The following is a 72089-nucleotide window of genomic DNA, read 5'->3' as shown; positions in this document are numbered from 1 at the left end:
AACCTAATAAATGGAGTCAAAGCAGTTTGCAGATTTATCTGCTCATGAGGATCCAAGAAGTTGATAATTTGGGGGAATTTTGTGGCAAAATGGTGCCAGTAGACAGCAGAAACTATTATTTCAATTCTTCAAAAACTATTTGCTATGGCTGAGAATTTAGATAAGCTCCCATTTTTTAAAATGCTATTACAGAAAGCAAAATAAAGGAAAAGTGATGGTGTCAATTGGATCCTAAATCAGAATTGTGAAAAAAGAACTCCTGGATAATGCAGCAGGGGAGAGCCCCCCCCCCCCCTTTCAGGTACAAGGGATACCTCATTCTCATGTACTTAAATTAGATGATACAGGAAACTTCACAGAACAATTTTGCCATTTTGTAGCTTACCTATAGCTATGTCAGTTTAATGTCAGTTATGTCATCTAAACTTGTTGGGAAGGACACTAGAGGTGTTGTTTACTTCCCAACAAGGTACTAGTGTTCCAAGCTCCAATTAGTAATTCTAGAATTAAGTTTAAATACAAATTTTGGTTTGATTAACAGTGTGCTCATGCGAAGGGTAAACCAGCTGATGCAAAGGGTAAATCAGGACCTAAAGAGAAAACATCTGCTGTTTCCTGTGAGGATCCTTATTTGGAAAGGGGGGGAAATGTTAAAGCCTTGCTATAAAGGAAAAACTAGGAAGTCCAACTGGACAGTTTGCAGAAAGTGGACCAAATAGTTAAGGACATTTTTTTGTTGTTGTATTCTAGAATTTCATAACCTATTTATTTCAAACAGCTGTGTCAGAGAAGGAACACCAAGAAGTATGGCTTGAGCATTCTTGTGTCTTACTAAGTGATGACTTCAGTGGTCTGATCTCTCTTGAGTTACATCCAGATCTGGGGGAAATGCAATTTTGATACTGGCAACATTATTTACTTACATTGTTCACTCCCTGCAAATCCCTAAGGATCAGAGTCAGTCAATTACACAGCCACTTTATTAGAAAAGAAACAATACTGATCTGGAAAATTTTCATCCTAAGTATAATCAGTGAGTTGTACACCAGGTATCTTTAATGGAAATTAATCAGCTGATGCAATGTATTGGCTGACAAACATGCTGATTTAGTATGGGATGGTCAACATTCAGTGTAATATTTTGCATTATCTAGTTGAAAAAGTAATTGCCTTTAAGGTGTTCTTTATAGAGCTTCATTGACCTAAACGAAATTTATTTTTTCTGTTGGACAGTAGTTATAGACTGCTCCAACCATACAGACTGTGTGTGTGTGTACAATTAAGGGACAATTAAAATAATAATTGCATAGAAGAGTAAAATGCCCCTTCAGAATCTTCATCTTGGGACAAAGAAACAGAATAGCCTTAAGTGCCTTCCAAAATGTCAGTATAGTGGGAGTTACACTTATCTCCAAGGACAATGCTTCACAGAGTGGGGGCCATTACCAAATAGGTCTGCCATCTTATCTCCCCTCTGGTAGCTTCTCTTGGACGTGGAACCTTCAACAAGCTCTCTAGATAACCAAACGGGCCAGAGTCACACTTTCCCAAACAGTCCGTGATATAACAACACTGTATAGGGGTTATAGGTAACAACCAGCTTTTTGTATATGGACGAGAAGCCTATTGGCAACTAATTCAGTGATTGTAAGATTGGTGTGACTCTGCCATAACGGAGTTCCCTGATTAGGAATCTGGCTGTTGCATTCTGTACCAGATGCAGCTTCTGTCAACAATTTGAAACATACCTCCATGTTGCCAAGTCCAGTACTTAGGAGGAAAGAAAAATAAGAGTTTTAGAATGGCCCTTAGAGTCTCCAGGCTTGAATATTATTGAATATCTGTGTGGAGATCTCAAACATGCAGTGCATCCAAGAATATGTCTGAGTTAAAAGAGTTCCTCAAGGAAGAGTGGGAATAAAAAATCCAAAACAAGGATAGGAAGAATCTTGGCTAGCTACAGGAAATGTTTGAAAGCTCTTATTTCTGTCCAAAACAGGTGTTACACAGTACTACCTGAAAGGATGTCCAAACTTCTGCACTGCCATATTCACTATTTTCTTATCTTGAATTTGTAAACAATTGCACACAAATAGTAAGAATGTATTCAAATTTGCAGAAAGATCTTGAGTTTAAGTATTATGCAGTGATTTTGTCAGGTTCTGTTCACTTGAAACATATAATTTTACCAGAGGTGCCTAAATTTTTTTATGCGACTGTAGCTCTAAGACAGAAACTTCAAGCCATTGGGCCACGTACAGCGGAAAAGCTCATCATAACTTACAACAAAACAAAAATGTTAGTCTTGACTAGGAGGCTTGCAAGATATAGGCATTGTCGGAAGATTAATGGTATATGCATGAGGCATTTAAATATTTGGGAGTTACTTTTGCTGTTAAGAGAGAATAAGTAATAGCTGTTACTGACTGGGCCCATAAGGTTGCTAATGCTATTTTGTATTTTGATCAGAGGTGATGTTACAAATGTCTTTAAGGATAAGTTGATCAGATACCTCTTATATGGCTCACAGTTTTTTAGTTAGAAAGATCTAAGACCATTAGAAGCAGTAGAGTCTAAATATCTAAATGCCATGCTCTGCATGCCTTGGAGTGTGGAGGACAGAAGCTCTCTTACCTTTCAAAAATGGTCATTAGCCAGAGTCTCTTATGATCAATGGATGTCCTGTGGCACTTAGGCAAGCTCATTTCTGGAAGCAGAGAGATGGAGCTGAAAAGTATTAAATAGGGATAATTAAGACCTAGCAGGGGAGAACAGCTGTTGATCAGAGAAAGGGCTGTTTAAGGAAGCATCATAAGGATGACTTGGAGATGCGCAAGAGGAAAAAAAATTAGAATTTACAACATCCGTAGAAAGTAAGAATCTCACCACTCAGAAGGCAAAGTGGCAACTTGTGAGTGCTATTGGAAGCCTGAGTGTCTGCAGTATAGGTGATGGGCAGAGAAAAGCTGTAATCAGCAATCCAGCAAGCTGGAAGCCTTGGGGGCTCCAGAAGAGATGGGGTGTGGGGGCACATGTTGTTTTCCCCAGCCCTTTGTTATACAGAGTCCATTATGACAAATGATAAACTGTTGGGACTGTCCTGTTCAGACTATGAGATGGCCAGGCAGAATTACTATTAAATTCTCTATTTACAAATAACTATTTACAACAATGAAAGTCCTTAGAATAGATTAGGCAGTGCAGTTCAATCAAGTCCACCCAGGCAGTGGAGGATAACAAGGCAAGGCTGCAGATTCAGAAGCAGAAGGAGATTGTGGCAAAACAGCAAGGCAGAACTCAGCTAATCCTCTCAATGAGGTGGCAAGACCTGGTGTAGCTAGAGCATGTGGCAAGGAGGAGGCTTGAGGCACACGTCTCAGACTGGGCATGGAAGCTAGACTAGGCTTCACAATGGAGGCTAGGCAAGGCTTGACTGGAGCGTCAAGGCGAGGCTCAGGTCTGGATACAAGGCAGGACTCAGCTGGAATGGCAAGGCTTGGAACTGGATGCAAGGCTGGACTTGGCTGGAACAGTGAGATGAGGCTTGGAACTGGAAGCAAGTCTGTGCTGGGCTGGAACAGCAAGACTAGGCTCGACTGGAGCGGCATGTGAAGGAAGCAGGTCTGCGATGGCAGGACAGGCTGGCTCTGATTCTGCATCGGCTTCAGGCGAGTCTCCTTCCTCTGGTAAGGACTCTTCCGCAGATGCTGCGAGCTCAAAGGATAGGTTGTCTCCGGCAGCTTGCTCTTGGCATGCATGCCTTTTTAAGCAATACTTTCTGTGCTGTTTTTCCTCTGCAGCCAATCGGGCTGCCTTTTGCTTCACATGCTTCTCTGCTCTTCTCTCTCGAGCACTGATTGAAGAATTCAAACCTCCCTCTGAAGTTTGTCCAATCAGTGTCTCTGATTTCTCCTGCTCTGCTGAGTCACTCCTGGTTTCTATTTCCCCAATTCCCTCCCAATAAGTTTCATTTTCCCCTTCTGGCTCAAGATAAGTTTCGTTTTCAGAGTCAGGGTCAGACTCGAACCTCACTGATGACCATAGAAAGGATAAACCAGAAGGCAGCTGCGTGGAATCTACAAAGAACCATAACAAGAAGGAGGAGGGCAGCAAACTAAGATTCCTGCATTCACCCAGAGGAGAGTTCCCACAGAGACTGTTGGGAGAAGGGTGGAGACTGAGGAACAGGAGATAGACAGCTGTTGTATTCTTAACTATTGTAACTGTCATTGACAGTGTGAGAATCAGTCTCAAATCCCAAAACTTCAATGTTTTAAAAAATAGCATAGATACAGTAAGAACATGCAGTGTTTAGCATGTGAACATCCAGAGTATCTTATAATATACATTTGTACAGTATATACAAATTTTGTAATAATTTCTGCCTGATTGCCATAATCCCTTATAGAAAAGAAGCTATGACAGAACCTCTCCAGTTCTTACTGCATCTGGAACCTGGACCAGCTTCTTTAGAAGCTTGCATGTTGCCTGTAATTTAAAATTTTGCTTACGAGCAGGTTCCTAATTAATTGGGTAAGTGCTATTAAAAATAGTAGTGCTGGTTTGAACATTGTAAAAGCAAATGCTGGAATAAAGCCAATGCTACAAGTTAAAATGGCTGTGTGAATGTGAAAAGTTTAAAATCTGTATTAAGCAAGGTCAAACAAGTTCAAGTAAGCAAAAATAACTGCATTTCTGCAATATAAGACTATCATGTTATATACTGAAGAGTTAGTAAATTTTAAAGAAGGGATAGTCACAGAATGTGATTCAGAATTGGTCTTAAAGGCAATTTCTGGGGAGTTTTTAAAAAGTCTATCATATCTTTTAAGGAATTAGAATTGTGAGTCTAATTAGTGGAAAATTGATTACTGTGGTTTGACTTTAAAATGATAGTCTTTTCATCTGAAACTTCACACAAGCAGAAACTGGCTAGTTTTGTAAAAGTGAGTTTTCAGGGGAAAGGGAAGTAAAGGTGAGGGGGCATCAAATGGACTATGCAGTAGGGACCAGAAAATGAAAAATTCCAATCCTGTCTATCAGATTGCTTCACGTGCACATTGGGAAGAGATCATGAATTAGGTGTCAAATGTATGGGTCAGATTAAATAGGTTCAATGTGCCAGCAAGACATTAACTAGAGAACATGCATAACATCAACCTAAGGAACAGATTTAGTATGCTTAATTTATGCACAAGAGCACCTGAGAAACTATGGAAATAGATAAGGGACACTGTGAAAACCAAATTAGAAAAAATATTCCTGAATGTTCAAAGTGAAGATGATCCAAGTGGCTTTCAGAGCAAACTATAATTATGAGAGGGAAAGTCTGAGGAATAAAGCGCTTAATATTTAGGACAGATGATGTCCTAAATATCCAAAGCTTGATGTGGGAAATCCAGATTTCCCACATCAAGAAAGCAACAAAAATGAAAGGTCTCTCAATTAAGAATGTCCAAAAATAGAATAATATATATAAAAAAGAAAAATGGCATATCTTTGAAAGATCAGAAAAATCACTAAATTGATAGTAATGGTAGGAATATCAAAAGTAATAATACAGATCTGCTTGAGGCAAATGAGGTCAAAAGAAGATGGAAGGACTATTCTGAAGGCCTTCACAAATGGGATTACAGAATTACAGAAACATTTGTAGTGAGAGAATATATTCAGGAACTGATTCTGTTAGAAAGTGAGGTATGACAGCAATAGACCAGATGTCAAATGGGGAAAAAAAACTAACCACAACAATCCAGATAAACAGTTGGCTTATCAGTTGCAAAAAGAGAAAGAACTTATTACTTCTATTTTGGATAGTAACAGGGGAGATAAATCAATTTGTTAAAAATAATTCTAGATTATACAACAAACCTGGAACAGAATGAAGAGTATTTAAACAATATAAAACTTACTGATCAGCAAAAGGAAGCTTTTAATCAACCAATTACAAAAGATGGAACAAAAGCACTACAGAAATTGAAATAGAATAAATCTCCAGGTTGAGATGGTTTGTCTGTAATATACTGTAAGACTTTCCAGGAAATTTTGATTAAACCATTAACTCAGGTATTGAATGAGTGTCAACAATGTCAAATACTTCCTTCTTCATGGCAGGAACCTCTATTTTCTTTGATTTATATAAAGAGGAATGATCCAACTAAATCAGCACTGTGTAGTTTGGTTTCTTTATTGAATGTGGATTTTAAACTTTTTATGGCAATACTTGTAAAGAGACTAAATGGCCTTCTGATCAGGCTGGATTTGTTCCAGAGATGCAGAAGAGTTAGTGTTACATATATTTTGAACGCTATAGGTAATATAAATCAGACAAAGAAAGCAGCTATGATTTTTCTTGATCCAGATAAAGCGTTTGTTAATTTAGAATTGACTTTCTTATTAATTGAAAAATATGAATTGTGGTTTAAGTTTTCTTAAATAACTTTATAAAGAGCAAATGTCTATGATAATTGTAAATGGACTTTTGTCATTAAAAAGTACTATAGTGGAAGGTATAAAACATGGTTGTCTCCTCCTTCCTTTATTTCTATTGGCATTAGAACCATTAGTTCAAGGGTCCATGGAGATTGGTTTGGAGAAGCAATTTAGAACCTGTTAAGACAACAACTGGTGCAGAAGACTGGAAAGTATTAGAAAAATACTCAGATGGCTCCCCCAGACTCCCTGGAGTATGAGAGGGAGGGAAGGGAAAACACAGGCAGATTTACATGATTTTGTTGTAGCCTATCTCAGTAATATATAATTCTAGTCTTTCTGTGGAGTCAGTTTAACTGTCTACCTTGTAGGACCAGTGATTGGCAAGTAAGATATAACAAATTGAAATTTCAGGAATTAAACTATCAAATTAAAATTAAATACAGATGTACTTACAGTTATCCATCCAAAGGACTCTCTCGATTTGATAATGGAATACATACAGTAGTATGATTCACAATCAAGATACAGAAGAAAATAAGATGACATGCGATTTATCTGAATATGAGATATAAATATAGATATGAAAACTGCTTGGTGTTAGAAAAGCCATTAAGACCTGTTTTTTTTTCTACAGGTGTTTGGATCCAGTTGAGTGTAGAGTCCCCTTTCAGTTGTTTAATTATCATGTTCAATTGCCATTTTATATTTTATATATTGGGTAGCTTTTTAAATATGTGGTCATTTTTTGTTTGTTTATTTTTGTTGCTGTATGCCACCCAGAGTCATATTATTTGAGTTGGGTGGTCCTATAAATCCATTAGAATATGAACACGCACACACAGTATTTACAGCAAGTAATGGAATTTTGTAACAAAAATATTCATTACAAAAATACTGTATTTGGGAATTTATTTAACATGACACAATAAAGATTTATTTAAGAATAATTATTTCCAGACTTGGAAAAGTATAATGTAATATATTTTGAGAAGGAGAAAATTGAAAATGTCTTGTTCTCAGAGAAATACATCAGAATGACATCTTGCCAAGGGTCAACTTCTTATTTCAAATTATTCTAAGTATTGGTGTTAAGGTACTGAACAAATAACTAATTTTACATGGTCTAATAAAAAGCAAGACTGAAGCTAAAGATTCTACAAAATACAAAAGAGCAAGGCAGACTGGCGGTACCAGTAAATTTAATTACCAAGCAAGTTGCTTAAAATAGCAAATAGAATATACACTAAATTATCTACCCTTCTAGTTGGATTGCTTCTCTGGAAGGAACAGGACCTCCAGATGGTTCACACAAATATCTTTAGTGCAATATAAATAGAAAAATACAATCTGAAGGAAGAAAAATTCCAAATTTACAGTTAGAAAAAAAAATGATATAAAATGTTTTATTGATGGTATACTACTCCAGTGTTAAAAGAGATCATTTGTTCTCAAAAAACTGTTGGAAATGCAATAATCAAGTTGGACCTTTTTTCAGGTTTAGTAGCAATGCCATAAAGCCCTCAAATTATTGAAAATGGTTTACAATCAAATGAAACCAATTCTAAAGGTATGACTTTCTTTTCAACTTGTTTTTTAAATTGAATATCACCAAACTTCATACTCTAAAAAAGTATATTGAATTGGACTTGCATATGGTAACAGGATACTCTATTCTTCACTTTGGAAATGATATGCAATCCTTTCTATAGGATAATGGCAAATTAAGTTGTGTGAGTATGCTTCAATGTCAAAATCCAATGTCAGAATTTTCATATCTAAAAAAATGAATACAGAATTTAATTCAACTTCAAACCCATTTCTGCACTACTGTTTAGTAAATGGGCTTGTTCTGCTTCTGGAGTTTGGGTTTCTTCTAGTAGAAAGTTTTAAAATATAAGCTTGTTCTAACTGTTAAATAAGGACAAAATGTTCGGATTAGATAGAAATGATTGCAATCTTTTATCTTGGCTTATACTTTGAAATTTACATTATACTGGTTACTGTTTATAGTTATTACATCATAATTTGATTTTAATACTGATTCAAAATTTTAATTGATACAGAATATTCTAATGTGTGGAGTTGAATCATTGTTATTTAGAATGCGTTTAATCTCACAGTGTTTGTAAACCTCATTATTTCTCTTTCTCCTTTTTTCTTTTCTTTTTCTCTCTGCTTTTGGTAATTAAAAGAAAAAGAGGAACACCAGAAAATGTATAAATTACAAACCATTGCAATAATTACTTATGCCAGCTAAGTTTTTTCAGCTTTTACCAAGATTAGAACCACATATATAGAGAGAAATGCCAAATTAACAGGCACATTTCAGAAAAGGCAAAGGCAGAGATAGCTAACATAAAATGGATAGTAGAAAGCATAAGTTAATTTAAGATGGAAGTTTGTCTTTGTTTCCTTGTATATAGCGAGGATTTGACCTGGCCTCGCAAACAGGTGTATGTATCTGAGATATTGCCTTACTAAATGCATCAACCTAATTTTGTTGCCGTAAATTCAGGATATGTTCAGCACCTGCATGCAAAACATATGGAGATGACAGCATCTTAGGAGGACTCCTGAGACATGATAATCACAGTTGTGTAGGTCATGCCAGCACATGGAATCTACAGAGACTATTTTGCAGCAATCTGTGGATATAAAAAACCTTATAGAGAAAGGGGTATCACTGGCAAGACTTTATGAAAGAGAGAGTTTACCATTATTTTCCTAATGAGCATTTACTGTGAACACAAAGCTTCTATAAGAATGAATTTGGAGAAATCGCATGGTTCTAAATAAGGAACAGAGATACAAAAATAGATTGTCTTTATATCTATTTAATTCATACAGCAAATATAACAATGAGAGGATTGGAAGAGGTGATAGCTGGAATCACAATTAGAGGCTGAAACATCAGCAGTTTGAAGTATGCTGATCCCACTAGTTTTTAGCTGCAAGAAGCTTATTATGAAAGTAAAACATGGAAAATCTGGATTAATCCTAAATATTAAGGAGACAAAAATAATATCAATTTGCATCTTTAGTGGATCTGCAACTGACAGAGAAGAAGTGAAGGTAGTAGGTGATTTTGTGGAAGTGATGAACAGTGTGGTTGGAAGGACTATGTATTCCAAGGACGAAAACAACGACAATTTAGACAATAACAATGGATATTTCTATGACAATAAAGATCAAAATCGTTTTTTTTCCCCAGCAGTAATTCATGGCTGTGAACCCCGAGAAAGAGCAACAGAAAGAAAATAATTTTGAATTTGGGGACAGCATACCATTAACTGCAAGAATCACCAATCAGTCCTGTATCAAATAATGTCCTAGTATCATCTTCTTGAGATGATTATCAGGAAGCAGAAATTCATATACTTTGGGTGCAAAGAATGCAAATGCAAAGAAAAGATGATTATGCTTGAAAGACAGCCAAAAAGATAGCTGGATTAGATTAAAGAGTTTACAGTAGTGGAATGTCCTTAAAATAACAGTAAGAGCAGGTCAGAATGGTGAATATTTGTCTGTACAGTCACTCCAAGTCAATGCCAGGAAAACTACATGATACGTCCATGGTGTCCATGAAGTCATTAAAAGGTAGGCTCACTTTGAAGGAGACTAATTATGTCTCCTGATTGGAGAAGGTTGTCTTTTATGCAACTCACACAGCTTTGCAATGGAACAGTTCTGTCACATGATACAAGTGTGACAATTCCAAATACCTTCTGATCCCAGGCCTAGAAAGATTTCACAAATTAAGCCTAGAAAGGCAGGGCAAGCAGTGGAGTTGGTAAAGGTTTCAGCATATTTCATTTCCTAGTCCCAACAAATATCTATCAGTTGCATTCGAAAGCAGTAGAAGTTTCTGAATTGTTTTCTTTAGTGTCTCTACAATAAGTGAAGTGTGTGATTGTAATTTGCTTTTAAGGTTACTAGGATAGTTACAAGATTTAGACTAAATTGAAGTGTCATTGTTTAAAAGGGATCACTGGCCACCAACTCCACTTAAGCATTAATTCCCATAGTCAGCAACTAGTATAGTCAGTGGGAGTCGAAGTCCAACAACATCCGGAAATCATTCAGTTTTGGGAAAACTCTTTGGCAAAGAGGTAGACAAAATTACTTATACCCAGGAAAGATATCAATAAAAAAGTGAAGAAAAAAAAGCAAGAATCAAAATGTAACCAACAGCAATGCAATAGTCTGTTGAGTACAGGTAGTCCTCACTTACTGACTGCTTTGTTCAGTGACCGTTCAAAGTTACGATGGTGCTGAAAAAGTAGGTTTACAACTGTCCCTCAAACTTGCAACTGTCACAGCGTTCCTGTGGTCACGTGATCATCATTTGGGTGCTTGGCAATCTGCACATTTATGATGGTCACCATGTCCTGCAGTCCTCAAACTTAGTCACTGTAGTATCCCCACGGTCACATGATCGCCATTTGTGACCTTCACAGCTGGTTTCCAACAAAGTCAATGGGGAAGCTGGCAGTTAAGTCGCAGTCACATGACATTGTACTTAACAACCATGGGTGATTTGCTTAATGACCACAGCAGAACTGACGTAAGTTGGGCACAGTCACATATGTTTTGTTTAATGACCATGTCACCTAGCAGTGGAGTTGCTGGTCCCAGTAAGTGAGCACTCCCTGTAATGCTCAACCACAGAGTCCAAATACCTCAAGTTTTCAAATGGGTTCTATACATTTGACAGGGTTGCTCATCCAAACACTTTAGGCATGACAAAAATGACTATTACAGTTTGTTTCCACTGTGTCCCTTTCATCAAGTCTTTTTTTTTTAATTTCCAACATTTAAAATGATTATTCATTTCACAGCGTTTCCTGAGGAACACTCCCAACACAGTATTAAACTGACTTTTTTGTTTCATGTGACCCTTCGCCAACCAATGTACTGAATCTCTGGCAGAGTGAGTATGTATGTAAGCCTTTGTTTGATATTCCATCAATATATCTTAATAGGCAATGTACATCTGAAACATTTCATCACTTAATACAAATACAAATTATCCTTAGAGCACTTTAAATTGACAAATAATGTCTGCATTTACAAAAAAAATGCTAAGCTTGGTCACTGGAAAAATGGGCAGATAAGGCAATCTGAGAAACAAGGGAAGAAAAGCACAATAATTCACTGTTTTGCCAGGGGTCTTTCATGTCAAGCTGCTGATTTAGGATCTTATGATTCTGTCTGTCTTCTTCCAGGTTTTCAAAGAGAGCTCTTTCCCATACCTGCAGATGCCAGGGAATAAACCTAGAACCTTCTGCAGGCAAAATTCTCACTCTACTGCTGAAGGAACTTTTCTATGGCTAGTGAGCCTTTCCAGAGATTTGGGGCTAGGCAATCAGAAGGTCAAGAGTTTTTAATGTGATGTGACTGAACTTTACAGTGCCAGATTTAGAATCAGGTTTGACACAGTTGCACAGTTCAGGCAATTTGGTTTCAGAGACCTTCACTTCCTCAGCTGGTTTAGTGGTTAAGGCAACAGGCTAGAAACCAGGAGTCTGTGAGTTCTAGTCCCGCCTGAGGCATGAAAGCCGGCTGGGTGACCTTGGGCAGTTACTCTTTCTCAGCCCAACCCACCTCACAGGGTTGTCATTGTGGGGAAAATAGGAAGAGGAAGGAGTATTAGGTATGCTCGTCACCTTATTTATAAAAATAATAAAGGTGGGATAAAAACAAAAGTTACCTACACTTTCATTTGCCACCTCTTTCAGAACCAATTTCCCCAAGTTTTCAAGAGCAGTCAAGGCTTACACCAACTCCATACTCCTTTGCTTACCCTAGTCAGTCAAATGCATATTTGATTTAGCCCCCAAATTATGACATAGAAGGTAGGAGAAGCTAGAATTCCAACAGTAAATTAGAATTTATTGAGAAAAATGTTTAACTACAAAAACTCACAAAATGTTTACAAAAGGTCCAGTGGAGCTAAATTGTTTAACGGTTGTGAAGGACATTGGTCTCAGGTGCTGCTACTTCACTTCCTACAAGGGCTTATTTATTTAAGAATGTATAAACTACTTTGGTCAAAGTGGCTTTGTTGTATAAAGGCAACAGTTGCAGCCAATATAATAACACTTCTATATAATAATGTACAATGAAATAAATACAATATATAATTACAGTTTAAAAATTGCAATTAACATAACATTCTGGCACCAGAAGCACTACAGCACTCAAGTCACAAAGGCCTTCTGAAATAGTCAGGTTCTACAAGCTCTGGGAAGGCCATGGAATAGGAAGTAGACTTGCTCCTCAAATGTTCCACAGGAGGGAAACTTCCATAGAGAATGCCTGATAAAGGTCACCACCGGTTGAGAGGTGCAACAGGTGGGGACCCAAAAGAGGGCATTGTCTATGGAAGCTTCTGTCTGAGAAGCAAGTCTACTTCCTATTTCCATGGCCTTCCCAGAGCTTGTAGAACCTGACTATTTCAGAAGGCCTTTGTGACTTGAAGCTGGGCAGGCAGAATCTACAAGGGATAGGCAGTCTTGAAGAAACTAAGGTCTGAGCCATTTAGGACTTTTCAGGTGATAACCACCCCTTGAATTGTACATGGAAACTTGTCACTTGGCTATGTGGTTCATGCAGCAATGGTGTTAATATGGCACCTATGACTATCCATCAAATGTTTGAGCTGCTGCACTTTTGCACCAGCTGAAGTTTTTGGGGTAGTCTTCAAGGGCAGCTCCATCTTAAGCACATTACAGTGATCTTTATGGAACATTACAAGGGTGTGTGCAACCGTCTTCAGCGTCCCCTCTTCAAGGCTGCAATTAGCAGACCAATCTGACTTGGCAGAGGCCTGCCTGGCCATAGCTTCCACCTGTTGTTCCAGTAAGAGCATGAGTCCAAGAAGCTCCCTAGATTGCAGGTCTGCTCTGGGAACCCTACTACATTGAGAGTTAAAAATTGTATAATCCCAGAATCTGAATTACAGGTAGTCCTTGCTTAACAACCGTTAGTTTAGTGACTGTTCAGAGTTATGATGGTGCTGAAAGAAAGGACTTATGACCCATTCCTTGCACTTAGAACCATTGCAGCATCCCTGCAGTCATGTGATTGCAATTTGGGTGCTTGGCAACCGTTGCGCATTTACAGCGGTTGCAGCATCCCGCAGGCACATTACCATTTTTGACCTTCCCAGCTGGCTTCTGATAAACAAAATCAATAGGGAACCACATGATTTGCCTAATGACCACATGTTTTTTTCATTTATTTATATTTCAAATTTCCATCACCGCCCATCTCCCCCGAAAAGGGAACTCTGGTCGGTTTACATTGAAAATTAAAACACATAAATTACAATATAAATACTTTATAAAAATAAAATAAATATAGAGTAAAAAATATAAAATCCAGCAGCGTAGATCTTGTTTGTTGGGGAGAGATCTATAATAGCCACCCCCAAGATGAACTGGTGCCCCTCCCACCCCAAGCGAGGTGGCAGAACCAGGTTTTTAGGTTCTTCCGGAAGTCTGGGAGCGAATGGGCCTGTCTCAGCTCTGGGGGCAGAATGTTCCAGAGGGCGAGTGCCACTGCAGAGAAGGCCCACCTCCTGGACCCCGCCAGGTGGAATTCCTTTACCGGTGGGGTTCGTAGCATGCCCTCTCTGCATGACCGGGTGGGGCAGGTCAATGTTATGGGGATGAGGAGGTCCCTCAGGTAACCTGGCCCCATGCCATGTAGGGCTTTAAAGGTGATAACCAACACCATGAATTGGACCCAGAAGCAAACTGGTACACTGCTCGCGCAGCAGTGGTGTCACATGTGCCGATCAGAAGAGAATTGAGAGGGCCTAACTCAATAGAGAATCTCTACATCATAGAGACACTGGAGCTACCACCAAAGCTCTCAGGTTTTTAAGCATTCCAAGTGAGCAATTTCTCCATTGCCATTAGCACAATGCTATTAAAATACCAATGTCACTCATATTAATTTTTGGAATACTTCCCCATACTTCAAATCCCATGAAATTGGGTTCCCATGCTTGCTTCTTATAAGAAACAGGGTTTCTAAGCCAGACCAGTCTTATTCATTTTGTCTCCATTGAACAGAGATGGGACAATACCCAGTTTACACACCACCGGCAGGCACCAGTGATTGTTGTGTGCCACCCAGTTGTTCAAAGTTGGGTGGCATGCAAGTTTAATAAATTATCATTTAGGGGGGAAATGCAGATTTCTGAACCAGTACAATTTAAGAAGAGGCAGATTCATTCCAGCTTAGTCAAAAGAATTTATTAGAAAATATTTTGAACTACATAAAACTCTTTAGAATATTGTTTTCAGTAGATTTTATTCCAGCCCTATGCTACAGACACCATAGCCTGGATTTACATCAGCCACTGTGATCCTGATTTTAATTTTTCTATATTTAAAATCATGACACATTTAAGCCACATGCACACCAGAAGACTGGAATGAGTGCTCAGTGCACCATTTCTCTCCCCCCTCCCCACACAATTTCAAGAAATGTCAATTATCACTTTTTTCATAGCAATTTAAATCAGTTGGAAAATGACACTAGCAAGAAATAAAGGTTTCAGTCAATAATCACAGGAATACAGAAATAACTTAGGTCTATTCTGACTAATCCTGTCTATTCCAGATGCCCTAATGCATTAACCAATTGAATTTTGTGTGCGCGCGTGTGTGATTGCTATCTTACTATAATGAAGAAATGTCCCTAAGCTTGGGCACAAGCTTTCTCCATATATTTGTGGTAAAGCTAGTGTTGCTGAGCGGCTTTCTTAAAAAAACACAAAACCCCCCAATATAGATTGGCCAAATCCCGTCATATACATACTCCATAAGATGTCCAGCAAGAATCAACATTTCAGTATTGACGAAGTGATCATAAGAGGGGAAAATGCTGGATGTAATCACTGCGCCAAGTGACCAGTCCCAGAAATATTTAGAGCAATGCATGCTGGCTTATGCTAGCAGTGTTTAATCCAGCAATAGATGCAACTGGAAACCACACATCTCTACACATCACCTGCCTTCACCATTAGGTGAAGTGCTTGTTACCTAATGCAAACAGAGTATCTTTCAGTGATGCGTGCCTAAACCCATCATTTAAAAGGCTGCATATTAGAGAATAACTTTTAAAATTATTTATGGAAACAGAAGGCAACAGCATACTAGTCAATATCCCCCTTCATTCAGTTTGGAAATACAGTGAAGGTTCACTATAAGCCTGCTGCTATTGCACTTGAGAGGTACTCAGCATTAAGCAAACTTCCTAATCCATTGTCTCACCAAAATAGTCATCCTGATAGAATCATGAAGATTTTCTCAACCTCAACTGGAATTTTCTTGCTCCTCTTTTCAGCACTAAACTGGGTCCTTGTTAGTTTCGCTTCAAGCACAAAACTAATTCCATGGTTAAACATAGATTTTAGACTCTGGTTTGTGAATCATATTAAATCTGGTGCAGACAAGAGAGCTATACTTAGCAAAGAAAAAGGAAGATGAGCAACGCAAGTCTGGGAGATTTCATCAACTTCTGAAGCAGATCCTAAATTCAAAAACCTTGAGAAACAACACAGCTGCCCCAAACCAACATAGTGTATAGCCACTACCAATTCCCATCCCATCTTAAATGGTTGGTAGGTAAATATATGCAGAAATGCAGGTAAATATAAAATGCAAATTGTGAGTTTAAACAAAATTGCATTATACAGACTTTGCAGAAAGCGTCAGCCAGTTTTGTTAAAAATAGATTGAAAATTCATTAGCATATATGCTACTCCAACAAAAACTCTTTTCAGATGACTGAAACATAGCGCTCGATTGCAAATAAAAAGGATTCACACTAAAGACTCTGTAAGATAAATATTATCTTTTACACAAACAATATAGGCAGAGTTCACTGTCTGAAACAGAACATGAATTAATAATTTTGGTAGTACTCTGCTTTAATTTTCTGATTGACCCCTTTGCCTTGGGCCTTTTTGTGGAGCCTGCCACAAGCACAAGTGCTCTCAAGAAGACATGTCCAATTGGTTTGCTCCCCCTAGTTACCCCTTTAACTGCCCCAAGTACAACACCTGCTGCACCCACTGCAATGAAATGCCCCTGCAAGTCAGTTACTGCACTGGGGTTATATCTTGTTTCAAAGGATATTAAACCAAAGCCTACTATTCCCTTAGCTCTTCATTTATGGAAAAAGAGCTAGTAGCACAAGACTGCAAATACAACTGCAATATGCTTAATGAATTACCTTTAGGTAGGAACCTTCACCACCACCCGCTATATATAGTTAAGATCAGTACAATTATTCTGCTAATTTTGGCTTCATGCAATAAACTATAATGAGGTCATAATCCCATGACGGTATGAATTTGGCAATCTACTTATGCAGCCTTCATCATGGTGCAGTCCTTGCTGGAATATTCTTTCATTTCATATGCCTCAGACCACCACATACCCTAAACCAATACTAATACCTTGCCACAGGTGATATGACTAGGGTTGTTGCTTACACAATCCACCTCTTATATTCAGCCAGAAGTTTGTTTCAAACGGTTGGAAGATTAGAGGTATGCTGTATTGAAGCATATCAGACAAAAAATTAAACTGGACAAAGAATACCCCAATATAAAACGTGATGCAAAATTCTTGTGTGTGATACATAACAAGGGTCCCCCAAAGGTGAAGTGCTGGGTTACAGTCTGCACCATGCCTTTCAGAACTATACTGGGATTTAACACTGGCAACTCCTCCAAAGGAGAAATGGAAAGACATAAACCAGCAGCAGCAGCAGCAGCAGCAGCAGCAGCTCCTCTGTTTGATATTCAGGGATGTTTTTTGCTGTTTAAGAGTTGCTCTTGATTACAATGTGCTTTTAAAACACACACGTTGAGCCTATGAACCGATACATTTAAAAAACAGTTACTACAATTTAAAAATCTACTCCAGTCTTTCCCTGATTCATGTGTATTTTGTCTGCCCTGAATTCTGTGTTCTGGCAGACTGTGTGAACCAGAAATGCTGTACATGTGGCATTCAACAAACTGTATTATTACTAATTGGGGGCGGTGTCTTTTATTCCTTTTATCTTCTTTTCACATAGCTTTTTGCAAAAGGATAAAGTTGAAGCATTAATCTATATTTATTTATAACAAAACATTATACACTATATTGAAAAATAATCTTATCAAAATCAGATTTCAGCCACTATTTCTAATTAATAGTCCAAGTCAAAATTGCACTTTGCAGTCATCCTGATGGCATTTTTTTCACTCTAGATTTATTTTCTTTCCACAGAAACAGCCTCATCTGGATTTTTCTTTCGTGAATGTTTGTATTTGTCCACATAAGCTTTTACCAAATTTGCCACTTTTGCAGAGTTAACTTCCCCACTTTTGCTATGGCAAACCTAAATGAAAAATTGAAAAAGAGAACTGTTAAAAATATTACTTAAAAAACAAACTCTATCATGGAATATTGTATTATTCCTTCATGTGTGTGTGGGTGTGTGTATATACACACCCACACACACATAAGACAATAAACGCAGACAAAATATCTCATAGGGGTTTGTCAGGAAAGGTATTCCTCTGTGGAGAGGGAAGACTCTGCCATGCTTATCCTGTTCTTTGGGGAAATGGACAAATACCACTAAGGGTATTGCCTGTGCACTTCCTATGTGCTGGGATGCTGCTAACAGTATGTAGGGGTGTAAGATGACAATGTGTAATGTAAGAAAAGTAAATGGTAAAGATCATGAATAATAAAAAAGACTGCTGGGTGTCAGTGTAACTAGGAGAATGGGAAAAGATGTAACAAACAGTATGAAGCTGGTCTTGTGGAGTGGAGCTGATGAATACGCATGGGGAAGTGAAGGCGTAGCTTTGATTATGAATGAAAGGGTTAACATCTATACCGGAAAAAATGAAGTGGTTTAATCTAGCTCATTGTGGGTACATATGAAGAAAGGAATTCATAGACTGATGATTGTTGCATCTCAGGCTCCAGTGAACGGTGAGAATAGAAGAACCAAGAGTGAGTTCTGGAAAAATTCTATAAAATTCTGAATATGATCCAGGAAAAAAAATATTCAAGTATCATGCTGGAATGAGATGAAAGAATGCCAAATAAGTAATTGAACTATTCAGAGATCCAAGAACAAATGAGAATGCTGACTTTGATGAAGATTTGCTTAGGAAAAGGTCTGTTTCAAATATATGGGAGCATGTGTGCACGTACACATGCGCCTGTGATACACTGTATATACACCCACACACACACACGCACCCTCATGTGCATATGTGGAAAAGGAATGAATCAAAAGCAAAATTGATTTGACTGTTTATGATGAAAGACTGAGAGAATTAGATATAAGGGTGGCAAGAGGCTCTTCATGTGGGATGGACCATCTTTGGCAGTGTCAAGAGTGGATTTTGGAGAAAAATGAACATGGAAGAAAAGGAAAAGTGAAACAGAAGTAAAAGCAAAATTAGTGCAGGAAGAGAAATTATATAAAAAGCATTAGAAGACAAAAGGGGACAGAAATGCAAAATGTGACCTCTGCTTCGAACAAAGCGATAAGTATGTTTCATTGGGAAAGATGTGTATCAGGCCACACCAAGGGCAACTCTGAAAACAGATGCTTCTTTGAAGTGAAAGAGCTCAGAAAATGTGTATAAGAGAATGCTGCAAAAATAAGGATGAGAGAAAGATACAGTAGAGATAAAAGACAGTTACAAAGAAGGTAGTCATGGAGAGCAAGGAACGGTTAAGAGTAAACGAGACAAAATTCAGAGCAGTTTTGATGAGACAAATAAAAAGAAACTGTTTTGGAAGTGGCTGAGAAGAACTAAAGAAGGTGCTTGCAATACTGAATGGAATTAAAAATAAAAATAATAGAATGAAGCTGTAGTGAGGGAATGCTGGAAGGAGTATTTTAGAGATTTGTATAGAAATGACAAATTATATGTTAAACAATGAAATTGAAATGAATGCTATAAATGTTAGTATTCAAAAAATATTAATGAAATTAGTGGGTTGAAAAATGGTAAGGATACAAGTATAGATGGTACAGTGTGCTTATGGAGTAGCCCTCCCCAGATTCCCATGCTCCCACCTTACCAGGTTTCTGCAAGTCTTTGGAGACCTGGCTTTGCCCCCAGGCACGGGGTTAAGTCATCTGTTGAGCCCCTGGTGGGTTTTCTATAAGGTAATGGGTGGTTTTGTCTGGATGTACATGTCCCTTTCTCTTTTAATTGCCCCCCCCCCGCTTTTCTTCTATATAAGCTGCCCAAACTCATTTGGGAGTCAGGCAGCCAATCAGATCAGATCAAATCAAATCAAATCAAATCAAATCAAGGATTGTTAGACATGTGTTCATCAAGGACAGGAATGCATACATATATTTTTAATATAAAGATGATGCTGTTTTATTGGCTGAAAAAAATGATTTTCAGTGAATGTTGGATTGCATGATGCAATGAGGAGATGGATCTCAACATTAATGTCTCAAAGTCCAAGGTAATTATGTTTGACAAGAGAAATGGAGAAACTATTGCAAGTTATTCAAAATGGTAAAAAATGAGAACAATTTGTGTACTTTGGTAGAACGTTTACTATAGATGGGAAAACAGAGGGAGAAACATTAAGATGTGCATATGCTGGCAGAAAGTTAGTAGGTACTATGTGGCCTGTTACCAGAAATAAATTTGTTGAAAGGAAAGAAAATGCCTGTGCATAAGAACAAAATTCTGCCCATTTGTTACATGGAAATGAGAATTGAGTATGTCAGGAAAAATGTAAATGGAGTAATGTGCTTGGGACTGCGTTTAAGAAGACTGTACAATAAGGCAAGAGATGGGGTAAAGAATGGCTGATATAACAATGTGGACTGAATACAAAAGTGAGTGAACAGTACTAAAGAAGAATGTTGAAGAAATTTGGTCATATACAGAGAATGAAGGAGGATCAAATCAAAAAACAAGTACATGGAGGAAGAGAGAGTAAGTTGAGAGAAAGGGAAGGCCAAGAAAGAAATGGCTGGATGGAGTAAAATAAAGTAATAAGGATGGAGATCCTCAAAAGGAAAGAAAAGTTTAAGAGCAAAAGACAGTGTATGAAGCAGTACATGGTTGTGGTGAAAGCAAGGATAATTCACAAGGATACAATTTTGCCTTCACGCCTCTTTCTTACTTTACTGTGCTCTGTATAAAGTTGCTTATCCCAAAAAGGAAGAACACAATGAGTATAATGATAATCATATCTGAGAAACAGTATCTGATATACTAAGTGCCTGTAACAGCTTCAGCATATGCTAAAACAGAAAACTTACTGCTCCCACAATCCAGAGGATACATCTGAAAATGAAACAGTTCAAATCTACCATGTACTATCTGGCCTACTATATATCTAAACTATATTAAACAGCTGAAGCTATTACCTCCTATGTCCAAAAGCCTGCAAGTATTAATAAAACCAGACTGCTAAATATCGATGGTTATTAGCAATATTACTTACCTTATCCACTGCTTTTCTAACTATCTCTTTATATTCTTCTTTAGAAATATCTTTATTTTGATAGAAAGGCTTAATAGCAAGTTTTACTTCTTGTGCAGCTTTTTCTTGAATTAATAATTTCTAGAAAAAATAAAGGGTGCATCTTATATAGGAAAAGAGCATATATACACATCGTTTTTTGAAGCGATTAATACCCACTTCAAATATACATAATTGCTGATCTCCACAGAAACATAAACCCTGACTGCAAAGCACACATCCTCTTGTATTTTAAAAAATATAATATTAATGCTAGAAGAGATATGTCACAATCAATAAAAATGTTGATAGGTGGGAAAATTTATTATGGATATTAGACTGTTCATGTCACCTCCAGCCATATATGGTTAAAGATTATTCAGTAACTGACTGGAACAATACATCAGCAGTTGTCTAAAGAAGCTTGTTAACCCGGTATTGCCTATGCAAATGCTGGCTCCAAGAAGTTAGTAAAGCAATTTTTACAATACTTGCATCTTTTCCTCTTTTTTAAAAAACCAGATGGCTAACCTAGGTAGAATATGTTAGTTAGAATATGCTTAAGAACATAGTATCAAAGTAGATCTAATGTGATGTATTTTTTCTATTAGGATACAAACTGATTACTGTCAAATTCTTCAAATCCCATGATAAATAAAAATAATAGATTATAAGGATGACTGATGCAAACATTATTTTCAAGGCAAACATTATTTCTCTCTCAGTTTAGTTAAGAATTATTCATTTTACCCTTCACTTGGAACTTGCCTGGTCTTTTTTGGAACTATCTGCACTGGCTTCCACTGTTACATTTACTTTCCTTTCCGTCAATTTTACAGCAGCATTAGAGGATTTGATGTTATCTGATGATGCTGTGTTGCCCGAACTTGGCCCCTGAACAGATTCTGCAGTTCCCAGAGCTCCTGTTGGAGCAGGCAAGTGCGTTGTGTTCATGCTGTTAGCAACATGGGAAGTAGTTGGAACAGCCTGTTTTAAAAAGTTAAGAGAATTTAGTGTCCATGCATTTACCTGCAGTACTGCAGCATAGAATTCTAAACTGCAAATGCACTAAGCAAATTTTGCTATCTCCAATGACTTAGAGAACATACAATTAATGGGTAGGAAAAAAACTGATATAGATTGCTTCTTATATTATGTAAGCTGAAAGAGAACACAATGTGTTTGAAAAAGGGTGCTGCTCAGCAAGCTGTAAACAGTAATCCAGCCTACATTTCCCCCCCCTTTTCCTCATTCCAATCATCTCAGGCATTTTTAATGGTGGCCTAAATAAGTAATGGCCTTTTTTAGCAGGAAAATCACCTGTGTGTGAGCACCTTTATGGAAAATTATGAAGAAAGAAGAAATCAGTGGTGAAGCTGATTCTTGATGTAATGGCAGCTGGCTGAAAGACCCATAAAACATCACAACAAGGCAAAGTGATGAGCAGTAAACCTCATGAACCTGGTTTTATATCTGGATTGGGTAACTGTAGTTGGAAGAACCTTACCTATTGGCTTGTTATTTTATTGTCGTGGAACCCTGGCCACATCAGCATTATGGCAAACACATTTAGATCGCTTCCCCAAGAAGGCCTAGAATTCCCCCTCCCAATTGTGTTCATGATGTGGCAGAGTAAGAACTGGCAAGCTGAAAGAAGCTGTAGTGGGATGCTGTGGAGAACCAGGTTCACTCAGCCATGACAGTTTCTGCATGGTTTGGGGGCAATCACCATCCCTCTGCCCAATCTACCTCACCAGATTACTGCTGTACGGATAAAACAGATGCATGCCACCCTGCCTGGAATTCCTGTAGGCAAGTTGGGATATTTAACCTATCCATTACAGTAATTTTTAAAAATCACATACAACACTCAGCCTGGCATTTCTCCATGTCAGTTCTTGAAAAGAAATATAACAATTGGATGAAATCCAGTCTGTGCCAAGACGCTCCCTATTTCCCCACCCCAACTTTCAAACTCTCATAACGAAAGAGGAGACAACAGGTGGATGGATATTTTTGCCTATTGTGCCTGCAGGCCAAGACTTGATAACTGCTGAAAGGCCCATATACGGAGAAGAGAAGACAGCAGCCACAAGAGAGCTGCTTGGCAGTATTGCCATTTAATTTTAAAAAAATCCTGTCCAGTTTGGTAACCTCTTGAAGAATTGTCATGCAAATACTGGTGCCAGGTTTTCTCAAGAAAGTAGTTTTTTCTACTAATTTATTTATTCACTGCTTGGGGTCACATGCCAGTTCAGTCCACAAACAGTATGCGGCTAGTATGACCTGATTTAATGTTGCCTTTGTTATTGTTTCAATTCTAGAAAACTTACATCAGAAAAGTAACCATAGTAACACTGCAAAACTGAACAACTGACCCTCAATCCTTCTGGAAAACTGAATGTAGAACAAACTTGTGAAGAATGTATCTAAAGAGAGTTACCCCCCTCACAGACACATGGGCAAACATGTTTCTTTTTCTAGAATCAAGGAATCAGACTATATGGAACCATGTTAACAAAAATGATACACTGAACTTGCCATTAAGGTAAATTTTAAGGCATCCAGTAGCTGGCATCGCCCTCCCATTTGCTTCAGAGGCAGAATTCTTCTGACCCTGCTTTCTGTGGGAAGGGACAACTTATTTCTCAATTTCAGAAATACAAGCCAGAAAGAAAAACCTCAAATAAAGAACACTTCAGAAATGTCAGAATAAATGTTAAGAACTTTGTAGAATTAGATGCAGACACTCATGGGGTGAACTTGGACAGGAATTATTTTTTTGTAACAATTGCTGATGGACACTTGGACTGAGGTTGTGTTAGCTGGTAATGTCTAACAGAAGAGATGGGGCGGTGTTTGTGTTGAAGGCAGCCAGGGGACTATGCTCCTATGATTTCCTGTGGGACAGGTTTATTGTGTATTTCTGCAGGCTAGTTTGAAGCATGACTTAATCCACTTCAAATTCATATCTGAAGAGGGTTTGCAGTCCAGATCAGATTGTTCAAAAGATACCAGAAATTGGATGACCCAAATTATTCTATTCTACTCAGGTAGATCTTGAAGATGTGTCTGACATTCAGTTGTACATTCTTTCTCTAGTTGGGTTTGGGGCAGAAAAATCATTTCCTGGCCCTAGCAGAAAACCAAGTTTATTTTGGGTATAAACAGAGGCCCTAGTAAATGTCTCTTCAGCAAAGGATCGTTACCTTGTCATGGTGCTGGAGCTTGAGCACCTCAATGATGCCATGAGCTAAACCGTGAAGGGCCACCCAAGATGGGAAGGTCATGACAGAGAGGTCAGACTAAATGCGATCCCTGGGGAAGGTAATGACAACCCACCCCAGTATTCTTGCTGTGAAAACTAAATGGATCAGTACAACCAGAGATATGTCAGTATACCATCGGAAGATGAGACTCCCAGGTCGAAAGATGGTCAAAATGCTACTGGGGAGGAACAGAGGATGAGTTCAACTAGCCCCAGATGTGATGACGCAGCTAGCTCAAAGCCAAAAGGATGGCTAGCGGCCGACGGTGCTGGTGGTGAACGGTGAATCCGATGTTCTAAGGATCAACACACCACTGGAACCTGGAATGTAAGATCTATGAGCAGGGCAGATTGGATGTGGTTATTGGTGAGATGTCAAGATTAAAGATAGACATTTTGGGTGTCAGTGAACTGAAATGGACTGGAATGGGCCACTTCACATCAAATGACCACCAGATCTAGTACTGTGGACAAGAGGACCACAGAAGAAATGGAGTAGCCTTCATAATTAATAGTAAAGTGGCTAAAGCAGTGCTTGGATACAATCCAAAAAACGATAGAATGATCTCAATTCGAATTCAGGGCAAGCCATCTAACATCACAGTGATCCAAATATACTCCCCAACCACAGTTGCTGAAGAAGCTGAAGTAGATCAGTTCTATGAGGATCTGCAGCACCTACTGGACAACACGCCTGAGAGAGACGTTATTTTCATCACAGGAGACTGGAATGCTAAGGTAGGTAGTCAGATGACACCTGGAATTACAAGCAAGCATGGCCTGGGAGAAAAAAATGAAGCAGGACATAGGCTGACAGAATTTTGCCAAGACAACGCACTCTGCATAACAAACACTCTTCCAACAACCTAAGAGATGGCTTTATACACGGACTTCACCAGATGGACAACACCGAAATCAGACTGACATCCTTTGCAGCCAAAGATGGCGGACATCTATACAGTCAGTAAAAACAAGACCTGGAGCTGACTGTAGTTCAGATCACGAACTTCTTCTTGCACAATTTAGGATCAGACTAAAGAGATTAGGGAAGACCCACAGATCAGCTAGATATGAGCTCACTAATATTCCTAAGGAAAATGCAGTGGAGGTGAAGAATAGATTTAAGGGACTGGACTTAGTAGACAGGGTCCCAGAAGAACTATGGACAGAAGCTTGCAACATTGTTCAGGAGACCGCAACAAAATACATCCCAAAGAAAGAAAACCAGGAAGGTAAAATGGCTGGCTGCTGAGACACTAGAAGTAGCCCAAGAAAGAAGGAAAGCAAAAGGCAACAGTGATGGGGGAGATATGCCCAATTAAATGCAGAAGATGGCAAGGACCTGACAGAAGAAGAAGAGATCAAGAAAAGGTGGCAAGAATATACGGAAGACCTGTATAGGAAGGATAACAATATTGGGGATAGCTTTGACGGTGTGATCAGTGAGCTAGAGCCATACATCCTGAAGAGCGAGGTTGAATGGGCCTTAAGAAGCATTGCTAATAACAAGGCAGCAGGAGATGACGGCATCCCAGCTGAACTGTTCAAAATCTTCCAAGATGATGCTGTCAAGGTAATGCATGCTATATGCCAGCAAATTTGGAAAACACAAGAATGGCCATCAGATTGGAAAAAATCAATTTATATCCCCATACCAAAAAAGGGAAACACTAAAGAATGTTCAAACTATCGAAGAGTGGCACTCATTTCACATGCTAGTAAGGCAATGCTCAAGATCCTGCAAGGTACACTTCAGCAATTCATGGAGCGAGAATTGCCAGATGTACAAGCTGGCTTTAGAAAAGGCAGAGGAACTAGGGACCAAATTGCCAGTATCCGCTGGATAATGGAAAAAGCCAGGGAGTTTCAGAAAAACATCTATTTCTGTTTTATTGACTATTCTAAAGCCTTTGACTGTGTGGACCATAACAAATTGTGGCAAGTTCTTAGTGGTATGGGGATACCAAGTCATCTTGTCTGCCTCCTGAGGAATCTGTATAACGACCAAGTAGCAACAGTAAGAACAGACCACGGAACAACGGACTGGTTTAAGATTGGGAAAGGAGTATGGCAGGGTTGTATACTCTCACCCTACCTATTCAACTTGTACGCAGAACACATCATGCAATGTGCTGGGCTTGAGGAATCCAAGGCTGGAGTTAAAATCACTGGAAGAAACATTCTCAGATATGCAGATGATACCACTTCGATGGCTGAAGGGAAAGAGGAACGGAGGAGCCTTATGATGAAGGTGAAAGAAGAAAGTGCAAAAGCTGGCTTGCAGCTAAACCTCAAAAAAACCAAGATTGTGGCAACCAGCTTGATTGATAACTGGCAAATAGAGGAAGAAAACGTAGAGGCAGTGAAAGACTTTGTATTTCTAGGTGCAAAGATTACTGCAGATGCTGACTGCAGTCAGGAAATCAGAAGACATTTAATCCTTGGGAGAAGAGCAATGACAAATCTCGATAAAATAGTTAAGAGCAGAGACATCACACTGACAACAAAGGTCCGCATAGTTAAAGCAATGGTGTTCCCCATAGTAACATATGGCTGCGAGAGCTGGACCATAAGGAAGGCTGAGAGAAGGAAGATCAACGCTTTTGAACTGTGGTGTTGGAGGAAAATTCTGAGAGTGCCTTGGACCGCAAGAAGATCAAACCAGTCCATACTCCAGGAAATAAAAGCCAGACTGCTCACTGGAGGGAATGATATTAAAGGCAAAACTGAAATACTTTGGCCACATAATGAGAAGACAGGACACCCTGGAGAAGATGCTGATGCTAGGGAGAGTGGAAGGCAAGAGGAGGAGGGGCCAACCAGGGGCAAGATGGATGGATGATATTCTAGAGGTGATGGACTCGTCCCTGGGGGAGCTGGGGGTGTTGACGACCAACAGGAAGCTCTGGCTTGGGCTGGTCCATGAAGTCATGAAGAGTCGGAAGCAACTGAACAAATAAACAAGAAAAGTAAATGTCTGGCTAGTAGAGGGCAGTATTTCTGAGATCTGTCTAGCTGATGTTAATACGTATAAAAAATATACTTTTCATATTAGGTGTTCTACAGATGACTCATGTAAGAGCTGAAACTGGGCTTGAAGCACTAGTTGGAGGCTCCAGGACAAATACTAATGCATGGAAGGTAGTCTTATTAGGGACGTTCCCTTTTGAACTCTTAATTTGAGCATAAATAGAGGCTTGTTCCCCATTTTTAGAACTGGTAAGATGGCCAACACCTGTTTGCAAGGGATGCTTGACTGCACACCACTGTCTCTGCCCATCTATAGGAAAGCCAGGACTTTGGGACAGAGGCTGATATTTGTGAGATTCCCCCTTTTAACCACCCACATATAGAAAGCTCACCATATTACTTCATAGTATTGTTAATTGTGGAAGTTCTATGAGAGGCTAAAATTCTCTGAATAAACTATTGTTGTACCCTAAGTCGGCCAGTTGGTTCCATTTAATGCCGAGGCATGTAGATGTAACCAGATAGGATCTGGGTGGCTCAATCCATCTGGCTCTGCTTGACTAGCGAGAGGGAGCACCTTCATGGTTGGGATGATGATAAGTTGGTATCTGAGCACCAAGACCACCTAAGCTACTTGGAGATTAGCAGTATCACTTCCATTTCTCCCTCTCTCACTGGTCACAGGAGTCTGGACATCTGGAAACATGGGGAAGGAATAAAACATAGGTCCTTGGACCAACCAGTACTGAATATTTTGCGCTCTGTGTGGGAAAACATGAGAGGTGCCCCACCTTGTGGTTCACAGAGGTCAATCACTAGTCCCCTTAAGATCAAAAAGATCTGACTGACTACATTGGGATTAAAACTCAATTCGCCTGAGTTCAGATCTCCATCACTGAACCAGATCTGCCACTATATTGCAGATTCCTTGGATGTGTTCCGCTGTGAAAGATGGCATGTTTTCTTCAGCCCACCACAGAAGATTTGCTGCTTCCTTCATCTGTTGCCTTGATGCAAGCTTTGGTGGTTACATTGCCTGTTACAGAAATGATACATTGACTTTTTAGAAGAGCCTGGAACTTGCTCAAAGCTAGTCATGCTGCTTCAGCTCAACAAAGTTTATGCTGCATCTTTCTTCTTTTGCCCAAGATCCCTGAGTAACTTGGCCAAGCAATGTGTCAAAGGTTGGCTTCCGTAGTAAACTTAAACTTGTTGTGCAAGGGTTCCTCTTCCTGGTGAGGACTTCCAAAAGCCACCACTTCTATCACCTTTGATAGAATCATCAGTCCTCTCTGGAATCTTCAGGCTATTAGCTTCAGAAAGGAGTATTCACTGTGAAGGCTGTGATTGGAATTTTAGCCATATTAAAATTACATAGGTGATCATATGGCCTTGGAATCTGGCAAGTCAGGAGATCGGATTGGGTGGTCTGTATAACTGATGTGATTAGTTGCTATAGTGTCCTATTCTTCGGCAGAGAGAACAGACCCTTGTGATCAGAACTGCAGCTAGGTATTGTAACTTGTGCACTGATTGGAGATGCTCTTGCCTTTATTGAACAGGAACTCCAAATCATCAAAGACATGCACCACGATTCAGACATCCTTCTTCCATATTCAGTAAATGGTGATTGGATCAACATCTGGGTGCAAGAGACAGGCCAAATGGAAGACACTGGCAATCAGCACCCTCATATTTGAATCTCAGGAACTTTCTGCTTGTTGGGTGAATTGGGATGCAAAGATAAGCCCCCTGTAAGTCAAGTGAGACTAAGACATCCTTTTTCTGGATGTGTTCTATAACGGATCTCACGGTTTCCATCTAAATGTTCACCTGCCTCAGATCAAGGCTGACACATCTACCTTTTTTGTTCTTAGGAAGAATGAAAAATACAAAGTATGAGCCTGAAAATGTCTCATGTTGTGGGATGTCTGATCATGTATATATTCAGGAAGCGATTTATGACCGTCAAGATTATTTGGTGTTTGGTGAACTAGGGATGGAATGAAATAATCTTGGAGAAGCCATGTCTGTGGTGTAGCTCTGTGACTCATGCATTTGATGTTATATGGGCCCATAGGTTGGCTAATTCTGTTAGCCTCCTGGCCACTGGGAAACTGAGCCAGTCATTATTCCTTGTGTTATCCCTGCACAGGTAGGGGAAGTTTTCTGTTGGGTTTGATGCATCTTGCTTTGGGGTCGCTACTTAACTCCTCCCCACCAAATGTTCTTGTTCACTTCATGATCCAGGTGTCTGCTTGGAGCACATCCTGGAAAAAGGAATGAGGGGGAAGCCCGAGGAACTTGTTCTTCCTTCTTTGGGAGTAGGGAAAGGGCAAAGCCTTCTTCTTGTGTGGCAGTCTACAGTCTCTCTCCCAACAGTTTCTAATCGTTGAATAGGCCTGATATGAGCACTGATTTCAAGTATGAGTCTTCAGCCATAGTGATTTCCCAGTTGCAAGTTAGCTAATATGTCTCTAGCTGAGAACCATCTAGTCTATCAGCTGCTATGAAGGTGACCACCTTGGCCATTTTATTCATGTCCTCTGTGAGTTCTCTATGGGAGGGAGGGGGGAAATGAACTGGGTTAGTTGTTTTGCCCATAAAATAGAAAGGCAAAGACAAAAGTAGCAGTGGAGACCCTAGAGCTGTAGCTTTATGTTGTATCAATTCCAGTTCTTGCCCTATGGCTTTCTGTGACTATCTTCTCTGTCCTTACAACGGCCTGAGACCAGTACTGCTATGCACTAATTCTTTTAATGGGGTCTTGAAGAGCTTCAGGATTGATTGCAGGAAGGTGCCACCCCTTGCTTCTTCTGAAGACCTCCCACTTGGACTCAAGGTTCCTGTTAAATGCTCTGGGAAACAGGAATACTGGAAAGCGGTATCTTGAATCATATGTCACCTAAGTCTCCCCCTCACCTGATGGCCTGACACTTTCCCCTGCAGTGGTGGACTGGAGTTTGTTCTCTGCAATGGGGGCCTGGGGAGGAGGAATCTCAGGGAGAGGAGGGAGACCAGGGACCCCTTCCTGTCCCTCCCCTATAAGGAGAGCCCCAAGATCGTACTTCCCCTCCACTGGGATGGCTGGGTGGCACAGCAGGTTTGACTCAAAGAGCTGAAAGAGCAGGTTTGACTTAAAAGAGCTGTGGTACAGTTGGAGGTATCATGGCTGTCCCTGGGACCCCTGTGGCACAGTTCCTGGTGGAACCAATAAAAAAGATTCACTTGGTGAAGAGCAGAAAAGGGGTTGGCATCTGGTTCTCTCAGCTTCTTTCCTCTCCAGCGCTCAGGGTACCCAAATTCCCAGAGAACTGGAAACAATCCCACTGACAGTTGCAGGTGGCACGCAGTCTGACACTGTCTGTGTTATTTGCATTTCTCTGGGGGAATCACGATGTGGAACTGAGGGGTTCACTGCCATACTGCTGGGGCTTAGGCTACTTGTTTCATCTCAAAACATTAGTGACAACCTCTGAGATGTCTATAGATGAAGACTGCTGTGGGTGAAATTGCTGGCTAGGGGGTCCTATTAAGGACGATAAGTGAAAATGAAAAAGGAAAGAAAAGGTGGGCGGGGGGAATGTCTGTTTATTATAACCTGGCCTGGCCATGTGGGTGGCTGGTAGAGCTCATAAACCACCATGTTTTTTAGAGCAACACAAGTCCAGAATGCAGAAAGGGGCTATCTCCCACTGGAAGCACAATCAGAAGAATTCTAAGCTCGGTCTCAGAGCCAAGGGGGAGAGAAATACCCACTACAGGATGCCCTGGCTCCACAACAGGAACATATATTAAAGATAGAAATGTGAATAATAAATAAATATATTAAAAATTATCGCTCACGAAAAAAAAAAATCTTCAGAAATTGATGCTCGTGTGCATATGCAAACAAATCAACATATATGCATATGTATATGTTTGCTCAGAGTGTAGCCAGATCTCAAGTATCGTAGGATACAAGCAAATATTTTCCAGTGAGCTTCCAAATTTAATACAATTGAGAATTGCTAATATAGTCTCCAGTCATATCTGTCTGCCTGTCTGTCTGTCTGTAGTCTCCAGTCAGGTCTGTCTGTCTGTCTATTGGCATTAGAAACAAGATACCTACTTCTACATCTGTTAACAGTTTGGAGGGGGTTTTTTTACAACTGAAAGATATACCTGCAACTGCTTTCCATCAAGTTGGGAAGCAATGTAGTTAATTTGCTGGGATGGAGGTGGTGGTGGTGGTGGTGGCGGTGGTCCCTGAGACACACTGGATGAAGCTGCTACCTGGACAAGAGGCAGTCCTGAATGAAGATGCATGGGCACTGGTGGAGGAAGGTTAAATGGATTGTGCTGAATGTTCATAATAGGAGTAGGAACACCCATTGTATACGGGAAGATACTCATCGGCTGATGCTGTGTGTTTACTGGTGCCATTACATTCATCTGAGGTTGCAACACATTTACTGGTAGCTGAGAAGCATCACCTTGTTGACTGGCTTGGTCTTTAAAGTTTGGATCTATCAGAGAGAAACAGCTGTTTTTAAAATGTAGGTATATAAAATATTACCCCATCCCTCCCAAAAAGTAGAGGCCAGTGTCCATGAATAAAACAGAAAAGAGAAATTTGTATCTGATCTCTCTCTCTCTCAACCTCGCTCACATTCCCCACATGGTAAAATTAGCTTCAATACATCAAGTGCTTTGGCACATTAAAATATTTGGGTCTTGTGGTATTTATTGGAGATTCCACACCAAACCACTTACAGATAGTCCTCACTTAATGACTGCAACCGGGACCAGCAACACCATTGCTAAGCAACAGTCGTTAAGTGAAACAACACACGACTGCGACGGGCTTATGATTCAGTTCCACTGAGGTCGTTAAGTGCATCACCCATCCTCATTAAGTGCAACATCACATGATGGCGACTTGCGATTTTACTGCCAGCTTCTCCACTGACTTTGCTTGTCAGAAGCTGGCTGTGAAGCTCGCAAATGACGATCACATGACCACAGGATGCTGCATCATCGTAAATGCTTGCTGGTTGCCAAGTGCCTGAATTGCGATCACACAACCATGGAGATGGTGCAACGGTTTTAAGTTCAAGGAATGGTCGTAAATCTACCTTTTCAGCATCATTGTAAGTTTGAACAGTTGCTAAAAAGGACAATTGTTAACTGAGGACTATGTGCATCAGGCTTCAACTGATAATTCCGATCCACCTTGTTTTCCTTGGGACAAATCCAGGATGTTAGAATCAGTCTGATTTGATTCAAGATTCATCCAAACCTTATGCATGTACATAGGTTTATCATACACAAGGCTATCAAGTTTTTTTTAAAGTTGGGATTTGAATATACACATTGAAACTAAGAATCAAAACTAGTTTGGGGCAGGGGGTTGGGCAGCTTAAAGACTCAACTGGGAATTAAGTATCTTAGGGACTTGACAGTCCTGTTTCATCATAAAAAGAAATTAAATCACTGAAAACTAGCTTTTCCACCACATGTCAACAGTATGATATTTGGATGCTCTACTGTTTGTAAAAATGGGACTTTGGGACCGCATGTAGATTTCCACCCAGGAGTTAATAAGCAGGAGAAATAAGTACCTTGCTCAGATGCTACTTCTTCTTTTGTCCATACAGACTGTGGGCTTGAAGAATTTCTACCTCTTCTTGAATAGTAATTCTGTACATCGGCTGGTAAAGTCTTTCTTACAGCCCAACTTGATGCAGATGTCCACCCAGATCTATCAGCGGGTGTATCAAAAGTGAAATCTTGTTCTGCTTTACATTTGTATGGCTGATGTTCTGGAAATCTAGAAGTTTCATTGCCAGAACTATTTGCATTCCCTGAGTGGGGTTTCCTATTTTGCCAGCGACTTTCAGCCTGGTCTCCATATGTGAAACCACCTCTGCCACGGCCACCTCTGCCACGGCCACCTCTGCCACGATTTGAATTCCAACCTGATCCATAATTTCCGCTCCATGAAGCCCCTGAATTATTGTGCCTACTTTCTTCCCGCTGTTGATTTTTAAAATTCTCTCTTTCTCTATTCCTTGTTTCTGGAACTGAATTTATTCTTTCCATTACCCAGTCTGGGTAATCTTTTCTGTACTGATCAGAAGAACACTGCATATCTGCATCTTTATTTACACTGTCTCTTTCAGTTTTCATACACTCTGTTTGTTTCTGCTGTTCATTTCTTTTATATCTATCACTTCCTCTGGGGCTTCTCCAACTGTCATTTGTCCACCTTTCTTTCCATCGAGGAGGTGAATAACCATCCCTCTCATTTCTAGGGAATGAAGGCCCTTTACTTCTTGGCCTGGATCTGGACCTGGATCGAGATCTTGATCGTGACTGTGACCATCTCCTCCTACTTCTTTCTCTTCCATTATCTCTTCTAAATTCATTTTTATCATTATCTCTGTCCCTACTGGGAGATCTGCATTTGTGCCTTGGAGGGGATTCCTTAGCACGTGTCCGAGAAGATCTCCTTCCATCTTTCATAGAATCCCTCTTTGGAGAGCTGGATGGGGAACCCCTTCCTTCTCTTAGGTGATCTTTTTTGGGAGAACTGGGCAGAGACTCTCTCTCTTCTTTCAGGTGATCCCTTCTGGGAGAACTGGATGGAGATCTTAGAGCATCCCTTTTAGGAGATTTGGATAAAGATCTCTGACTTTTTTTGAAGATCTCCCTTCTGGGAGATCGAGACATTCTGCCTTCCCCCACAATTTCTCTTTTGGGAGATGGGGATTGAGATCTTTTCCCCTCTCGTTTGGATGGAGACCAAGTTGTTGATGGAGAATGAAATCGTGATCTTCTGGTTCGTATCTTTTTATCTGTGAAACTTTCTTTTGCTTCTTTCTGATCAGGATTTGAAAATGATACAGAATGTTTACTATCATTTTGTAAGAAATTTGCTTCCTGCTCTACATTGTCATTTGATAATGGTTGGTCAAGCTGAGATTCATTCTGGTCACTGTTAAATGAGTCACATTCCATAGCTACTATCTCACTGTCATCTTCATTAAAATGTTTAATACCTTGAGTACATATCTTGGGTGATGTACTAATTTCAGTTGCCTCTTCTTCATTTACAAAAGATAGATTAAGTTTATTTTTTGAAGGAACATTTATTAATAAGTCAGTACTTTTTAGATGTTCACTGTTTATATATACATTTGGTTCTGTTTCTTCAATTTCAACATCTTCCACACCTAATGAAAGCCCAGGTACTTTGCCTGAGGTGTTATCTAATGGCTCCTTGACTATTCCTTCTGGCAATTGATTCACAGGTTTTTCCAATATTCCATCTATTGTTGAAGATTCAGGTTTTCTCAATAATTCATTTCTGTTACAAGACACTAGTTTATTTGCTACTGCTTCTGATTCCGTTTTTTCCTGGAATTCATTTCCAGTACCAGCCAATGGTTTATCTGTTACTGACAGAGATTCTGTTCCTCCCAGTAATTCATGTCTAGAAACAGCCGAAGCATCATCTATTATTAACGTGCATTCTGATTTCTCTAATTCATTCCCAGGACTTTCTAATATTTGATGTGTTACTGCCAGAGGTTCCAGTTTCACTGGCAATTCAATGGTAGGGCTATCTAGTTCTGGAGATTGATGAGTAAATTTAATATTATCATCACATAATTGTTCTCCAGAAACATTTAAATGTTGACCTTGCTCAACAGCATTTTTATAATTTGTCTTGTTTTCAGTTTCAGTGTCATCCTTTTCTTCACATTTTTCAGGGTCTCCCTCTAGAGTGAGCAAAGGAAGATCCTGAATACAAGAACCAGCAGTTTTTTCTAATACAAGCAAAGGAGGATCTTGAACACAGGAACCAGCTTCTAAGAAATCTAATGTATCTTGCCTTTCACAGGGGCATTTCTTAGGTTCCTTCTTATATTCTACATAGTCCTTGGAGTTTTCTAAACCATTAGAAGATTCAGCTTCAATATCATTTTTATGACTAAAGTCAGAGGTGCTATTTTCACTGTCTGCTAAATTGCCTTTGTCTAATAGCAAGGTTATCTCTGTCTCATCCAATTCATCAAAATCTGTATCACTAGATGTTTTTCCATAATGCCCAGAACTTCTTAGTTTCTTTTTAACCAAAGGTTCCTGCTGTTTAACACTTCTTTTTGCTTTCCGTTTTGGAGTTGATTTCTCCAATTCTGTAAAAGAAACATTCACAAGTGAACTACCATCACCACTGGCCTCACATCCGGAGTTACTGGATTTAGGTGAACTCTGAGATTGACATGAAGTTTCTGTTTTAACATTTCGGGCAGATCGTCTTCTAGGAATAGTATCCGAAACCTTCCTTCTTGTTCCTCTTGTGCCAGTGGTACCAGAAGTCTGTTTTTTTTCTTCTCCTTCATGGACACATGTAACAACGTGTCCTGATTTAGAAGATCCTAATATTTAAAATAAAAATACTCTGTTGTGACATGGAAAAGACAGTAATTATTTTAGAAATACCAACAAATAATTCAGTGAGAACAGATTCCATTATTATTACCATCAGTTGGTTAATTATTTTGTAGTTTCCTTTTTTAGAAGTTACCCAAATTATATTACAGTTTAACATAAAACAGACAACAAATCCACCTAGCTTAGCTGATGCTAACTCCTATCCTTTGAGCACCTCTCATATCTGTAAATCAATCAAAAATGTGAATATGTACTGTAGAAGGTTTGCACTGGTTTCATATATAGCTATCTGAACAGCTATTGCCACGTAGTTCACACATTTACGAGGAAGTCTTTGGCTGTGTCAGCAGCATTCCCAATATCAGAGAACAGCAAAAAACTGCAACTTGTTCCTAGGAATTAGACGATTCTCCAAATTACATGATTCTCTCCCTTGATTCCCTCAAGAATCCATCCATTCCTCTTTTTATCCTTGTGGCTGAAATTCTCACTCCAGTCATTTGTAATACTTCTCTCTTCAACTCGAATCTCAAAAGCCGTTTCTTTCATGAAGCCATTTACTCTTGAACCCCACGGAAAGAACCTCAAATATGTGCAAAAACATTTATCTCTACCAATGTTATACCAAATGTATGACACAGTTGCAAATTGTCTTTATTCTTATTCTCCTTTCACCAAAACTATATGATCACATCAAAAATACAAACTTTGGAAAATTATTTTAAATATCCAGGAAGGGACAGTATGAAATTACTGTCTTAAAGGACTGATATTCTAAATAAAGTCCTTCTTTATCTGTATGTGGACATATCAACAGTATACACTGATGACCGGCAATATGCAGTGATGTCATTGAGAAGAATGTTTAGCATGGTAGAAAGTATATTTTGAAGTTCCATGAAATGAACCATTTCCAAATTGTTCAGTTTAAGTTACTTCATAAGTTAAACAGAAATCTATAAATCTAGGAAGCTACTGAAGAGTACAGGATTAAAATTAAGATATTTTTAAACAGAAAAAATACCATTACAGCACATTGCACAAATTTTTCTGTAATAATTCTGCAGCACAACCCTTAGAAGGTGATTTAATTTTTACAATGAAACACTGCTTTATATAAACTAAATAAAACTTACAAAAAAAATTTACCAAAGTTTTCCAAAGGTGAAGTACTTATTGAAAAGACAGTTTCCACAACAAGACAAGTTGCTATTTCTGCTTCACAAGACATGGAAGGAATTCTGTAAAAATGAACCCATATTAAAGACAAGTGTTACATGAAGAAAAAAAAAATTCTTTAAAGCCAAATTCTTTGTTGGCTTCAAAGACTTGGTATCTCTAAACACATACGATTTGGGAAACATTTTCCCCAAATTAAAAAATACTGTATATTTTATATTCTGACAAATTATGCATTCTTTAATAATCATCACCTAATCCCAAAAATACATCTTAACATTGGATTTATGGAATGTCCTTCAAAACATAGCATCATGTAACTGGAGTTGAATTCATGCAATACGATTTCCTCTTGCTTCCACTCTGAGTGACTGATTTAGTTTGCTGTATGATTATAGACTAAAAACCAGCACAGACCACATACAACAGTCTACACTGGATGAAAAGAAAAACAAAAAAGAGAAAAAATAAGTTTGTGGGTTTATGGAATAAATGCATATATGGAAGATTCTATTTAGCTGTGTTATCCAGACAAGGTGTCACACTATTCTTGTCAGACCCATCTTTTACCTGCAATTGCAATGGCATAAAATTTCTTGACTTTCAAAGAGATTACATTCAACTGATACGTCAAGAGAAAAAACACAATTTCCAATTGGAAAAGGTAGGGCATCAAATCTGATCAGAGTGAACACCCTTCCATGTGGGGCAGAGCCAGTGTTATAGAGATGGTCAAGACAATATAGTGGTGATGTGAGTCTATAATTTTGTAGGTCTGAATCAACCACTCTCTGCTCAGCCTCAGCCATTAAAAAAAAAAAATCTAAACAGAAGCAGAGTATGAGTTAAGAGTTCCGCAATAACCTGTATCAGAAGCTCTTTTTTAAATAGAGAAAATGTATTTATCAGCCAGGAAAAGTTGAGCTAAGACTCCCCCCCTCAATTTGTTTCAGCCAGTATTTCAAGCAGCAAAGTCACTTTCTGACCTTGACTGAGGCAGCCAATTCTAGCCAGAGAAATGCATTTCCCAATGCTGGCATTTTTTGCTCAAGTATAGTTCACTGTCAGGTTATCCTGACATACTGCACTGTGGTTATCCCTAATTACAGAGTCAGAAATCATGGTCTGAAGCTTGCTTTTTTGAAATTAGCTATAATTAATGTTAACCCCAGCTGGTTTCTTCAGAAATAAAATATACTTAATCAAAGCCAAATGTTTCCTAAAGCACTCTGTCAGAGTTAAGAATGGGGAAACACAAAACATTACTTGATTTAAGATATTGGTACTGGATGGTATAGTTTTATTATTAACCCAAACATTTTTAATAAAATGTTCCCAACCAGGTATCTGTTTTACCTTGCCACTCTAGCTAGTACAGAACAAGACAGCTCCAGTTCTCTTCTTTTGTGTCTGATAACTGTGTCAATTTTGCTGATCTCTATACTGGAATAATTGGAAACATTTGAAAATAATTCAAATTATAATTCAAATAATTGAAAATAATTACAGGCACTTCATTTTATACGTACATTTTTAATACCCTGTATCAAAATTTGAGATGACCTACAGTATTACTTTCTCAGTAATTCCTAACAGTATTATAAGTTGAGAGCATAATAGATCCCAACCATACGCAAAAGTAACACTGAGCCAGAGGTTCCCAAGCTTTCATGGTTCACAGCACTCTTCGTCCCTCAGTAGTTTTTTCATGGCACCCCTAGTGGTTCCCACATGGTGTGCCAGGGCGCTGCAGCAAACTAACTGCTCTGCTTATTAAACAGCAAAATAGCCTGCAGTGCTGTTGGACGTTCACGGGGGGGCTCTGGGACGCTGCAGTGTACAGTCTGGAAACTGCGGCACTAAGCAATAGTGAAGATGTGAAATAGTGAAATGTTCCTCGAATGAATTGCTCTTCTAACCAGTGCATTTGGAAGATTCGGAAAGCCCGTACTATCGTTTCCATGTGAACATTCCTCACAATTAACATGTAAACGCTCTCCTCCTTTGGCTGCAAAGCATTTGTCTATGGGTAGCTGTTAGGCTACCATGTCAGTTGAATGCCATGCTGCCAGAACAATCCAAAAGCTCAGTGGACAGAAGCCCAGGACATGTTCATAGTTAATCACCAGTCAGCCTTTCCAGGTTGTCAGATTTTTTATTTCACAATCGGTAGAGAAGTTATGGTCCTATCTTCAGAGTTCAAGGAACTTCAAGAACTCATAGTATGTGCAATATCCCCCCAACTTTGCTGGTTCCTTACTTCGTTGGAGTGAGCTGTGGAGATAGATGCAATACCTCTATGCAATCTCCCCTGAGAGCTGGATGCACTCCCAGAGTTCCCTTTTCATTTGTATCTACATGTCAGAGGCAATGAGATTTGCTTCTGAATTTTGGAGGCACAATGCCTGAGAACAAACTTTGAAACAAGAATCAGGAAATGATTGTAGATATCATAAATAGAGGTTTTTTTAAAAAAAAAATGGTTAAAATTTCACAGTGATGTAACTGTGATTTTCTTGGCCATGCCTTAAAGGAATGTGGGGCCCACAGGTACCAAATTGCCAAGTTAGGCTATAATGTTCACAGCAATTATTTGAAGGTTAGGGCAGAGGAGAATAACTTATGCCCCTGGACCTTTTTTTGCAGATCCTGTCAAGACCATGTCGCTGAAATCTGTCAGCAATCCAAAGCAAGCTGTATTAAAGTTTCTGATAAGTTTAAGATACCCTTAAAAACAAAAAGCTCTTTCAACCCTCCCCACAAATGGCAGAAAACAGGCCCTATACCCTGTCCTTTGTAATTCTATCATAAAATTCACCCTTCTGTCCATTGCAGCTTTCAACTATTTAAGAAATATTTTTATTTAAAAAATAAAATATCCAGAATACAGATAGTCCTAGCTTAGCGACCACTTGTTCAGCAACTGTTTGAAGTTACACCAGCACTGAATGAGGAGACTTATGGCCAGTGCTTGAAGTTGCAGTGGATTTGGCTGCTTGGCAACTGGTACACAATTACAACAGTCGGTGTTCCGTGGCCACATGATTGCCATTTGTGACCTTCGCTGCCAGCTTCCAACAAGCAAAGTCAATGGGGAAGCCAACAGGAAGTTGCAAGTTGCAGTCACGTGATGTCATGCTCAATGACTGCACATGATTCACTTAACGGCTGCAGCCAGAACTGTCGTTGTAAGTTGATGCTTTTTCGCTTCATGACGTTGCTTGGTGTCGGAGTTGCTGGTCCCAATTATGGTCATTAACTGAGGACTACCTGTATTATATATTTAAGGTTTACAGATGAACTTTACATTAAATTAAATTTCCTAACCATTTTGCAATTTATTTACCTTTTAAATTATACCTTCATTTTTTTCAGATTCTCACTTCATTAAAAAAAAAATGGGGGTATATGAGCTTAAATATTCTGGTTCAGAATATCTTACATTCTAAGTTTAACAGACAATATTAAGCAATTCATATAACTGTTTATTATGATTTTAATGCCCTTCTTCTGGCTCTCTTAGAAGAATCTAGCTAGGCACTACTGAAGAGAAAATATTTCATTACTTCATGTGATTAATTAATAGGAATATAGATCGTTTTCTCTCTCTCTTTAGATGTATCTGCCCTTCCTTCATTAGCTCTGTCCACTTTTTCTGATCATATCCACTTCTGAGTGCAAACTTTAACATGCAGCATAAGACTAAATACATCTAGTAGCCCAAAATTGGCTATCTACCTCTAATCTAGAATATGTAATATTATTTGTTTATTATTCATATTTCTATTACCGCCAATCTCCCCCCAAAGAGGGGGACTCTGGACTGTTTACAATAAAATCTTTTTCATAATAACTTCTTCCTTGTTATATATTATAGTAGCTTACTGGTGGAACACCTTGAAATCAGGTACTACCCTACTAAATTCCACAATGGTTTGAATTTTCCAGTTGGCAAGCCTTGCCTACATTTACAGGTAGTCCTTACTTAACAACATTTGGGACTAGCAACTCCATCGCTAAGCAATGCGGTTGTTAAGTGAAACATCATGTGACTGAGCCCAACTTACGATGTCAATTCTTCTGCAGTCATTAAGTGAATCATCTGTGGTTGTTAAGCACAACATCACATGATGTCAGCCCTTCTAGGTAAACCAGACAGGAAATACGACTAGATGAACTAATTCTACTTTATTGTAAGGCTACATTAACATAATCTTGCAAGTCTGAAAGTATAAATCTCCCACCCTCCCTATTTATTGCTTGAGTGGCCAGGGCAGGTCTTTCCTAAGTTTCTTCTTTAGACCGTTACCCTCTTGTGGACTTCCTTTTATCAAATCATTCCCTAGGCAGGATCTCTTCCCTCTATTCTCCAAAGTCACCATCACACGTGACTATGTCTTCCTGCCAGCTTTCTCATAGACTCTGCTTGATGGAAGCTGGCTGTGAAGGTTGCAAATGGTGATCATGTGACCATAGGATACTACAACTGTCATAAATGCACACTGGTTGCCAAGTGCCCAAATTGTGATCATGTGACTGCATTGCAACCGTTGTAAGTTCGAGGACTGGTCATAAGCCTAGTTTTTTAGCTCCTTCTTAAGTTCAAACAGTCACTAAACAGGGCAGTTGTTAACTGAGGACTACTTGTATACATATGCCACTTCATGAATGATCACTGCTTTTCAGATGGAAAGGGCACAATAATCCATGCAAACTCTCTATCTGCTTTGGTCACCTGAGAATTTTAAAGAACGGTGAAATTTCGGTTATGCAGTTCTTGACGCTAATCACACTCTACCAAGCTCTGCTACAATACAAAATAAAGACAGACCCACATGCATCAGAGCAGCAAATTCATTAAAGTTCTGGAAAATTCTAAAGGCATAACTTGCAATATTGAAGTCCATATTCCAAGTTATTTTGTTATGATCCAACAGAACGTTAGACAACAGCAGGATAATTGTCTGAAAACTGAACAAATTTGGTGCAGAGGGAGAAGCTGTCTGGCAAAAGAAAAACTGAACCTGAAAATAGGCCGGTACCAGTTGGAAGCTGGGGGGGGGGGGGGGGGGGAGAGAAACAGAACAAAATTTTCCAATGCATCTGAGAAAGGCAGTTGGACAGTGACTTGGAAAGTTTCTAACTAAGCTCCCTTCCTACTGCTCTCATGATTCACAGTGGAGCTATTATTAAGGGATTGTAAAGAATTCCAGAAACCATGATCTTCTTACATTGTTTGATTTATAGTTCCCTCTCTATGATAACATATGGCAGTTTGGGAGGAAAGCTAATAAAACAATTTCTCCAGAAAGCAGAGGGAACTATACTAGCATTTATTCTACAATACTACAAAATTCTGTGTAAACAATAGATTCATACTGACCTTTCACTCTGATAATTAGGAGATTCACTAGAGAAAATACTATTAGAAGAAAATCTATCACACCAGTTACTTTTGAAGAATCTGTTCAAGCAGGTCTGTCTTCTAGGCTATAAAATAAAATATTTACATTGAACAACCAACATAGTTTCCTTTTCTCAATATCTAACATACACATACACAAACACTTTCCACACTTGTGATGGGAAAGTATTTTCTTTATATTCTACTCTTGGAAGTGTATGTATTTGTGTTTATAAACTGCTGTAATCAGACCAAAACTGAGTGGCACACAATTCTCCAAATGTGTAACTTGGGTTAAAAACAAACAAAAATAAATAATCAACAATATAATCGATAACTGAACTAAAAATCATAAATCCAAATTCACCATACAAATTCACAGAAAACTGAACTATCAAAACCAAAATAACAACTCATGCAGCGGAAGAGCTGCAACTACCTGACCTCAAGGCTTAATAGAACAACCGAATCTCAATAGATGTTCTGAAAATTAGGAAGGAGGGGGCCATTCAAACATCATAGGGGCACTATTTCAGAGGAAGGGAACAACAACTGAAAAGGCATGCTTCTGTATCCCCCAGTGGATGACAATTCAGGTAATATGACCCTATCAGATCATATTGGGCAGTCAGATGTTATCAGAAGAAGGTGGTCCAGGCCCTGAACCACAAAGGGCTTTAAAGATGACAACTAGCATCTTGTTTTGCACCAAGAAGCGGGCTGGTAACCAATGTAGTTCTTGGATTAGAGGTGTTTTATGGGTGCCTCAAAGTTTTCGTTAACTATTTGAGCCACCACATTCTGGATCACATGTAGCTTCTGAATGCTCTTCTCTTACCATAGCCCAACTAAGAGGCGACTAAGGTATGAGTTATAATGAGTAATGTACCCTATTCCAGGAAAGGCTGCAACTGGCATATAAGATGAAGCTGCACAATGACCCCCTGGCCACAGCTGCTACTGCTCAAGCAGGAGCTGTTAAATCCAAGAAGACCCCCAAATTGCAAACTTCCCCAGTTCTGTTCAGGGGAATGTGATCCCATTCAAATTAAAATACTTTATTTCTCTGGAATCAGATCTGGCTTTAAAACCCAGTCTCTTCTTTACCACTGTCAAAGCCCCCAGGCACTTTGACATTACCAACAATATCACTTTTTCAGCCCAGGGTCAAGATATAAACTTGGATATTGTCTGCATACTGATATCTAAACCTGGGCAAATGGATGACTTGCTTAGCAGCTTCACGCAGATGTTAAATAGGGGTAAAAGAACCAACTTGATAGTCATCCAGACACTACAGCAATATACAGTACTCCACATATAGACAGTTTCTATCATACCCTGAATCTTGTTTTACCAGAGTTGATATCTAACATGACAGAGCACACATTTTGCACACAGAAGGTATATGCACCCTATCCTATACCTTTGGTCTGCCAGTGCTGCTGTAGAAATCCAAGGAGGAGCTGAGGCATGCTTAGTTAGACCCTTCCAATTAACATGAGTGTGAAAAAAAAACATCACACTGATGATAAATCTTAGTAATCACAGAGGTAGGTATTTTTAAATGTACTAAAATCCCACTATGGTTTGAATTCTCTGGTTAGCTCAAGCCTTGGTTATATTTATAGATATACTACTTCATGAATGTTAGTTCAATCTTCTCTTAAAGCTCTGAATAACATTTCAGAATTTGAGTTATATTTCTGAAATATTGTTTCGCTTTCTGCCACCAAGCATCTGCATAGATCTGACAATTTGCCTCTTTTAATTATTAATTTCATAGAGTACGAACATTATCAGCAAGATGATTTTGCTTTAAAGCTACACCACTACACATAAACTACAAATCAGATCTGGATTTAAGCATCCCTTCTTTCACTAACCAGAAGACCCTCTCAGCGTAGGAGGATCTTGCTGAATGGCATGGGCTATGAGTTAAAGATGCTGCCTCAACTTAATTTTTGTAGATTTCCTTTCTTTCCCCACATCACTGTCAAAATTATTATCAGAATTATCCTAATCTTCTCTGACATGCATTTACCTAGATCTCAAGTTACCAAAGAAAAGATTCCATTGAACATATGGGGTTTACTTCTGACCAGACATACACAGAACTACACTATTATCAAGTAATAGTTTTCTAATGATAGAATGATACCTGACATTGATTGTTAAACTGCCAGTTAGTAAGTTAATGATTAGTCACTTATACAGTTGGCATCTTCGAAACATTGTTTAAGTAAGGGAGAAAACAACTGCAGTTTATAGAGAAAACCTTCAGTTCAGACTATTAACTGAAAGATGCTATAAATGTTGAGAAAAAGCCCTATTTTTCAGGTATATTTCAGGCTTTTGAAAAATTTGAATTGAGCAAGATTTCAGCTGGTATCTTAAAAATCTGTGTTGTTTAATTATCCATGAATATCTGAAAACTTTTTCCAAAAGCCTAGAATAACTGAAGTGAAATATTTGTTTATGAATTTATAAGCTGCTTCAGTAAAGGTGACTCCAAGCAGTGTACAAAAGTAACAGCAACAGCCAATGAAATAATAGCAATAAAATACAACATATAAGAAAACAAATATAATATATAATTAGAGTCTAAAAATTACAATTAACATGACATTCTCAGCACCAGGAGCAATACAGCGCTCAAGTTTCAAAGCCCTTCTAGAACAGCCAAGTTTTTACAAGCTTCTGGCAGGCCATGAAATTGGGAACTATGCTTGCTTCAAGGGCAAGTTATTCCAGAGGAAAGGAACACATACAGAGAATGCCCATTTTTAGGCCCTTCCTTTTGCATACTTTATGCCTCAGATTAAGCAGGTGGAATCTAGAGAGAGTAGGGTATCTCAGAGATATCCAGGCCCTGGGCCACAGAAAGCTTTGTAAAGTTATAACCAGCACCTTGAAGTACACTTAGAAACATGCTGGTAATCAATGCAGTTCCTGCAGCAATGGGGTTACATGGCAGTAATGAGACTTTCCATTAAGTATATAGGCTGCTGCACTTTGCAGCAATGAAGCTTCTGGGTGGTCTTCAAGTGCTGGCCTGTTATCAAGCAAATTACAGAAATCCATATGGGAGATATGAAGGGCATGGGTGATCATTTTTAGTGTTTCCTGTTCCATGTAATGACACAATTGGTGCATCAACCTAACCTGGGCAAAGGTCCTACTGGCTACTGCTTCCATCTGCCTTCCAGCAGGAACCATGACTCCAGGAGGATCCTTAGATTGCAAGTCAGCTCTCCATGGGGCAACCCCAACCCACTGGGAATCAAAGATATATAATCCCAGAAGCAATAGGCTTCTAAATGTAAAGCCGCTCTGTCTTAAGATTGATTTTGATCAGGGATCCTACTATATCCACCGTTTGGACTGAGGTAGAGATGTATAATTGGGTATCATCTGCATACTGATATAATTATTAGAGAGCATAAATTTAATAGTATACAGTTTAAATGTCATATTTTAAAAAAATCCAATTTTCTTTTCAAGAACTGCATTTTTTGAAATAAGCCATTCAATATTTTAAGATATGATAAATCAGCATATAGGCACTTTGCATTACTGCAAATGCAATTTGCATTTGATCTTAAAAGCAGTCTTACTCAGGTATACCTTTGGCTTCAATGATACATCAATGAGACTTTCTTGTAATGTGTGTTATTTCAAATAGCAGTTTAAGAAACTGAGTATGTTTAACATATTTAATTTTAGCATACTTAAAACAGACTTTGTAAAAACAGTCATCTGAAGAAAATTCATAAATTAGAGTTTAGAACAAATTATAATCGCATTAATTTCAACTGTCCAATTTAACTTATATTGTATCCTTTAATTATGTTCTAATATAATGAAATAGTGCAATTCTTAAAGTTAAGATTTCTAAACAAAATATACACTTTCAAAAGTACCATAAGTTAACTTCACAAAGGTTAGTTTAAAGGTGAACAAAACAGACAGAGCAATAGCTTAAGTGTATGAAGGAGAAGAAAAACATATCTAGGAACATATTAAAAGTGAAGGATTTGAAAAAGAAATAACTTGAAATCTTATTATTTTAAATATATAATATGAACAAACCTTATTTTTCTTCACTGAATTTGTAACTTCTTCCTTGTTTGAAGGATCTTTATAATTAAAAGAAAAAAGAATGAAATTCAATCTGATCTTTTAAGCCTTAAGGCAATTATAATTACTAATTCTAATTAATTCTGAAGAATTTCTTTTGTAGTATTTAACTACTGGAAAAGCTCAATGCAGAAAAAACCGAACTTATTTAAAGTTTATTTGATAGTTATCCAGAAGGAAATATAAAATATGTATTTCTTCCTTAATCTCTGTACTAACTCACTAAACAGGCTGAAATTCAGTATACTATACTAAAAAATTTCCCTGCAAGGGAAACTTTCATATCCTCATCATACTCTTGCCACAGCATTTAAGAACATAACAAGAATCCTACTGGATCCCATATAAAATTTATCTAATCAAACAACTTGTTCCCATATGGCCCAAGTAGATACTATGGCAAGTCCACATGTACAATGGCACACTCCTGATCAAGTTCCCCAGCAATTGATATTAAGAGGATATTTCTTCCAATACTAGAAATATTACCACTGTGACTGCTAGCTAAAGAGAGATATATTTGGCATAAATTGTTTAAACTTCTTTTAAAATCAACAATGTTGGAGGAATTACATGAGCTATGGATTGGATGAAAAGCCATTCTTTCTACTCATTCTAAATCTCAAACAATTAAACTTTACTGAATGACCGCAGATGTCAAATTATGAGAGAAACTTTTCCCTATCTACTTCTTACACACTATTTATAATCATATAGTATATGTACAATAACTATATATATACTTTATTATATTGTCTTCCATCCTTTGATTTTTTTAAAGCTAAAAGGAATAGTTGATCCTTACTAATAAAATTTCAAAATGGAATTAAACAGATAATTTCTGGTGCCACGGTGTCTATTTGGCCATTCATTTAAAATTTATCACTAGATAAATATCTGAGTAACTGCCTGCCTGGACCACTGGATTGTTAACAAGAGATTTCCCAGTTCTTGAATTTTAAAAATTCAGGGAACAGGTTACAGAAGCATATTGATAGTGTTTTGAAAACCAAACAGGTTTTTTGAATCACAAAACTGGATGTGATGCAAGTCATAAAGTACAGACTTTGCCTGATATGTCTGTGCTTAGATCTATGTTATCTATTTGAAAGCACAAGCACATGCATGCATGCAAAGATACCCTCAAAATACTGGATAAAATATGTATATCAACACAGACTTGTATGAGTAACAGGTTTTGATTTTGCAAAGCATTTCATGCTTTGTGGAAATTTGCTCAAGATATGTACTAAGCTACAGCTCATGAAAGATTAAGCTATAACACATTCAATTGGGTACTGAGTATTTCTGTCAAGTTTTTGCTTCCACAGGCAAATACAGGAAGCCCTTTAGAAACTGCTTAAGATAGGTAATTTGACAGAAAAGCAAATATACTCAAAGCACTGCTCACAATAGTTTAACTGCCCACGATAATTTGTTAGAATAGCAAATAAATCCAAAGCACAAACAACATGGTTTGTGAAAATGTCAAAGGAGGCCAAGAAGTTGACCAAAATGGCTCACTTACTGTCTTTTGGGTTCCAGATTTTATAGATTACTGGTAAAAATCTTATGCCAGCATTTTCCTGTTTTCTGAAAAAACATATCAAAAATTACTTATGATTACAGTTAATTTTCTGCTTGCTAATAATGTATCTGAACTCCTTTAGGAAAAAATCTGAAGATATCCTAATAAAAGTATAATTCAGAATAATCTAGTAAATAAAAGAATATGCAGTGACCCACTCCATTAAAAAACAAGCAAATGAACCAGATTTGTCTCTTCTGAGCAACGTGAAGACTGCTGTGGTACATACCATTAGGAATAGTTTAATACTGCAAAACTGGCAAAGGCATTTCACCTTCATATGCAAAAACTTAGTAAAAATCAAAGTGTTTCAAATGTGAAAACAAGGTTTTTATATACATTGTAAAGAAAGTTTACATCAGGTACTGCTAACCTTTTGCAGTTTTTCATAGTCATAGGGCAATTCCTGTCCTTATTACAGCTGAGTAGATCATCTTTTTTGCTTATTTGTTGCTTTATCTGAACCTGCAAAGAAGTTAACATTTCAATTAGTATAGTTGTTTTCCAAATAATTTGTTCTAATGTTTATTCTTTAGAAATAAATTGTTACTGAACCTATAAGAATATTCACTTGTTTAAAACATTACAGGTAGTCCTCAACTTACGACCGTTTGTTTAGTGATAAATGATTTGCGCCTTCCTCCATTTACTCTTCATGTTCATTTATTATTTATTTAATTAATTAATTTTTATCCTGCCTTTATTATTTTTTTATAAATAACTCAAGTCGGCGGACATACCTAGTACTCCTTCCTCCTCCTCTTTTACCCACAACAACAACCCTGTGAAGTGGGTTGGGCTGAGAGAGAGGGACTGGCCCAAGGTCACCCAGCCAACTTTCGTGCCTAAGGCAGGACTAGAACTCTCCTGCTACACCTGATTGGCTCTTGGGCTAAGAGAGAGTGACTGGCCCAAGGTCACCCAGCTGGCTTTCATGCCTCAGGCAAGACTAGAACTCAAAGACTTCTGGTTTCTAGCCCAGCACCTTAACCACTAGACCAAACTGGCTCTTTAACAGGTAGTACTCACTTAACAACCATTCATTTAGGGACTGTTCAAAGTTACGACGGCACTGGGAAAAATGACTTACGACCGTCCTGACTGTCATAGCATCCCCATCATGTGATCAAAATTTGGGTGTCCAGCAACCAGCATGTATTAACCATGGTTGTAGTGTCCCGGGGTCACGTGCTCGCTATTTGCTGCCTTCCGAACTGGCTTATGATAAGTAAAATCAATGGGGAATTGCATAATTCACTTAACGACTGCGGTGATTCACTTAACGACTGCTGCAAAAATGTGAAATCAGGTGTGGTCACATGATGCCTTGCTTAATGACCATGCTGCTTAACAACAAATTGGTCACTGTTGCGGTCGTAAGTTGAGGACTACCTGTACATACAAATACTACTACGTATTCATTGTATTATTTTCTAAATGAACTTTGAGTCAAGGTAAGAATATACTGTCAATCACAGAAAAAAAGCAAAGCAAAATCTCTGACATGATACTGAGTTTCGAAGCAGAAGAGGAAAAAACAGATGAGGCTTTGTGTGAATTAAAATTGCAGCTGCTACATCTGTTTTTGTTACTGAAAATGAACATCAGAAAAACTAATTTTGTGAAGTAATGTCCATAAATCTTGGAACGTACCTTTACAGAATCTTCCGAAGTATTTAGTTTATATACAGCTTTGAACTGTTTGCGGTCCACTGGACATGAAGCCCTTGTCTGAAAGATTTAAATTAGTTTTCAAAATTTCAAAATGAATATTTGAAATTGTTTTTTTTAAATTATAAATACAAGTTTCTGTTATATTCCATGAGGAATATAAAACATAAACCTACATTGTATTACCCTGGAATCCACTTAGAGCTCTAAGTATTATCATTTACATATATTAACATGCAACCTTACATGAATTGACATCTGCTTGTGCAATGTGACTGTTTTCTTCACACAAACACCCCACAAATGCTTCAGATCTGCCCCAGATAGCCCTTGAATTGATTTACCAGGGAATGTGAAGAATTAAGAATCATTCCATGAGCAGAATAACACTATTAGATATCCCCCTTGAATGTTTAGCAATTACAAAATTTAATTTGGGGGTCTGGAAGTCAACAGTGTAAGTTTCATTTTAAGGCTGTTTTGGAAGTCTAAATAGCTTTTCCTTCTAACAAGAATGGAGCTGTTTTGTTAGATGATTTTTCTCATATATACAGATAAAATAACTCTACTAAATATGGATAAAAGGTAAAGGTAAAGGTTTCCCTCGACGTAAAGTCCAGTCATGTCCGACTCTAGGGGGCGGTGCTCATCTCCGTTTCTAAGCCTTGGAGCCGGCGTTGTCATAGACACTTCTGGGTCATGTGGCCAGCATGACTCACGGAACGCCGTTACCTTCCCGCCGAAGCGGTACCTATTGATCTACTCACATGGATAGTTAAGTAAAAAGGCTTATAACTTCACTACCTCATCTGAAACTGTAGCCACTGTAAATATCTTTACCTCAAGCCTACCCAAAGTGGGATATTAATATGCAAATTTTATTTAAATTTAAAATCAAGTAATTTCTCCAAAGGGGATAAGTAATTAACCAAATGTTTTAATGTGTTGACACTAACTGAAACAGGCAAATTAATATGCTTGTTAATTGCACAACCTTGATTGAAGCTGAATGAACATACAGAAGCAATTACTACATACATGTTAACACTCATCTCTAGTAAGGGCAATAGAATTTATTTATTTAATTCAAACAGGAATGGCTCCTTTATATAAAATATATTACATGTCAAGGCAAGCTAAGAGGCTTAGAATATGGTTTTTGAAGGAACTGTTTAAAAAAAATTAAAACAACAAGTAGAAATGAGCAATAATTGTAGATGTTTCAAGCATGGTATAAAAATATATAAGAAGCAGTCAGTGGTCAGGGGAAAAAGAGAAAAAAGGGGGAACATTTCCTATAAAGTCCTTTATATTTTATGTTTGTGTATTTTTCAATCAGTACATCAAATTTCACTCTTTGAATTTTTATTTTAACCTTTACCTTACTGAAAAGATAATGCAACAAATAACAATATTAATTCACCACAAAGATAAATAACATAGATGAGCTAGGGATTACAATATTATGTATGTTTTTAATGTATGTACAAGTATTCCTTTCCTTTTTTTTTGTTTTTGCTTTTTCTGTTGATTTTCTAATTAACAAAAAATAAAAAATAATAATTACACATATACATATACACAATTCATTTATTTGGTTGTGGTGGCACCCAACTCCAGACTGACTATGGGATCTTATTTCTACCATATATACTGTAGCATCAATTTGGCTGCAATTAATTGCAGAGAGTAAGGGAGCTGACCTTGACAGAAATATGCAGGAGTTGTTATGTAAGCAAAGAGGGCTGAAACATTCTTTAAGTCCTGGGGAGCAAGAGAATATTCGGAAGTGACTCAGGTAGGCTCTTCTCTGACTTACTGGGGTACAAGAAGGAGAGGAGGTAAAATCCAACCAGGCTTGTAAGATTCTGTTATTTTAGCCTATCTCAATAAAATATAGGAATTGATTTTCTGGTCTGGTCTTCCTAGTGGGACTGAAAAAAATAGTTAATTAAAAACGACTTACTTCTGAACAGTAATGTTTTTACAATAGTATCAGAAGGAAAAAAACTCTTGGTGTTTTCTGGATGAATTATGCAGATTGCATCTAAAGGGGTTTTGCTGCTGTTGTTACAGAATGCTTAGACTGAAGCTTCATGTTTTTTGCCAAGAAGTAAAGATTATTATTATTTGTTCTAGTATTGCTCTGGTATCTTGTTTAATTTGAAAATTCAAAAGTATTACAAAAAACATTATGATCTTATGATCCAATGTAATTTTTAACGCGACAGTGATAAACCTGTATCTAGGCCAGTGTTTCTCAACATCAGCAGTTTTATGATGTGCGAACTCCAACTCCCATGGCTGGCTGGGGAATTCTGGGAGTTGAAGTCCACACATCTTAAAGTTGTTGAGGCTGAGAAACAGTGATCTAGGCTGTTTAATGGCAATAAAGGAGATGTGTGTCACATGGCTGAATATTTTTCTGTAACATCAATTCTCTGTATAAGCTAGATGTCAGATAGGTATCTTCTACATTTCTGTTTGGAAGAGCATTTAAGATAATTATAGAAACTCTGGATTTTAGTCTCCAACTACAAAGAAGAGAGAATATTTCTTCAGTCCTGAACAGCATAAGAAAGTAACAAGTTTAAGGTACATGTTTAAAATAACCATTAATAACCATAAGTATTCATAGGACCAGATAAGCAGTCATATAAATATTTTAAATAAATGAATAAAAAGTACAAAAGCAAGCTGCCCAGACAAGAAATTGAATTCTTGTGTACAATACTATGCTTATTTATTCAGAATTAAATCCTACTGAGGTAGACTATGGAAGGAAGGAAATTATGATGTAATCTTGGACAGAGAGAGTAAATATAAATGCATTTATAACCCACTGTTAAGAAGATTGGAAGCCACTTCTTTATAACCTTTTCTTTTCTTTCCCTTTTTTCCTTATTATCTTTCTTTCTTATTTTTTTATCTATTCAATATTTATTTTCTTTCTTTCTTCTCTAAAATTTGTATTGTTTCTTTCTTCTTAAAAACATCTTTAATAAAAGAATTAAGTCCTACTGAATGAAATTGGGCTTATTCTGAATATATGACTATATAATTACTTGATGTTCTTAAGACGTTAAGCCTATTTAAATTCTCTAAACCACAATTCTTAGTACAGGTAATCTTCGGTTAACGACAGCAATTGGGACCAGAATTTCTGTCGCTAAGTGACGCAGTCATAAAGTGTGATGTCATGTGACCCACCGCTTAGCAATGGAATTCTAGCACTTGCCGTTAAGTAAATCACCACAGGTCATTAAACGAGGACATCACATGGTTGCCATTTGTGATCTCCTGCTGGCTTCCCCATTGATTTTGCTTGTAGGAAACCAGCAAAGAAGGTTGCAAATGGTGATCGGGTGATACGGGGGCACGGTGACTGACATAAGCACAAGGACCAGTCATAACTACCACTCATTCAGCATTGTTATAAGTTTGAACAGTCGCTGAATGAGTAGTTGTTAAACAAGGACCATCTATAGTCCCAAGCAACACAGCCAATGTTGAGGGATGTTAGATTCCTGCTCCAGGATAATACAATTATTTGGCTTATTTACAAAATTATTTGGAATTGTTTACAGAAAGAGTATATAATCAGAGGAACTGAGGTCACATGCAGACCCCAAATTATACCTTTTAATGCAACATAAGGGGGACACTATTGAATGCATGACTAAAGATGGATCATATATTTAATTTTAATTAGCTGGCATATAGGTGAAATAAATTTTGTTTTTATCTTGCCCCAGGATACATGACTCAAAGCCCAACTGTGGCCTTAATCTAGAAAATGTTGTGTGCTCATGTTTTAGGGCATAAGCTAAAGTGAGATGCCACCGTAATAGCAAAATTGATTGACATTTTAAAATTGAAAGGACATATCCTTTCTCAATGATCCAGCTTCCATGGAAATCAAAAGCAACAAGGAATCAGAAAAAGTTACTATAATACCTTTCAGAATGGAAGAAGACAAGTGATACTACCATTTACAAGAGCTGTTTTAAGAAATGAAGGCCCTTTCTTAGCCATATTTAATGTTGTGATACCATCGCTTTAGTAAAATTTGCAAGATTTACATTTGGGCTATTCCTCAAAAAGCTACTTTAAGAATGCCGGGTATGACAGCAAAGCTGTTTTAAAAAACTGGACTTGAACTATCTATCCATATTGCTTTTGAAATCCATTTATTCCAGAAGCAGCTTTTCATGATACATGAAAACTTCATTTTTAAGAAATACAAGCCCAAAGCTGGTATATGCATGAGTAATGGAGTTGTTTGGATGCCGAATAAAGCAAAAAGAACATATAACATTACTTATTAAGAGAGATTTTAAAAGTTAAACTATTTTGCAAATTTGATTGCAGCTCTTAAGACTTACTTCAGCCCATTTAAGAATACAGGTCATGCAGAAGATGTGGCTGCAATTTTCAGGAAAGCCAACTTCCTGCTCTGCCAAACAGTTTAGACAGATTGGGCAGCGATCATCTTCATCAGATAAAAAGTTAGAAGAACAAGGACAGTTTTCTTCATTCTCTTCACCTGTTATGAAATGCAGAAATTATAAATAGACTGAAATAATGGATGTATAGCTATATTCTAAACAGTAGACTGAAAAACAGAATACTGAATTGTTTGCAAAACAAATCAAGATTGAAAGAGATCTAGCTCAGTATCTTCAGCATATTGTGCAATCCTCTCAGAATTTAAATACAAAACAAGGAAAATAAAAAAAATCAAACTAAATTATATATGTTATTTTGAACAACAGCTAATCTAAAATTCATTATATGGACTTTATATATATATATTATAATTTATTGGATTTATCACCTATGTCAGTCAAGTGAAACCTATATTGACCTATTGTTTGCAGTGACCAAGAGGAAACATACCCAAAATAAAGTTTATGAATCCTTTTTAAAAGCTATTGTGATTTTTAAAAATGCATTTGAATGAATTCCACCACATAATTTCAAAGGATTATGATACCAAAACAGAATCAAACATATTCAATTTCTCAGTTTGTTTTGCATGCATCTAATATAGATACATTTGTATTTTATATTTGCCAATAGATAAATAATCATTAATGCAGTAACATTATTAAACAAAACACACTTGTTCATCATGATTTAGTAATAATTTGGGTACATTTGATATTTTATAAATTTTCTGACTTCTATTAAAACCCAGGCAAATCAGACCAACAAATAATTTAACAATTAAAAAGTAATATAATCTACAGGTGCATGTATGTGTACATCTGTATCTCTATGAGTATGTATACAAAGAGACTAATATACACTCTTCATCCGAAATTCAACTGTGTTCAATTGGTCAGAACTTGATTTTCTGAGATAACAGTACACCTCTACATGAAGGAGAAATCCCAAGAAATTTAAGGAACATCCAATTATTTTGGGTTAATATCTAGTGTGCATCTAGAATAAGCAACAAATCTACATGTCCAAGGTATTTTTACTGAATCATTTTCTAATGACACATGTACAGTGTCTTATTTCTTCATGGATTACAAGTGAGTCACGAGATAAAAGAAATTCAAAGACTTGTTATCCCAGGATAACAATAGATGGCATGGACAACCCTTTTCAAATGTTAGTCTGTGATAACAGCAACAACAGTAATATTTTGGAAAGCAGGGAAATTCTCAACTAGAATTTGATTGGACAGTCCCTCCACCCCTTATTAATATTATCAATTATAAGATGAGACTTGTAGGTAGTAATTAGCTAAATCCAGAAGTCTCAGAAGAAAGATGTTAGTATCTATAAAATAATGCATAGGTTGGATCTAGAAATATATTGGAGAACTTGTGTTTTTGGGTCTTAGTTCTTTCAGAAAATCGATCAGCTACCTTTTGCAGCCTCATGTTTGTCATCTTCAGCATTTTGTACAGATTGCTTTTTACTCTTCATTTCTGCTTAAGAAATACTACCTGCAAAATAGGACCATCAAAAGTTAAATGCTTCCTAATAAGAAGCTTAATAGACCAACATCATATATTAAATTATTTAAAGCCAACTTCAAATCATATTCATACAACACTGTATTATAAATTATAGATATTATTTCTATATCAGAATATCAAATGTTTATAATAAAATAAGGCAATATTGTGTTTTAACACTGAATAACAAATACATAAATCACACATTAAATAAAGTATTCCTATATATTGAAAGTGCATATAAATTTACAAAGCACACTACCAAGGTATTCTCTCTTAAATGTGTAATTCTCTAAGCAGACTATGCACGAGCATCCATAGACAACAACACACTGATAATTTTCTTGTTAGCTTAAGTGCTATTGTGTCATTTCTTTCACTCTTCTATTTGTATTTTTTTCATGATCACAAGTACCTTTGGATGTTACTAGCAATGCGATGAGTGACAAATTGTGAATTTGCATAGATACTATTGGTGCCAGAAGTCAACAGTGGCCTGAATGTGCATAAATATTGTGAAAATGTTGAAAAATGGTAAGGCAGCAGGTGTGGTCAATGTAACTTGAAAAATGTTACAATATGAAAGTGGTTTGCTTATGGACTGGCTCTGTGACTTGTTTACATATGCATGAAGACTTTATTTGTGCCTGATGATTGGAAGAATGATTATGATTATTATTGTATCCCACCTTTTTATATATATAACTCAAGGCAGTGAGCCTACCTAATACCGTTGCCTCCTATGTTCCCCACAACCACCCTGTGAGGTAGGTTGGGATAAGAGAGAGTGATGGCCCTAAGTTACCCAGCTGGCTTTCATGCCTAAGAATGCCATTACTGTGCTGTCGTACAAAGAAAAAGACAGTAAGAGTGAATACAAAAATTACAGTTACTTGTTAAACTTGGGAAGCCTGGAAAGATTTGGTAGAGTTCTTACTGAAAGGGGATTATGGTGATAATGAACACAGTTTAAGAAATGCTTGTGACTTTCTGAAGGGGTGGGCAGGGATGGTTACAGACCAGATACTTCAGCATGTCACTGAGAAATGTGCGAATGTGAGAAAGAAAGCTTATACATTTTGGTATGTTGATTTAGAGAAAATGTTTGATAAAGTGTTCAGGCTTGAAACACAGGAAGTTCTGCACAAATATGGAATTAAAGGTTGGTTACCAAATCTGACAAGAGTAGGGGGGGTGTGTATGTGTAATTTTTAATCTATTTCTGATTGAATGACTTCATTCTATTTATATCCTGCTGCAACACAGTGATATTCACAAGATATAAACCATTTTGAAAACATCCAGGGTACATTATGTAAGAACCACAATAACTCACCAAAGTAACAGAAAAAAATCATAATGAATTAACTATACTTAGTCATGGGGTATATTGTTTAAATGCTAGAAAGTGGGGAGATCTAGTTTCTAGGTCACCTACAGCCATGGAAGCTCAAAGGGTGATTTTAGGCCAGTGTCTGTCTGTCTGTCTGTCTCTCAGCCCAACCTACTTCACAGGTTTGTTGCTGTGAAGGAAAAATAGGTCTTATGCTGCACTTAGATGTAAACACACAACAAAAAAAAATCGTAATGCTACTACTATCATCAACATATTGTTGTTATGTTTTGGATAGCCACACCTATTGGCATTATTTAGATGCTAAAAAATAGCAAGGAAAGGAGCAAGCATGTGTGAGGATAAACAGAATGCTTAGCAAATGGTTCAATACTAATCCATCCTTGGATTGTTTAAAAAAATAGCGGGTAAATATATAAGTTTAGGTGACATTAGAGGCATGTTGATTGGAAACCGGAATGTGTGCATACTTTTGTATGCAAATAATGCCATGCTATTATTTGTCAAATTATTTATTAGTCAAATTTATATGGCTGCCCATTTCACAAAAAAGTTACTCTGGGCAGTGTACAATAAAATTAAAAACAAATAATATATAAAATCAATTATTAGGAAAAAAATTAAAATACACAAGGCTAAGAGAGAACAACAGATGTTAATAATCATGGAGCCACCTCAATATCTCACTGGTCCCCTGGGGTTCCCAGGCCTGATGGCATAACCAGATTTTGAGGGGCTTCTGGAAAATCAACATGCCCACCTCCTGGTTCCCGCCAAATGTAGCTCCCTAGCCAACAGCATGCCTCTTCTGCCAGATCTGATGAGATGGACAGATACAATCAGGGAGAAACGGTCCCTCAGATAACCCGGCTCCATGCCATGTAGGGCTTTAAAGGTCAAAACCAGTACCATGAATTGGACCTGGAAACAGACTTTTTATACCTCTGCTCGCTTGTGAAGCAGAGGTGTTAACGTGTTTTGTTCTAGGGACACACGTAACTGCCCTCACTGCTGCATTTTGCACCAGCAGAAGTTTCTGGATACTCTTCAAGGGCAGATCCATGTAGCCCAATCAGGAGATGACTAGGGCATGAGTGACCATGAGCAGAGCCCCCTACAACTGGTGCACAATACAAAGTTGTGTAAAGGCCCTCCTAACCATGGCTGCCACCTGCTCTTTGAGCAGGAGTCATGAGTCCAGGAGGACCCCCAGATTGCGCACAGGGCTTGTCTGAGGTAGTGCAACCCCATCTAGCACAAAAGATGGCATAGTTCAAGAACCAGCAGGCCCCCAAACCCAAAGCCACTCAGTCTTGCCAGGGTTCAGCTGAAGCCTGTTGTTCCCCATCCAGACCCTCACTGCCTCCAGGCACCAGGATAAGATGTCCACGGCAATGCTTAATTCACCAGAGGTAGAGATGCATAATTGATTATCATCAGTGTAGTGATATTTCACTACATGGCGATGGATGAGTGTACCCAGCAGCCTCATGTAGATGTTGAATAGGAGCGGAGACAGCACTGAACCCTGCGGCACCCCACACAGTAGGGGCTGAGTGCAGGATCTCTCCCCCCCCAATCACCACCAACTGGAATTGACTCCAGAGACATGGAAGTGAACCAGCACAACACAATGCCACCACCCATAATCCTCTGAACTGGTCCAGAAGGATACCATGGTTGAAGGTATCGAAAGCCTCAGAAAAGACAAGTAGGGCAAGGATTGATCACAACCCCCATCCTGCCCTCACCAGAGAAGTTCCAAAAGTGCGACCAATGCTGTTTCTGTCCCATACTCGAGTCTGAATCATCACTGAAGGGGATCCAGATAATCCACTTCATCCAAGGTCCTCTGAAGCTGTTGCTCAACCACCTTCTCAACCACCTTCCCCAAAAAGGGATGATTAGATACTGGAAAAAAATTGTCCAGTATCATGAGGTCCAGCAATGGCTTCTTGAGGAGGGGGTGAACCAAGGCCTCCTTAAGAGATAAAGGATCAACCCCTCACTCAAAGAAGAGTTCACCACTGCTAGAACCCACTCACACACATCCCCCAGGCTGGTTTAACAAGCCAGGAGGGGCATGGATCTAATGAACAGATGGCTGAGCTCACAGTCTTAAGGACCCCAGATAACTGGGCAAGACTCCTCCCCAGGCATCTCCCCTGGACCTGCAACAAGGTCAGCATCCAACTGTGATCCAACTTTTTCTGACAGATGCTGAACAAATTCTTCTGCATGCCCCCGCAACAGGTTCTCCAAGCCTCTCTACCCAAAAGGACATGCTTCATTCAAAACAGGGCCGCAGGACGGCTCTCCACAGACACCATAAGGATGGAGAAGTACTGACGCTTTGCCGCCCTTACAGGCACAAGGTAGGCCTTAATAGCAGCTCTAACCCATGTTCGTCCCCTGTTGAACCCCAGCGACACTCTACATGCCTCTCATTTCATTTCCCTTAAATCTTTCGTGAACCATGGGAGTGATGGATCCATGAGGGGAGAGGTTGCATAGGCTCAATCCAGTCCAAAGACTAAACTGCCCTCTTATTCCAGGCAGTGACCAAGGCTCAGATGGACTGTACAGCAGACAGTCTGAAACCCATCCAGGTCTATAAGTCACCGGGGGCAGACTGATCTAATGGGTCCAGCCTCCTGCAGTGGATAGTGACACTAGAGAATCCCATGGTAATCAGGGTATGATCTCACCATGACAAGGCAGACACAAAAAGCTCCCCCAATTTCAGATCACTTAGCTGCTCTGACAGGAACACCAGATCTGGTATGTGACCAGTGTCCTGTGTCGGGCTCTGGACGACCTGGGATAAGCCCATGACTGTCAAGGTGGCCATGAACTCCTAAGCCATCTCAGACCCCACTCTTAGAGAAGGCAGATTGAAGACCCCAAGACCCTAAGTCTGGGGAATTCCACTGCCAACCTAGAAATGGAGTCAAGGAGCTCAGGCAGGGGAATCTGCTATGCAGCAGGGAGGCTGTTGCAACAGCAACAATCCCAACTGATCCCTAGAGCCTAAGTTAATGAACAGGGTCTTACACCCAGTGACCTGTGGTGCAGTATCCCTAAAAGCCATAAGAGACTCCCAGATGACAATTGCCACACCTCTACCTCTGCCCCAGGGTTTTGGCTGATGCCACACCCGAAACCCAGCTGGGGATATCTCCAAAACGGCCACCCCCCTTCTGGACCCAGCCTGGTCTTGGTAATCTATGCCAGGTCAGCCATCTCATAAATGATTAAATCACAAATGAGGGAGGCCTGATTACAGACCGACCTAGAATTTAGAAGTAGCAGCTAAAGGCAGTGCCTCTGATGGTCTGCTGACTGGGTTCAGGGGCTGAGACCAAGGAGCTGGAACTCAAAACCAGTATAAGACATTGGTCCCGTGTTTCACAGCCTGCTCCCCATCTCCTACCATATCTTCCCATGCCCATCACCACCATAATACTTTGGCCCACCTCTCCCCAGAGGAGAGACTCAGTTTTCAGTGGAAAACTGCAGTCCACAGTCATAGGCATTTAGCCAATAGATGGAATCCAGGCCAAAGCAGTCAACAATCTCTGCATCGGCTTCTTTCTCTCTGGGACTGGCAAAAAGAGATGGCAAAATGGCCTCCACAGGAGGGAGGGTCCACAGTAATCTACCACTCTACTTTTATTCCCCCCAAGTCTGGCCATCACCAGTACCTCCAGAGTCCCAGATTCCTAGTTGGCCTTTCAGATGAACAGCTGCCATGGCGCAGGATCACACAATGTCACAGTGGGCAGAGAACCTCCATTATCGGCATGCGACTGGAATCCCTCAGCACAGCCGACCAGCCACAAGAAATGCCTGGTCCTCCACCGCTGCCAGTCACCAGCCAGCAGCCAGTCAAGGCCCATCCCCACAGCCCTGACAAACCCCCACCAAGGAAAAGTCCATGGGGGGAAAAATGCCAGTAGCAAAGAGAACACAGCATACAGAGGGGCCACAAGTGTGGCAAGCATGGCAAGTACAGCAAGTGCCAGGCCCACAGGTGCAGCAAACATGGCCAGCACAGCAAGGGTAGCAGGTGTGGCCCCTCCTCCGGCCCACTCCTCCAGGAGCAAAGGTCAAAACAACCCAAGCAGGTCCAAATCCAGGTCCAAAACCAAATCCAGCCTTAATCCAGGTAAGTGCTGACCCAAACGTTCTTCTGACATGCTGTACAACCATATATTATGATGACAGTCTGTCCATGGCTCCTGCTCTCTGTCATCTTTCCTGTTGGCTGAGAATCTAAATAATTTGCAGATAGACTGTTTAGATTTCAAATCTATGGTACTGAAGACCAAGACAGCTGTATTTGACAGAAAATATGGAGTGAACAATTGCAATGATTGCAAAATAAATGGTGAAAAATGAAAGCAAGTACATGAATTTGTGTAACTTGATAGAAAGCAAAAGTTGTATATAAACACTTTATTCTGCCCACGTTCTCATATGGTAGTGAAAGTTCAGGATGTTAGGAGAAATTTGAATGCATGGGAATAGTTTATTTAACAGAATGTGTATAAAACAAGAAGAGGTAGGGTTGTGAATGAATGGAATTTGAATGACTGTATACTAAGTGCAAAAATGTGTGACCACTAAGAAAAAAGTACATGATAGAGCCACAAAACAAATACTGTTATATGAACATGAAGGAAAAGTGAATGGAGGAAGGAGCAAAGCAAGAAAATCATGTTTGGATGGAGTTGATGAGATCAACAAAAAGAGAGAGGAAAGGAGTTGACAGGCAGTTAATGAATTGACGTATGGACACTGTAGTAGCATGGAGAAGAATGTATGGAGTGGTATAGTGATTTGTGCCAGCATAACCTGATCTTTTATCTAATATTTTGCTTACTATTTCTTCTTCTTTTCTGTACTGAATGCTGCTTACCCTGAAATAGAACAGAATGATGGGTATGTATGTGAATGAAACCAGTATAAAATAGGTAATGGTCAAAAGGACCAAAGTCTCATAGTGCTACTGGATCCAAGTTTCACTTCTAGATTTCAAAAGAAAAGTCATCACTGTACCATCTATTTGTGGTATGGCAAGAAAGCAAGTCTGGGGTTATTACTGCATGCTTTCTTTACATAAAAGTGAGTAACTGTAATACAGCTCATGGAGCTACTTCTGCAATATATGTGATGTGAAATGTAACACTGAAGGGTCTGACCCAAACAATCTATTCCACTACTCTATCAGCTTTACTGGTACACTATTTAAAGGCAGAAACCACAGTGCCTTTTTAGCACCTAAACAGCTTCAGATTACATATAGGGAAGGAGTTGTCAAACTGTGGGTTGCAATTACCTGAGGGATTATGAGCAACCTAGAAAGGACTCACAGATTTTCTTTAAAATGGATCAGGCTTATAGAGGCAGAGTGGGAGCACTATCAAACTTCCTATAGGTTTGTCCAGGCAAAGCAAGGAGCAAAGTCTGGAATGAGTTTTGAGAGTTAACCAAACCGATGGGTCTATGATTTCTAGATTGGAATGTGGTAATCTATGTAGTAATGTAACACATATATAGAAATGTGTGTGTTATTGTGTTTCAAAATAGAAAAGCTTTTGGGGGAGGGGCGATCAGGCAACCAAATTACTGTAATGTTGATAAAAGGAAGTCTAAGTACAATGAAAATTACGTATCTTTTAATAAGCAATATATTTATTGACTAATCCTAAACCCAATAATCATTAGCTTTATTCCTGAGGCAATGTACAAATTTATTTTTTATTTCATGGTATTGCAAAGTCTGGAAACCCCTGTTATAGGATATTTCTTCCCATACAACAATGCTATCCTTTATCAAGACAGCAGGCATTGCCTTATCTGTGTTCTGCTAAGAAGTTTAAGTCTTCTCTATAATAATATGAGGCTTCAGAATCATCTTCCTTGGGATTTTGCTGCCTCTCACATGGTGTTTTGAAACAAATTTAGACCTTCCTAGATTATCATATGCAGTGTTTTCTGTTGCCTGACTTATTATAACTTTTTAGTATTTTTTATTGGGTTACTTCCAGGGATCTATGAATGTTAAGACAGTATATGGATACTGGCCACACATTTACTGGGCTATAGACAAGAGCTTGATATAGCATACAGCAAAAATTACAAACAAATAAACTATTATATGCCAGACCCAACCAGCATATTGCTGAAAATATTAATGGGTGCTTAAAGACCAACTAAAACAGAATGGCTTCCCTTTTGGATTGTATGAGAATCACCCTGGCTCAATCAAATGGCCTCTATCACTGAATCTAAGCCCTGGCCAATCTTTTTTGCTCTCGCAATACCTTTTTGCTGAGACTGCACAAAATGGGGGCAAAAGGCAAAACAGTACAGCAAGAGGCATGTATGCAAATCTGAAGTGTCCCTCTTCTCCATATTTTGAAGTTCACTTATTCCTACTACCAGCTGTTATGTGGTTACCATAGTTAGAGGAATTCATAACAATAATATTTACCCAATATGCTGCTTTTCAGGTAAGATTATAATGAAAATAGCCCCTGGAAATGCTGACTGTAGATGTTGAGAGATGTAAACCGAATAGACCAAACTGGAGAATTCTGCAGCAATAATTCCTATCACATAAGTTACTATTGTATAAATGCATATCTGTACACATTTACAAGTGCCTCTGGGCAGAAAAATATATACCATTAAAGTGTACTCAACCAGAAAACCTGTGAAAATGCAATTTCATTATCTGAACTGGACAATTAAAGTTTAAGTTGCTTACAACAGCATACAAATTAATTTAGCAAACCATGACTCCCTGCTGTGCTCATCTCAACCTGGAAGACTCAAAATACCTCAACTGACATCTTTCATGTACTATTTTGAATACAGCAAGACCAATAATGACATTATATGCTTATATGCTTTCCTGTAACAAAAACTGTTAGAATGTCATACAAATCACATCATATACATCAGGGAATACATGTCTATGCTCAACTACTCTCTGTATTTACAGTAATTGTTGAGAATCAGTGCCCTCTAACAGATGTATTTCAGGAAAAGGAAACTGAAAGTTTACTATCACTTTTCTTACACCCTTACACATTTAAAACTATGTCATTCTTTTAACATTAACCGTTATCTCCTGAATCTTCCTCCCAGGCTTTAAAAAAAAAATTTTTTTTTAAATTCTCGAATCTCAGAGACTGCCTGGACAAGTCCCTACAGTTTACTTAGCAAGGTTTTTCAGAAGAGGTTTGCCTCCTTCCTAGCTTACTGGCCTACATATCCCATCAAATAATGGAAACAGTATTCAGCAATTCTTTAGATCAAGGTAAAGAATATATTCTGTATTCTCTAAAACATAACACTCATGTCCTTTCGGAGCCGACCTCATTTTTTGTGACTTGAGCAACTGCTATCCATACGATTACGGATGAATACAGATACAGCATTTTTCTCTCCAGATTTACAATTAAGGCTTAAAGGATCTGAAGACCCTTTCTCTTTAGCCACCCCACAGAATCCGTTTTTCGAGGCTCAACGCTCGCAAACATACTACTGAAGCGCAAAATCAGGCTCTCTAGGGTGACTGCGTGCAACCAATAGTAAACAAAAGAAAGCTCAGGCTATCATAAACACTTCACTAGGGCTAGTTATCAGCGTCGCTCTCAATGCTCTTGAGAATCCGAGGTCAGCCTCGCACTTGATTGAACTCATCCGCCCCCGGAATTCTGCGCGTAACTTTGTTACACAGACCTTCGTCAAACGAATAAATCTCCGCCAACTGGGTCAAAGCGACAAGAGTGTATTACCAACAACGCCGTTCCTCCAGAAACGGCGAGTTTTTCAAGGATCTCCCGAGAAGGACAGTGTCTGACGTCCCTCCGCGCCTCGGAGGGAAACCGGACCGAGCCCGGGGCCTGGTTTCCACTAAGCCTCGCCACGAGAACTGGCGCGGTCGCAGGCCTCGGGACACAGCCTTTGTCTCCCCTTCACTCCCGCACACCCATAGCCCCCCGCCGCCGCCCCCCCGGTTGAGCCCTCACCTTTCTCCGTCCCAAGCGCGGAAGCCGTCTTACTTGGCGGCACCTTCGAAGGAGCGAGCGAGCGAGCGGAGCAAATCGGCCAGTCACCGTTACTGCGGCCTCGACATCGTGAGCCTGGGCCGCGTAGCCTCCGTGGCGCCCCTGCGATCTCCGGGCTGAAGGCCTCGCGCGGCAGCAGGAAAAGGAAGCAGGCCGCTTCTCCAGGGCGTTCGCTACAGAGCCCGCTCCCGCAGTCACATGTCCCTCGGCGGCAACGATACGCGGAGAGCAAAACGCCCCGCTGGCCCGGCGGAGAGAAGGCCGTTCGGCGATACCACCCAATCACCTTCCGACGGAGAAGAACAGCGTGATCGGCTGGCAGGCGCGCAGCGCTACCTGCCAACGAGTCACAGCCAGCCGGCCCCTCCTGTTACCCAGAGGCATTCTGGGAAGGTCCTCCAGGCGCCTGGCGGAGACGAGTCGGAAGGCTTGGGCCGCGGCGGCCGCGGAGCTTACACTCCGGCGCCCCCAGCGACAGAGAAAGAGCAGCGTGTCTGACCTTGTCACGTAATCCCGAATTAACAAATGGCTTCAGGAAGTGGCCCAGCGCTCACCCGACCTGAGTTGATCTCGAAAAATGTAGCAGGGTCGGGGGGATCCCGGTGTGAAGGTTAGGCGGGGGACTCCAAGGCAGCGGCAAACCACTTTCTGTCCCGCGACCATGAAAACGGCCCGGACAGGTCCGCCTAATCCCCAGGAGTAGATACCGAATTGAAAGAGGTTTTACTTTCACATCTGAGCCTTTGGACGACCGGTTTCTGAGGTAGCCTTCCCCAAACGTGTGGTCGCCAAATGTGTTGGGCTATGACTCACACCATTCCTACGTAGTTTGAACCATCGGCGGGGAAATGCTGGTCCTAAGCTTTAATGTCATGTTTCAATTGATTTGTTAGAGTTATTTCACACTTCCTTTGTGAAGTCACTGCCAACCTTTCTCCGAAGTTCAAAGAGAGCTTTTTCTTCAAGAAAATAATAGCTGCTGTCATAACAAATGATTTCACGACCCATGTTTTTACCCCGGATATGCAGATCTTTCATACAAAGTTGGAAAGACTGATGTTTTTGTTTTGTAATCTGAGGAGGGGGGAGTGCCCTGCTAAGGGTAACTTGCAGTTATAAAATACCAAAATAGGGAGCTGGTAAAGTGAAAAACTACTGTAAGTCAAGGAGAGAACTGTCAATCACAACAAAAGATTCTGCTGTTTAGAAAGAAAAGCTGGGTTCACAGGGTATATTACACTGTGATTTATTTGGCCAAAGTTTGCTGAGGAAGACTCAGTAGTTGGGTTCACACATCATGCCTATTATTGCTTTGTGGGATGTGATCCAACTCACTGGATTACAGAAAATAGATTGTGGTTAAAAAAACCTCATGCTTTAGAATGACACATGAATCTAGCCAATTTATGATCTATACTCAGAGAAGTTCTAAAAACTTCTGATTACATATTTCATGAATGTGCATGCATGTGAATTTGCAGAGGACATCCTGGCTAGGTTTTCATATTATCTCTTGCTTTGGTTTAGCACGAAAGTTGAACCCAATTACTGTGGTTTGTAAGTCAAAACTGATGGTTTAACATGTTTTGTGAACCTGGCAACTAAGTAAATCTGAATTCATTAACTGGCAATTTACATTAGAAGATGGTTAGTAATCAATGCAAATTAATATTATATAGTGCAATCCTATAGAAAGCTTGCTGCTTTTGTCAGTCACACCATAAGCTTTAACTCTTTTATATGTGCATTCAATATCACATATGTGATGGGGATGGGGCAACAACAGCACAACACTGCTTTCAACACTCTGCCACCTCTTACCCCCCCCCCCCCCCCGCAGATACTACTGTAAAGATATGTGTTCAGATGTACAGGTGCTATCGAGTTGAGCAGGACTTATTCTTAGGGAAGTGTGTAAGTCTTCTTCAAAAAACCCCTTCAAGTTCAATAAAATTACTCTCAGATTAATGTGTTTCAGACTGAGCTCTTGCAGTATAATTCTGTATTTAATTGGAATGTATCCCATTCAGTTCATAGGGCTTACTGATTTGTAAAAGTATGCAACCTTAGGTGAAGTTGCATTTCCCTGGGCATATATCCCACAGTGCTTAACAGGACTGCTACATAGCAAGCTGTTGGTTTGCCTTATCAGACAGTAAATAATTGGCTAGCCTTTTATTGTGTTCAGCAATCTGAAATTAGTTGGTTTTGCTTAATTTGAACAAATCAAGTTCTTTGAGCCAGAATTAAGCAAAGGAAAGTTACTCAGTGGGAATCATGGCAATTGTGCCAAACAGTTACTTAAGAAAATCCAGCTATTTGGTTTATTATCTGGCCAGAATTCAGGAATTGAAAGTGGGAAATAGACACACACACACAAACGCACACAGATATTTCTCGTCCTTTTCTTAAAAGAAAAGGTTCTACATTCTATTATGTTTAAAAGGTATAGTATAATGCAATATGTGTACGTAGTCTTTTGTATAAAATCTTGTCCTTTAAAAACTATTAGTATTTATCCCTATTCTGCCTTTTTAACTTAATTTAAAATGGCTCAAGTTTTCAAATATTTCATTCTCCTGTTTTAATGCTGAAGACAGACTCCATAATTTAACTGACAAATTACTCTGTGCCTTGAAAATGGATATATGATGCATGCCATGGTTTCAGTCAAACATACCAATTCTCATTCCAGTAGTTATGAGGACAGAAATCATACTGTGATATATTTGACGTCTTCCCTAACACCTTTGCAGATAGCTGTGGAATTAAAATGGTGGCTTGAACACAAGGCACAAAAAACACTCTAAATATCACACTCTGAGTGTCAGGTTATACTACTGCAAGTTTTGTGGCCTGTTTTGAAAGTTATTTTAGGTCACGGATGAGAACTCCATGGCCTAGGCTAGATGCAATCTCCTGGCTCCATTTCTGCAGCTCCCAAAGTCCCTTAGGGTCAGGTTAATGAAATCAGGTAGCAAAATGGTGATTCCATGTAATTCCATGTATTTATTCAAACTATGAAAGGCTTAAAATATGTTGTTAAGCTTGGGGGAGATGTATCACACTTCATGTAAACTAACCTTTCCCTAGCCTCTCCATAAAAGTTGGCTGAAAGTTTCAGCCCTCACTGTTCCAGTGATATTGACCATCACCAGTAATGTCCTTTAAAACTGTCCCAGTTAAAAAAAAATGCAAGTGAAATTTGGAGGAAAAGCTCCCCACCTTTGAGGTAGGCTAATAACTTAGCTTGATCTTTGAGTCCGTGTCTTACCTGTATGAAAAAAAAATGACTCCAAATTATTTTCCAACTTTGACTAGACAATCTGTACCTTTTGTATTTCACTGTTTTTTAATTACCCAATTTGCAATTTTTCCTCTCTACAGCTTCAATGTAGGAATGTCTGCTGATGTCACTTAATGTATTTTATGGACTTTTAGGCTTGGCAAACCTATGCCCTAAATGGTTGGAGGTGAGGGAAGTTATAACACAATCTATCTGGAGAGGCCGTGTTTAAAAAGACAGTCCTGAAGTAGTACTTTTATTTATTTATTATTCAAATTTTGTTACCACTCATCTCCCCCAAAAGAGGGACTCTGAGCGGTTTACAATAAAATTCATACCGTAACAATAAGCATTAAAATCCGATAAAAATAAAAACAAATTACCAGTATAAAATACAATATAAATAAATATAAAATCCAAGTGGATCTAAAGATGCCAATCCTGTGGGAGGGCCTCCAAGGCGCGAGCCACCCCCAAGAATGGCTACCCACCTTCCCGCCCCAGGCGAGATGGCAGAACCAAGTCTTTAGGGCCTTCCGGAAGATCAGGAGTGAAGGGGCCTGCCTCACCTCCGGGGGCAAGATGTTCCAAAGGTCTAACTTTTGTTAGACTTTAAAATTTGTCTTTGCTTTCAGAAGGCAAACATTACTACATTTATGAAAATTGTACAGTAGTAATTGCTAAATAGTGGATTGGACATGGAGAAAATTTCTTGTATAAAACTTTCCTCAATCTCAGTGGATAGCAGACATGTAATACCAGTATTATACTCTTGGGGAACTCTACTTTTGTGATGTCACTGGATCAACTTTATAAACACTAGATTTACTAAATAGATGAGTCCTTGAGAACAAAGCACCCTGTTATTAAGAAGTACGGTACTTGGTATGAAAGGTGTTCTTGTGTTTTGGGCAATAGAGAAATAAGACCTGAAATAAAATGTATATGTAATATGCATCCATGTTGACTGACGTGGAAAAATGAAATGTGTAGTAACCCTTTTTAAGATACTATTGTCTACTTTCAGCAACATTAAGATTTCATTGTGTAATTCGGCATTAATATACACCACGCTAAATGTACTGACTATAAAGTCCTTGGAGAAAAAAAGTATATGAGATCACATTGTGGCGTTTCTAGAGAAAATCCAGCTCTGTTTTGAAAGCAAGATACACTCTTCTTGAAAGTCAAGATTTTACTTTCAAACAATTAAAAAAGAAAGGAAAAGGATTAAAATTCTTCTCTTTATATCACCGTACATTTTCTAATAACTCAGTCTGACAAATCCCTAGTTTGGTTATGGCACCTTAGTGGCCCCTAAAGCAAGCTGAGAAGTCTGAATGGATGGCATTCAGCTTTCTTCCAAAAGAGCCTTTCCCATATCATCCTGTCTAAGCAAGGGCACGGCTCAGCTGCACTTTTATCATTCCACAAAGTGTCATTAGGAAGTTGGCTTTACCCACTAGATAATTTCTGATTTGCTTAGGATGACCCAGTTATCATAATGGAGTATTGTTCCTGACTGGGGAAAGGAACAGTCTCCTCAGGAAGGTGGCTTTCATCACTTATTCTGTAAAACTTGTGCTGAGAACTTTCCTCATGTGCACAATGACATGATTACATAGCTACCTTTGTGTTTCTGGATTCATACTGGGTTTGTTAAGTTCTGTACTGCTGGGCTTTGATTATGAATATTCTGAAAAGTTCAAAAAAAAAAAAAGCCAATATTTTTCTAGTGCCAAACCATTCCAAATTCTATTTAGGTTAAGCATCTTCATTAAAATCAGTGTTAGGAAAAGAAGGCTTAAAAGATGTTGGCATGTCGTATACTCCAGAAAATGATCAGGCTCCAATTGAAACCAAGGAGATATTTGCCTTTAGTGTGGTAGATTCAAAGCTTCACTACTGAAATCAAATCATGTTCTTGGGATATTAGCACAGTCCAATTCTGGACATGTTTTTTCACTTCACTGTTGAAGTGCAGTTATAATGAAAGTGCCACAAGATGGCAGTATGTGACACTTTAATAAAATAAGGCACATGAACCTCAGTATCATTCTCCAATCTGGTGCCTTCCAGATGTATTAGGATTACAAGGCCTGAAGTTCCTAGACAGCTGGGAATAGGATGTTTTGGGAATTGGATCCCCAATGTATCTGGAGGATACTTGGTTGGGTGATACTGATATGCATGATGAATCTTATTTAAAAAGGAGTCATCAGCTACATTTTTGGATTGTAACTTTATGGCTTATCCTAGAAGAACAAATCTGAAAATTCCATCTGGTTGGGATAGAATAGAGCTGGTAATGTTCTGCCTGCAAATATTTTAATGTTCCATGGTTGGTATAATCTTATATGCTGTCTTAAGTTTAATAAACTCAGTAAATTATAAAATTTACAATTATATAAATTAAGTTATATAAATTATAATAATAATTATAAAATAAATTTATAAATTAAACCTTGCAGGATGGTTGTGGGGAAAATAGGAGGAGGAAGGAGTATTAGGTATGTTTTCTACCTTGAGTTATTTATAAAAATAATAAAAGTGGGATAAAAAAATCTAAAAAAAATAAATTCTTTAGCTAAATTATGCATTTAAAGCATTAAGAAAACACAGACATGCTAAATCTTTGGATGGAAAACTTGGAAGCCTCTTGAATCTCCATCCTCAATTCAATGGTACTTTGAAAGTAACTTTCTGTGTCTATTTGGATGCTTGAGCATAAAGTCAGTGGAGCTAGCATTTTTTCCTCAAGCATGTCCAAGTTTTCTCTATGGTTAAATAATAATCATAAAAATAGTTTTATCCCACTTTTTTAAAATAAAGTTTGGTCCGCTCAAGATGGCGAACACACCTAATACTCTTGCCTCCTATTTTCCCTACAACAACAACCCTGTAAGGTGGATTGGGCTGATTGAGAGGGACTGGCCCAAGGTGACCCAGCCGGCTTTCATGCCTAAGGCGGGAGTAGAACTCTCAGTCTCCTGGTTTCTATACCAGAACCTTGACCACTACACCAAATTGGCTTTAATAGGCAGCCTACGGGAACAAATTTCTCCTGGACCCCACCTGGCTCCTTGCTCTATTTAATTTTACTTTGTTTTTTTTAAAAAAGGAAATTGGCATTCTTAAAAGGAAAATATCCGCCTCCAGAATTCCTGAGGCCCTCCCATGCAGTAGTACTATTGGCACTCTTAGAAAATGAAAAAGTGGGTAGCAACTATTCTGAGCTTCATTTAGAAATATGCCCACCTGCCGAGAGACAAAGAGAAGCTGGTGTGGTGGAAAGAATCATGAAGGGCTATAGGAGATAACAGGAGCAACTTCCCCAGCTTACTTTCTAATAAATCTATTGCTCCCAGCCATCTATTGGCAGCCATTGAGAGATCCGGCCAGCACCCTCCTAGCACCCAAAGGTGACCTACATCTGCTGTAGTCACCAGACTGCACATTCCATTGTGATTTTGGGCATTTCCTTTCAAGTGTATAGATCAGCAGAACTCAATACATCTACTGAAGCTACTTGTTTATTCTAAACTGCTAAAATTGGGACTCTCACAACATCTCAAATGCAAGACTCAAGCATCAAAGCAGATACACTTTATTAGGACACAGAGGTCCAGGGATGCCAAGCCCAGGTTGCAACTCCTGGATCTTGAGGGAAAAAATGAGGCTAATTAAAGGTCATGCTAGAGCAGTTTTCTCAACCTCAGCGACTTTAAGATGTGTGGACTTCAACCCCCAGAATTCCCT

At 38.8% G+C, this 72089-nt stretch overlaps 1 protein-coding gene across 2 annotated transcripts; it reads right to left on the bottom strand.

The window, feature by feature from the left end:
* Positions 1 to 14683: 14683 nt before the first annotated feature.
* SCAF11 (SR-related CTD associated factor 11) lies at positions 14684 to 65415 on the bottom strand. Of its 2 annotated transcripts, none has more exons than XM_063309382.1 (15): positions 65006 to 65415; positions 55514 to 55594; positions 54017 to 54177; positions 49614 to 49691; positions 48334 to 48425; positions 47901 to 47965; positions 46325 to 46371; positions 42212 to 42318; positions 38185 to 38271; positions 36799 to 36890; positions 32811 to 35633; positions 31483 to 31715; positions 21738 to 21956; positions 20952 to 21071; positions 14684 to 17844 (listed from the first exon to the last, which is right to left on the bottom strand). In XM_063309382.1, exons 2-15 carry the CDS (start codon positions 55572 to 55574, stop codon positions 17716 to 17718), a joined length of 4314 nt encoding a protein of 1437 aa, XP_063165452.1. In that variant the 5' UTR covers positions 55575 to 55594; positions 65006 to 65415; the 3' UTR covers positions 14684 to 17715. The 2 variants fall into 2 exon arrangements, with proteins under 2 accessions (XP_063165452.1, XP_063165451.1); XM_063309381.1 differs by having other exon boundaries at positions 31372 to 31715; positions 65006 to 65414.
* Between the last annotated feature and the right edge of the window lie 6674 nt (positions 65416 to 72089).

This window comes from Candoia aspera, chromosome 7, assembly GCF_035149785.1.
Source record: "Candoia aspera isolate rCanAsp1 chromosome 7, rCanAsp1.hap2, whole genome shotgun sequence".
NCBI lineage: Eukaryota > Metazoa > Chordata > Lepidosauria > Squamata > Boidae > Candoia > Candoia aspera.
Note: the sequence above shows the minus strand (reverse complement) of the source record. Positions and strands in the feature narration are given on the sequence as shown.

Coding starts and splice junctions, on each gene's coding strand:
- SCAF11 (XM_063309381.1), bottom strand. CDS start 55,574: ATGAAGAGTAAAAAGCAATCTGTACAAAATGCTGAAGATGACAAACAT. Junction 48,426..49,613: donor CTTCGGAAGATTCTGTAAAG/GTACGTTCCAAG, acceptor ACTTCTTTGCAG/GTTCAGATAAAGCAACAAAT. Junction 35,634..36,798: donor TTCACCTTTGGAAAACTTTG/GTAAATTTTTTT, acceptor TTTAAATATTAG/GATCTTCTAAATCAGGACAC.